General features: G+C 36.3%; 1 protein-coding gene across 3 annotated transcripts; it reads left to right on the forward strand.

Moving 5' to 3' along the window:
• Positions 1–3,856: 3,856 nt before the first annotated feature.
• On the forward strand, positions 3,857–54,706 carry NBN (nibrin). Of its 3 annotated transcripts, XM_004766978.3 has the most exons (16): positions 3,857–4,017; positions 6,990–7,120; positions 8,245–8,393; positions 8,833–8,992; positions 11,532–11,635; positions 21,499–21,616; positions 22,589–22,782; positions 26,808–26,905; positions 29,985–30,108; positions 31,679–31,948; positions 33,717–34,158; positions 40,153–40,224; positions 41,378–41,533; positions 44,569–44,682; positions 53,200–53,249; positions 54,519–54,706. In XM_004766978.3, exons 1-16 carry the CDS (start codon positions 3,981–3,983, stop codon positions 54,547–54,549), a joined length of 2,250 nt encoding a protein of 749 aa, XP_004767035.1. In that variant the 5' UTR covers positions 3,857–3,980; the 3' UTR covers positions 54,550–54,706. The 3 variants fall into 3 exon arrangements, with proteins under 3 accessions (XP_004767035.1, XP_012919220.1, XP_012919221.1); XM_013063766.2 differs by lacking the exon at positions 6,990–7,120 and having other exon boundaries at positions 3,860–4,017; XM_013063767.2 differs by lacking the exons at positions 3,857–4,017; positions 6,990–7,120; positions 8,245–8,393 and adding an exon at positions 9,579–9,661 and having other exon boundaries at positions 8,882–8,992.
• Positions 54,707–70,268: the final 15,562 nt, after the last annotated feature.

The following is a 70,268-nucleotide window of genomic DNA, read 5'->3' on the forward strand; positions in this document are numbered from 1 at the left end:
ATTTAGATCTTTCATCCATTTTGAACTTATTTTTGTGTATGGTATAAGAAAGTGGTTCAGTTTTGGGGCGCCTGGGTGGCTCGGTCAGGTCATGACGTCAGGGTCCTGGGATTGAGCCCCGCATCGGGCTCTCTGCTCAGCGGGGAGCCTGCTTCTCCCTCTCTCTCTGCCTGCCTCTCTGCCTACTTGTGATCTCTGTCAAATAAATAAATAAAATCTTAAAAAAGAAAGTGGTCCAGTTTCATTCTTTTGCATGTTGCTGTTCGGTTCTTCAAACACCATTTTTTGGAGAGACTGTCTGTTGTATGTTCTTTCCTCCTTTGTCAAAGATTAGTTGACTGCATCATTGTGTGTTCATTTCTGGGTTTTCTATCTATTCTGTTCCATTGTTTTATCTGTAACTTGACCTTTCAGTGGTTTTAAGATAAGGTGAAGGAATCAAAGAGAAAAATGGAAACTATGTAAGAGAAGGAGGTAACTGATAAAACAAGGCCTTGGGACAGATGAGGAGAAGGAATGGATTTAAACTGAGCACAAGTGGAGGAGTTGGTCCCAAATTCAAGGGTCAAATTATACCCTGAAACCAGAGAGAAAAAGGTAAGGATGAGGTGTAGGTGTAGATTTTAAAAGAAAAGAAGTTCCTTTTATGATGGGGGAAGGACAGAGTAGGATAGAAATTATGAAGAAGTCCTTACAGGAATTTCCTCAGTAACATACAACACCATATTCTTTGAAGGAGGCCAGGAGATGACCAGATTTGAGTAGATATTAGCAAAGGTATGGGATAGCTCTTCAGGACTTCAGATAATGAGTTTTGTTTTGGTAAGATTTTATCTATTTACTTGACAGAGAGAGAGAGAGAGCGAGCGCTGCACGAGCAAGGGGAGCAGCAGGCAGAGGCAGAGGAAGAGGGAGAAGCAGATTCGACACTGTGCCAGGAACCCAATGCAGGGCTGGATTCCAGGATCCTGGGATCATGACCTGAGCCGAAGGCAGCTGCATAACCAACTGAGCCATCCAGGTGCCCCAGAAAAAAAACAACAACAACAACTTTTTTTTTTTAAAGCAGGAAGTGGGGCTGATGAGTCATGTTCTATAGTTCAACTAATATTAGAGGTTATGAATTTTCATTGATTCCACATTTTCAAAGATAGACAGTTTAATGCAGAAGCTTTAGTACAGAAGGTGGTTGTATAATTAATTGGCTCATAGTTGGGGTTTCTTGGGACTCATAGACGAGTTAGCTCTCAGAGGTGAGAGCTCTGAGACTAAAAGTAGTTCTGAGAGCTGCTCCACATACTGAAAGCAGAGCTGTAATAGTAGTTCAAGCTCCAATCCTGGTATGCAGCCTGAATATCTTGAAGGAGAGGAGACTGATCACCTATGTAAAGTAAAGGGATCAAGTGGTAAGAGACCTGGATGAAGCTAAAAAGCAGGTATTATGGAATAAGTATATAAGAAACGTAGAGGGCTAGGCAGCTCCAGTCAGAAAGTAGGACATTAAAGATGGGGAAGTTTCTGGAGATGGAAAGTTCTAAAGGGTGGCCATCAAAGAGGTTGTGTGTGTGTAGTAGAGGTGAAAATCACAGGATTTGAGAAAATTAAAAAAAAATGTGAGCCTAATGGGTAAAACGAGTTTTCCATTTCTGTCTTACAGTTGCTTGAGAATAATGGCAGGAGTTGGGGTGGAGAAGAAAGCTCTCACACAGGTGGCAATGTTCTCAATGAATATGGACAAGTAACATAGATTTATCTGCAATAGGCAGCAGGAACAGGATTCATAAAGCGTAGCTACTCACACATAATGGTTCTATCTAGGAGAGATTTTGCAAGTCTGGGAAGAGTAAGACACTGAAATGGAAAGTGAAGGTATAGATTTAGGGAGAAAGAGTAATCCTCCTGGCCAAAAAATATGGTGGATATCCTATTGGTCAGTAACTATGGCAGAGGCATTGGGGCAACTATCCTAGAACCAGTAGAGAACAACTGTTCTAGAGTGAGAGCTATGTTTAATTTAAAGCAAAACATAGAGGGAAGTTTTCACGAAGACTTAAACAATCTATCAGGGTTTGTTTACAACAAAACAGCAGGTGAGAGAAGAAGCCAGTAAGTTACAGAAAGCAGGGGGGCATGGAATAGTAAGCAACTTGCAATCGATCTAAAACTCTATCTGCATTGTGCTCTCTCTTTCAAAAATTTTCTAACCTCTGATTATCAGAGGTAATGCTCTGATTAGCTGATTATCAGAGGTATGCTATTAGTAAGCAACAAATAAATATTCCTTTGTTACTCTGACGTTGCCCCATCTCTTCTTCTTGCAACCAAAAAATAAAGGGCTAAGATAGGGTAACCCAGCTGGGGAAGGACTGATGAGGGAAGATGTGACTTTATAGTAAAGGAGCTGCAGGCTCATCAACATGTGTCAGCACGAGCAAGGAGAATACTTTTGGGATTGTATTCTGAGGATGCTGAACAAGAGGACATGGAAAACGAATTTGGGTAAGGGAGAGTTTATTGATTTGGGAGCACTCATCTGGAAGAGAAGAATGAATGCCCTAGTAAGGATCCCAGAAAATATGACTATCATACTTCCATGATGGCTCATAGAAACTTGAAGAAAGTGGTGGCCCACATTGAGAGAAGTAGAAATAGAATTGTCATGGCAGATGGTGGAAGCAGGGGAGCAAAAGGCTCAGGGAAGGAGACATGCTAGAGTGGCTATCCTATGGAAAGCTGGGGATTCCACTAAATGACAATGTTCTGATTCAGATGCTCCATTTATCAAAGTGACTAGGAATTTTCTGGTGAGAGGGGTACCCCATCACTGAGAAGCTCAGGTGTGGCTTTTCTTGGTGGATTATGGCTAATGATAAGAGATACTGTCACCAAACTAGGTTCAAAGATAGCAACAAGGATAATAGAATCCCAAAACAATAGAGGCCAGGGGCAGCACTTAACCATCAGAGGGGTACAACTGTCCTACTGAGAGGCAAGATTGTAGTGGCCATCAACGGTCTTGACCTAGAGAGAGCTGTAGAGTTGTGGAGATGATCAATAGAAAATGGCACACCTAGGGGAAAAGATAAAAGCTAGCCAATAAGAGCATGCTCTATTGAAAAAAAAAAATGAAGGATGGATGAACACAAGGCTGAGAGCAGCACCCTCAGTAAAAAGTTTCAGTCTCTTCCCCAGTTTCCTGACGTGCCAGTTCATTAGTCCATAACCCAGTGGCTAAAGGAGAGGCGGGAATGCCGGGAGGGAGGACCCTGAATATATGGTAATGACTTCTCCTACACCAACCCCACCTCCAAATCTTTTCCAAAGGGATTTATGGCCATCCCCTTGGAAAACCATACACTTTAGAAAAGAGAATGCCTAAACATTTTTAATATTGTTGGACACAGTCATTACTGATACCTAGGAACTCTGAGTATTATTTTGGTCCCCAAGTAGGGTAGAGGTATAAGGGAACCAAATGATGAATGAAGATTGACTTGGGGTAAAATCTTTATCTTCATCCTAACTGTCACCACCAGTGGGGTGCATACAAAGGAGTAACTGCAATTTTTTTAGAAATCACAAATGCATGGAATTACAAACTTGGCTAGTACGTTAATGTCTTTAATTAGAAAATCTCCTTACGTTGCTTTGTAGCTGATTTTAAAAATTATTTCTAGTCACGATCAGAAAACGTAATTCAAAGTATGTATATTCATTGAACACCTTTCAATGGGATCCACACTTCATAACCCAATACAATACATTTCAATACAGATCGCACTGTTCCTCTCCTTAACCACCAGGAGGCGACGAGGAGCCCACGTCTCACTCCAGCTTATCCCTCCTCTTCCTAGGCGGCCCAGCTCCCGGGAGCGCGCACGTTCCGCAGCCCACGCCGCTTGAAGGAGCTGCGGCCGCGCACGTCGGTCAGCCGCAGTTAGGCCTCCGCGAGTTGGCCGAGACTCGGGCGACCCAGGCCCATGTGGAAGCTGCTCCCCGTCGCGGGCCCGGCCCGAGGTAAGGGCGGGGGGGGGGGGGAGAGGCCCCGGCCCCGTGTTCCCGGGAGCAGCTGCGTTGGGCAGAGGGTCCGAGGAGGGATGCTTCCGGTCCGTTCCCGTCCCTCTCTCCGTCTTCCGGCGCCGCCTTCGTCCCCCCGGGGGGCTGCGGGAAGGGGATACGCGCATCGTTCGACTGCGGCGGGGACCCCGGCCGGGCCTTGGCGGCTGCATCCCTCACCCAGCCTCCCGCCGGGTTCTCGGTGGTTGGGACCAGCTCCTCCGGCCGCACTGACCCGGCTTCTCCGGCGAGTCCCGCACTGACCCGGCTTACGGGCCGCGCGGAATTGCGTCTTGGCCGGCCACCTGCTCTCTCCTTCAGCGTTTTAAGCTTTTGGCCAAACACCTAGAATAAGTTATCCCAGGCGAGGCGCACGATGGCAGCAGACGACTTTGTTTTGAGCACACGGTTTAATTTTGTGAAAAGCCACAGAGATGAGTTGGGTAAATGGCAGCAGCCCCAGGAGAGGCATGATTTCAGTTTTGTTTTAGAGCCTTTTTTGGTCATCCGAACAACCGAAAAAGTAGGGTTTTGTTGTTGTTTCTGTTCTGCCCTTTTCAGCAGTGGCAGATGGTTATCTCCCGTTAATTGCTTGCCTGGTCAAAGTCCTTTTTAATTGATAAGCAGATGGTAGCCTACGAGGAGGTCCTGCCCCCTCAGGAAGTTTATTCTGATAGGCAAAAGAGCTAAATTTACAAACGGCGTGCGAAGTTAGGAATAAGTAGTAAAAAGACTAAAGATCAAGGCCTCCCTGTGGACTTGGAGCAGTGCCGAGGTAGAACAGAAGCTGTTGCTGGGAAGCAGGACTTAATTCCTTTCCAGGAACAGTTGTCTGTGGCTGGCTCTGGGTTCCTACACAGAGAGAGGTAGGTAACAGTAGAAAAATGCATCCATCATCAGTGGCCAGCATTCTTTTTTTCTTTTTTTTTTTTTTAATTTATTTGTTTGACAGACAGAGATCACAAGTAGGCAGAGGCAGCAGAGAGAGAGGGGGAAGCAGGCTCCCTGCCGAGCAGAGAGCCCCATGTGGGGCTTGATCCCAAGATTCTGGGATCATGACCTGAGCCTAAGGCAGAGGCTTTAACCCACTGAGCCACCCAGGCACCCCCCAGCATTCTTAACTTCTAGGAGATTGTGACCACTTTTCAGAATCTAACAGATATTATGGGCCCACTCCTCTAGGAAGAAATGTAAGTAAACCAAGGCACAATGTTTTTTCCTCGAAACAACCCACTCTAGGGTAAGAGTTTCTGAATAACAAAATATCCAAACGTGGCTTGCCTTTCTACTTCGTGAGTTTATCTGCCCTAATTACCTTAACACTCTGAAGATGGAGTCCCAGGCTCCCATACTAAACTGCTAGTCTCTGAGAAATAGGCTATTAACTAACAATTTGTGATTGTCAACATTTTTTTTTAGAAACTAAACATGTACTTGAAATGGTTCCTTTGACAACAACAACAACAACAACAACAAAACAAAATTCCCCAAAATGCACACTTAAATCAGGTCTGAACATTTCTTGCATTGACCTATGTTGTTTATCTGGATTCAGTACCATATATTTTAGTTACTGTAGCATTAGGGCATAGTTTACCATCTGGTAGGGAAAGTTCTTGTAAATTTTAAATTTTTCTTTACAGTTTTTTAAAAATTATATTTTTCCTAGTGGATTCTTGAATCAGATTCCAAACAATATTGTGATTTGTTTGGTAATGTATATTTATGTGTGTTGATCTGGGCAAGACTTTTTTTTAAAGTTTTATTTATTTGAAAGAGGGTGACAGTGATGAGGGAGTAGGAGGCTGGCTGAGAACGGAGCAGGGGCTGGCGCCTTGCACCCCCTCTCCACCCACTCCCCTTGGTAATATCTGTGACATTTCACAGGCACCCCTGACTGCCCTAAAGAAGAGCAAATGGTTATCTTGCAGAGATCACAGTCCTGCAAGGCAGGAGTCTCTCTTGGTTTACAAATGTCTTTGAAATTTACAACAAAGAAGTTACCTTATCAATAGCCCAATTTCCAAAGACACATAACTCAGTTCCTCAAGCCCTAATGTCACCCTCCCCTCCATAAAAAACCGAAGGAGGCGGGGGTAGAAAGAAAAGTAAATAAAGTTAAATTTCTTCTAAACCTAAATCTCACTAACAAGGACGTTTGAGAGCAGGAATGTAACATTCCACCAGGAGACTCCCAATTGTCTTTATGTTAGTGCCTCATTAGAGGGAAAGTGGCCTTGGCTTGATAGTAACCAGGCCTTCAATATCCTGACAGTCTTCTTTGCCCCACTAGCCCTTCTGAACACCCCTTTGTCCTCACCTACCCAACTCCTGTGTGTATAACCAGTCACTCCTCACATGCTCATGCCCGGCGCAGCAGCATCTCCGTCTGCCCCCGGGTCCTGTCCCTGTGCTCTAATAAACCACCTTTTTGCACCAAAGCCGTCTAAAGAATTCTTTCTTAGCCGTCGGCTCACCCTATTGAACCTCACCTAGGTTCAAGAACTTCATCAACAGCATGTGTGAGAGCCAGCGGACACATGCGAAGGAGGTGGAGGCAGAGGGGGGGAGAGAATTCTAACGACCCTGCACTGAGCACGGAGCCCAGTATGGGGTTCAGTCTCTTGACCCTGAGATCCTGATCTGAGCTGAAACCAAAGGTCAGACGCTTAACGGATTGAGCCAGTCAGTCTCTGACGACACTTTTCAGTATTGTTTTCTCTTTAGAAAATGCTAGAGCTTTCCATCTAATCTTTTGCATCTTTCAGTGAGGCTTTATAGAAATTACAAGTTTTGATTTATTTGAAGTTGATTATTAAAGTTTAAAAGCAAAATAAAAATATTTTACATAAATATTTGCTGTATCTATGTACGTAGGTACAGCAAATATGTGTCTATACATTTACTTTTTTTTTTTTTTTTTTAATTCTTAGAACCATTCAGACTTTTGACTGGTGTTGAATACGTTGTTGGAAGGAAAAACTGTGGCATTCTTATTGAAGGTGATCAGTCAATCAGTCGAAATCATGCTGTGTTAACTGCTAACTTTTCTGTAACCAACTTGGTATGTCACTAATTTATTTCACTAGTTTAAAGTGAGGGGGTTGAAATTACAAGATTACTTTGGTGTGTATGAGGGAGTTTGTAGAATTTTTAATTCCATAAAGGTGTTAGTTTTTTTATGTTAAAACTAAATACTATTTTGGTGGTTGTATCAGTGGTGTTTGTTTTGATAATTTAAGTTTCTGTTCCAGTGTCTTATTCTTTTGTAGTGATTTAGAAACTCAATACTTACTGAATGAACATTAAGTGCTTACTCTGTATCCATCATTGTGCCAACCCTGGCAATAGAGCAGTGAACAGACCCAAGTCACATTCCTGCTTTAAAGAGTTCTTATAGCCATGTGAACACAGGCATTTCCCATGTAATGTAGGTTTTCACAGTGGGAATTGGTAAGTTTTAGTAGGAAAAACACCTGTTGCTATGTCTCATAGTTCTTTGAATGGCTTTGTTTTGGTTGGTTAGTTGTTTTAATCACAACAGTGGGTGGTAAAAATACTAGTGTATATAAATGGCTGTCCTCTTGATAATACTGGTGATAATAAAACCCATTATTTTGAGCAAAGACTGCGTACCAACAAATGCCGGATCTGTGCAGTAATATTTAGCTTTGGTGTCTGTATTCTTTTAGGTATAAGAGAAGATTATTATTGAAATTCCTAAAGGAAAAATAAAATTATTACTTTAAGTCAGACATTCTAGCCTTTTCTTATTGGACTTTTTTTTTTTTAAACTGTGTTATTTTGGTAATATAAAAAAAAAAAACTTTGGGATGAAGCTATCATGCATAAAACAGACCACACAAAAGCAAAGAAATTCTCAAATGTGTGAAATTAAGGGGTTAGAAAACTCTGCACTGACTTAACAAAAATAAAGAAGATGCATATTCTGAGAAGAGTGATGCTGGAATTCAGGCATTTGCCATTAATTTCAAGTTGAGTGATCCTTCTGTGCCTGCAACTGAAACAGTAACTGTTGCCTTCTATGTTAGGAGGTTGGCCATCTATTCAGTTACCTATTCAAAAAGTTACCTCCTTTTTGTTTTGAAACCTTTTCCCCCTGGGAATTGCATTTACTGAGTGGTAAAAGACTTTAATTGTATTGATTTTTTTATTCATTTGCTTCAGAGTCAAATTGGTGAGACTCCTATATTGACAATAAAAGATAATTCTAAGTATGGTACCTTTGTTAATGAGGAAAAAATGCAGAATGGCCTTTCCCAAGCTTTGAAGACAGGGGATAGAGTTACTTTTGGAGTGTTTGAAAGTAAATTCAGGTAAGATTTTTTTTTAATTGGTATTAAAAATGGATGGCTTTGTTTTGCACTGATCAAATTTTAAAGGACATGATATTTATGGATAATGAATTTAAAACCACTTAATTTAGTTCCTGCTTATTACATTTGTGCACTTTGCATCACATGTGGTTAGTGCATTTTGTCAGTGCCAGGAGTAGTTAAGAGTTGGAATGGTCACAGAGATCCTTGATGGGAGCTACATTTGTTTGATTCCACATAAGTTAAAGTATAATGTTAACTTAGATCATTGTTTTTTCTTAAGTGCAACACAAGACTTCGGAAGTGGTAATTTCATAAATTAGAAAGTGTAAAAATACATAAAAATTAAAATAGCATGTGATGTGAGCTTAAAGTACTATAAATTGCCATCTCTGGAGCTATGATAATATAACTTTATGTAACTTATTCTCATTTGCAGAGTAGAATATGAGCCTTTGGTTGCATGCTCTTCTTGTTTAGATGCTTCTGGGAAAACTGCTTTAAATCACACTATATTGCAACTTGGAGGACATACTGTAAACAATTGGACAGAAGAATGTACTCATCTTGTCATGATATCAGTCAAAGTTACCATTAAAGTAGGTTGAATGCCATGATATTATATTAAAATAAGTTCTGTGAATTTAAGCTTACTCACCAACTATACACAAGATATTTTTAAAGCCATTTATTTTAAAACTATCAGAACTGTTAGTTGTGGGTTTATATAGTGTCAGTCTGTGCCTTCATGTACCATTTAGGCTATAATGTTTAAGATAACCTGTTTATTATTTGAGACAAGCAAAAGCCTATAAAATTATATTTAGCATTTAAAAAATTTAGCATTTTAAAAATGATTTATGTTATATTTTCACCAATAAGTTTATTATAATGTGTAGTTGGTATCTCCAGTCTAAAAGTTAGCTTTTAGAGACTGGAAGTCCACTGCCAGTCTCCAAAGCTAGCATCTCTAGTCCTTTCTGTCAAGTTGTCTTCCTCCAGCTCAACTCATGTCTCATCCTCTCTTTACTAAGTTTTTATTTGGTATAATGCCCTTAAAAGACTTTTAAGTTTATAGTTTATTATTACTGTACTGTATCTTCACCATCTAGAGATCTGTAGATATGTACCATTAGAGGATGCCAACTCTCATTAAAACAGTGATATATTTTGGTATGTTTTCAGATTTTACGTCTTCATCAGATTTGGTTATATCCAAAGCTAATTGAAGAATGACATTGGGAGGTGATTCGTCTCCTTTTAAACAGGTTGACTATAGATATGTGAGATTGTTTTAGGTTAATATCTATAGTAAAAAGGAACAGATATTTAGATTCCCTTATTAGATGGTACAGAAATCTTTTAATACATAATTAGAATATGTATATTACAGTTAAACAAGTATCAGAGAGAAAGACTTACTGCTCAATTGAACCTCAAGTTAAACTTGTATGTTGGTGGGGTTATCGCTGATCAAGGGTCGTTTGCAAGCTTATGAAGGTTATAAATTCAGCAGAGTGATTGGCCTCCTGAGTACTAATTTATGCTAATAAATCAAAATTTCCATTTATTAGTTTATAGTAGGGATGCAGCCTCATAGTGACTGTATATTTATGTATAGACTTCAACACAATCCCCTTAAAGGTACTAAGGTACCTGAGAAGTGAAATTTAGATAATCATACACTTGCTTGGTGATTATGAAATAAGAGCAAAGGCAGTTAAACAGTCTTGAGAGATACTTTACTGAGTCCATGACAGATTTGGAACTAGCATCCATTCACCAAAGTGTACACTATTCCAGCGACTGAGATACTAACAGCACTGGATATTTGAATGTCACTGTATATACACCAGCAACGACGTGCAGAGCAATCCTTTTTCAGTATTTTTGATCAGCCATGTACCAAAAAAAGAAAACCAACTTACTATATTATTTGTTTTGGTAAATTTTCCAAAAGTACAGATTACCTTATATTTTTAAAATCATTAAATGTTTGAACCAAAAGGAAGCTTACGGAACATTCAGTTAAATTTTTATTTTCTGAAGAGGAAACTGAGGCATGGAGGACTTAAATCCTTTGCCCAGGATCACATGTATTGGAGCCTGCCCTCTGCCAGAGGCCAGTTATTTCACTCTACATTCGCGGTTGTTGTATTCAGATTCCAGTTTTGAGAGACGCCCTACATTGCTTGCTCATATTTAAGTAATACCCTATGTTATTGGAAGCATACTTAGAAATTCTTAAGTTGGATTATTTCCTAAAATTATGCTGAATCCTTATTTTCATCTCCAGTGGTGGTGGTTTCTAATCTTTTTCAGATTTTGTGGTATCTTTTTATTTGATGTTTATAGCTTAGTTCACTTGCTAGTTGAAGTTTCTCCACCCTTATCTAACCCCAATCTCCATGTATTTATTTTGAGCTTTTATACCGCCCCAGTTATTCCTTTATTTACTTTCTTGAAAATACTTTATTCCATAGTTAAAATCTGTTCAAAGGGCATTTACGCAGAAAAGATCTTATAGCTCATGTGTATCTCTTGATACTATCTTCTCTAGGGTAGTTGTTACATTTTCTTAATTCTCAGGTCTACTTTTTTTTTTTTTTTAAAGATTTTATTTATTTATTTGACAGACAGAGATCACTAGTAGGCAGAGAGGCAGGCAGAGAGAGAGAGGGAAGCAGGCTCCCTGCCGAGCAGAGAGCCCCATGCGGGGCTCGATCCCAGGACCCTGGGATCATGACCTGAGCTGAAGGCAGTGGCTTTAACCCACTGAGCCACCCAGGCACCCCTCAGGTCTACTTTTTAACGTTGTAAGAACTTTTAAATTGGAATACGTTTTAAAATTGACTTATTTTGTTACATTGTTCTGCCCTCCCCAAAGCAATTTTTAAATTAATATTGTAATATATGGCTCCTTAAAATTAAGTGATATTACAGAGATTTGTATACCAAAATTAAACAGTGGCCAAATACTTTAGTTTTGTAGATTGTGGCTCCTTTATAAATTTAGAGAAATGAAAAGAAAAACCTATTAAACAGAGCGGCCCCTTTGTAGTCTCTAACCTAAAACTTTCCTTTAAAGAAAAGCTAGCATGTGATTATTTGTCTTCACTTATGTTTTCTTCTTTCCAGACAATATGTGCACTCATTTGTGGACGTCCGATTGTAAAGCCAGAATATTTTGCTGAATTTCTTAAAGCGGTTAAGTCCAATAAACAGCCTCCACAAATTGAAAGGTATATCCTGTATTTTTTTTAACCTATACCAGTTTATTAAAGGATACAGTATAGGATGCTAACCAACAGCCTGATGGAGAGATACATAAGGCAGGGTGGGGGGAAGGGGCACGGAGCTTCATGCTCACCCCAGGCACGCTCCTCTCCTGGCACCTCCAGGTGTTCACCAACCCAGAAGTTCTGCATCATGTATTTTAAATAAAATACGACATGCAGAACGCAATAGCACTGATTTTATTTAGGTTGATTTCCTCTTTAATGACTGTTTCAGGATGTAGTATTCAGTTTAACAAAGTTTTTTTGTTGTTGTTAGTATGTAACAGGGTTTGTTGGTGTTCCTTATCTCAGTAAAATGTTACATATGTGCCAATTTTTTTTTTTTAAGATTTTATTTATTTATTAGAGAGCACAAAGGGGGGGGTAGAAGAATAGGGAGAAGCAGATTCCCTACTGAGCAGGAAGTCTGACAAGGGGCTTGATCCCAGGACCACGAGATCATTACCTGAGCTGAAGGTGGATGCTTAACCAACTGAGCCACCCAGTGCCCCCATATGTGCCAATATTTAAACAAAAAAAAAGGATAGCAAATGGCCACAGAGGTATAGTCAAAAGGCCACATGTTCCAGTGCCACGCATCATGCAGGCAGGACCCCTGAAATTGTTGGTCCTGCAATTGGTGCAGCAACACTGTTCTGCAATCATGTAGTCCTGAGTCAGAATACTAACAGCACTGTGGCTTTGGGAATGGAGCTTATTTCTTTTGAGCATCAGTTACATCCTTTGAAAAATCAGACTCCTGTATTTAAGTATTTAATAGTATTAGTTATTTTAAGTAATAGAGTATACAAAGTCTGAGCATTTTGCTTGGCACTGAAGTAGGTGCTTATTAAAAGAAGTGCTGCTGATTGCAGTAAGTATGGAGTAAGATTCACAATAGCTTTATAATGATGGTGAGGATGATTTTAGATGCTCTGCTAAATTGGTGAACCACCAGGGGCACCTGGGTCGCTCAGCGGGTGAAAGCCTCTGCCTTCAGCTCAGGTCATGATCACAGGGTTCTGGGATGGAGCCCCGCATTGGGCTCTCTGCTCAGCGGGGAGCCTGCTTCCTCCTCTCTCTGCCTGCCTCTCTGCCTGCTTGTGATCTCTGTCAAATGAATACATAAAATCTTTAAAAAAATAAAAAAATAAAAAAAATAAATTGGTAAACCACCAGACTAAGGGATCTATCTACTATATAGTATTTGTGATGCTTTGAAGTAATATGAGCTATGGTTGAAGAGGAAGATGTTTGGCTTTTTATTTTTGGATTGTATGGTTAAATTGCTGGTGACTGTAAAATGGTGGGTGTTTTTAGTCAGTTTTGCACAAGAACATGCTTGCCTAAAATATGTTAATAGATTATAGTCTATATGGCCTAATAAGTAGATTGTGTATTTATAAGCTCATCTTAATGTCTGTAGGACAACTTTGAATATTTAAGGCTTTAAAAATCTAGAATGTCATGCAAGTTAAGAATTCTATTAGTAGTTCAAAATATCATTAGCTGTTATAAAGTATCTTGCCCATTGCTGGTTTTTTTTTCTGGGGGGAGAGGGTACTATTTATGCCTAATATGTGTCTGTTTTTCAAAGTAACTGAAAGTCAGATTTTTCTTCTTTTTAGTTTTTTCATTTGGGAGGTTTCTTATATTGATAATGTAATATTTTCGGACTCTGGAAAGAGGTCCTCAGATTTTAAAATGGATGATTGTAAACTATTTTGAGTCCTAGACTCCTGTGAGAACATGAAAACACTAGTCTTTCCTCCAGAAACTTAAATTTCATGCTACCAACTTGCATAGTATTTCAGGAGAATCACATCTTTCCCTGAAGCTTATTCATGATCCTATGGAAGCCAGTAAATACCATAAATAATGATCCTTGCTACAGATAATAAATGATTATTAATCCTATATTGGAAGTGGAGGGTCTGATATGTTTCTACTAATGATGATAATGTGTTTTATGGTCTTGAAAGTTTTGGAATTAGTCATTGATTTCCACTCACTGTTTAAGAGTCCCCAGTATGTTTAATCTGGATCTATTTTTGACTGTAGGCTCAACATAATTTTTTCTAGCTTCAGTTTATGACTGTATTAACTTAGATGACTATATTAAAACATCTTTGCTATAAGAGTAATAACTTCTCATTCAGTCTAAACCATGAAAAGCATTTACATTAGCCTGTGTTTGATAATGGCAACTGATGATCGATCACATTTTATATTACATTGAAAAATTAGTTTTTGCCTTCATCTTACTGGGACCCATTTTAATATCCATGTTCAAGTCTTTTTTGACTATGTACTCAACTATGAAATAGAAGAAGGATTCGATTTAAATATTAAATAGTAGGATAGGTTACAAAAGGTTTATGAAATAAATGTGATGGCTCTATAATAAAATGTAACAGTCTCTTCTTCTAGTTCTGAAAAGCGTTATCACTGTATTTAAAATAAAAGGGATATTTTTAACCTAACAAAAGTCTAGTTCTATTTAGTATAGTTGTGTCATCATCTCTTGCACTATTAGCAAGAGACAGGGTAAGACAGAGTTTAAGCTTTATGTACCTGACATGATTTGTGATACCTCATTTGTCTAAACTGTCATCAAAATACCAATGTAGATGAAGTCATTTTTAGAAGATGTCATTCAAAATACTTATTTTGATAATCAGTACTTTATTAAAGGAAGCTCATTAAAATATTGTATATTTTCTGAATGTAAAGAAATGATTCCTTAAAAAAGAGAAGGAGTTACTTTTGTTTGAGTTTTTACAGTTTCATATTGTGGAGTGCTCTCTCAATTACTATATTTCAAATAACAAGCATTGTTTTTGGGAAAACACTGTTGGGAGAAGGTTAATGTTTGCATTCATGTAATACAACTTGTCAAATGTGCAAAAAGTACAAGGCCCTGATTGCCCTATATACCCAGGCCGTTTCTTACCGTTTGTAGTGAGAAGCCTTAAGGGAAGAGGTAGTGTCCCTTTTGGGACAGAGAACAGGCCTGCTTATAATTGGCTGTGAAACTCATGGATTCTGAAATTCATTGTTCCTCTCTCCTGTAATACAACCTACTGTATGTGCCTTTTATATCATCCCCACAGGACTTAGTCAGGGAGGAGATCTTCCACAGATAAGCTGAGGCTTGCTGCTCATATTGTCTCTGATCCAGGAGTCTTGTGTCTTCTGCCCACATCCACAAAACAAGAACAGGCTAACTAACTGGCTTATAGTCAAATATCAGACCCAAGAGACACATTAGTATTAAACAGTCTTAGTTTATGGAGTTGACTGTATATAATCAATCAAAATTCAAGGCAAAGAAATCTAACATATGGCAGAAATTTTTTCCTGACAATATAACCTTATATTTTTACAAGTTTGAATGTCACTGAAATTTGGGCCTTTCAGAGATCACCAGAAGAAAGCGGTATAGTAAGTTCTTGTACAAATTATGAACATGGGGCTATAGGACTGACTAATGAAATAAGCAGCTGTCCACATGTTGGGCAAATGAATGTTGTGGCTTGAAATACAGTTTCCATGACCAAAATTATACATAAATTGAGAAAAATTCTGTATTTGAAAAATTTGGGGACAGAAATTAAGATGATGTACTTTGAATTAGATGAAATTTATGGGACAGATATTAAGATGATGTTCTTTTAATTAAATGAAATTTACTTAAGATGATTTAAGGAATTTAAAAGCCATAAAAATGTACATAGGAAAAAGTCAGTATTTCTAGATTAATATTTTCTAGAATGTGTGAATTATATGTACTAGCTACTAGATAATAAGACATTATTTGTAGCTCTCAAAGTGTCTATATAAATTACAGAAATTATTTAGGCAATGTGCCTCTAACCTTGATCTCTGCCAAGTTAATTTACTCTTTTCCAAATTTTTTTACTAACTGTCAAATCACTGGAGTCTCAGAAATGCTTTAAAACTTCTAGAACATACTGCTTTAGAAATACTGATTTTTAATGGTGTTTTCCTCACATTTATTATTAGTTTCTTTTCTTGTTCTCATCCTTATACTAGTAAAGAGAAGAAGGCTTGTCTAGGTATATAAAGTTCAGGGCTTAGTGTATTCATTGTATTATCAATAATTTTATATATTATATACATATATGTATATACGTACATACATACATGTACATATACACATGTGTACTTGACTCCCAACATTTGGTTAGATTCTTCACAATACAGTGATGTATTTTTTTTTGCAAGATCAGTCTTATTAGGGCACCTGGGTGGCTCAGTGGGTTAAAGCCTCTTTTTGGCTCAGGTCATGATCCCAGGGTCCTGGGATCGAGTCCCGCATCGGGCTCTCTGCTCAGCGGGGAGCCTGCTTCCTCCTCTCTCTGCCTGCCTCTCTGCCTACTTGTGATCTGTTTCTGTCAAATAAATAAATAAAATCTTTAAAGAAAAAAAAACAACCAGTCTTACTGAGTGGCTCAAATTTACCACTGTTTTTAAAAGAAAATCAAGGGGCACCTGGGTGGCTCAGTGGGCTAAGCCTCTGCTTTTGGCTCAGGTTATGATCTCAGGGTCCTGGGATCGAGCCCCGCATCAGGCTCTCTGCTCAGCAGGGAGCCTGCTTCCCTACCTCTCTCTGCCTTCTTCTCTGCCTACTTGTGATCTCTGTCAAATAAATAAAATCTTTAGAAAAAAAGAAAGAAAACAAAAACATATTTTTTCAGTCCCAGAATTTTAATGCTCAAATCTATATATAGGGGCAGTTAAGGGATGTTTACATTTTTTTGGTCTACTTTTAATTTATATTTTGTACTGTCAGTTTACTACCAAATATTTCCTAATGCCTACCATGAATTAGGTAATATAGAGCTGAGGATATAGTGATGAGTCAAAAAGCATTGCAGTTTCTGCCCTCATGGCACTTGGTAGAAGAGCCAAATACTAAAAATGACACATATTGAAGTTAGAACTCTGATAGTGCCATCAAGAAAAACTAAAGGTTTATGATGCTCCTATCTTTAGGAACGTGATTCAAGGTTTAACAAATGTTCAGTCTTCATTAAACTAAACTACAATGAACTATTTTCTGGGTATAGTAAACTACTAGTTGGGATAAAATTAAGAATGACAGTGTGATTAACAGTGGTGTAGGTAATTTAAAAATCATATTTCATTGTCATTGGAAGGCAGACTCACATCTACTCAGCTATATGTATGTGCTAAATATTTACACACCATTTTTACCTAGGACTGGTTCCATCATCTGGTGTTACAGTACTACATACACTAATTCGTGAAGTAGCCATTTGTGTGTAAGTGAAGTAATAGTTGCCTTTCACACTGAAAGAAGTGTGAAATAAGGGAGAATTCTTACTGAAAGGGAGAGGATAAAAGGCATTCAAAGAGATAGTAAAATTTACCTTATATATTAATTAGAATATTTACTAATTTTCTAGCACTAACTTTTCTTGTAGATATAACATAAATGGTTAAAATAGTTTTCACTATTCTCTGTGTCTTTAAAAGTAAATAAATAGAATTGTAAAATTAGGTGTTTAGAAATCAGAATAATGCAGTGGGTTGCATTTCCCTCTGTTGGCTAGGTCAGTTGTTCCCTGCAGATAACTCATTTATTTGAGATTGCATGTTCTAAGAATCACTGTCTTAGATGTACAGTATCCATTGTAGAGGTTAAAACACATACATTTTGTGGTTTGATGTTATAAGAATTAAAAATTAATGTAGTTGTTTAATCATGACTTAGCTAACTTCGTGAAATACGTATGTTGCCAAGGAGAAATCTGAGGGGAAAAATGTAAGGAAATTAGTTCTAAAATGTGGGAGAGTGATCCTTATGACCTAAATATTTTTACCTCTCTCTGCCTGTATTAGCTGTTGCTCTCTGCAGATAGCTGAGTCTTGATTGTTTAGTGACTAATTGTCCAGGTTGTGTATTTCCTCTATCCTACATTGCTCCCTTATCATCACCATGATATGTTAGTAACTTTTTTAATTTAAGATTTTTTTTTAGAGCCGTTTTAGGTTAATTTCAAAATTGAGAAGAAGGTACAGAGGCTCCCCAAGTACTTCCTGTTTCCATACATGTATTGCCTCCCTCAAACTCCATCAAAGTAGCATGAGCCTGCATTGATGTCATAATCACCCAAATTCCATAGTTTACATTAGGATTTACTCTTGGTATTGTACATTCTGTGGGTTTGGATAAATATATTATGACATATAGCAATCATTATAGTATTATACTGAGTATTTTCACTGCCCTGAAAACCCTCTGTACCCTACCTATTCATCATTGCCACTCTACCAACTCCCAGCCGCTAGTGAACTTCTACTGTTTCTATAGTTTTGCCTTTTCCAGAATGTCATATAGTTGGAATAATATGGTAGGTAGCCTTTTCAGAATGGCTTTTTCACTTAGTAACATGCATTTAAAGTTTCTTCATGTCTTCATGGCTTGGTAGCTCATTTCTTTTTAGTGCTGAGTAATAATTGCAGTGTTTGAATATACTGTGGTTTATCTGTTCACCTACTGAAGGGTATCTTGGTTACTTCCAAGTTATGGCAGTTAAGAATAAAGCTGCTATTCACATCTGTGCAGGTTTTAGTATGGACTTAATTTTTTCAGCTCTTTTGGATAGATACCAGGGAGTGCAGTTGCTTTATCATACAGTAAGAATGTGTTTAGTTTTGTGAGAAAGTACCAAATTGTTTTCCAAAGTGGCTTTACGATTTTGCATTCTCAACCAGCAGTAAATGAAAGTTCCTGGCACACCACATTCTCACAAGCGTTTGGTGCTATTTATATTCTGGATTTTGGCCATTCTGTTTGTAAGAGTGACTCATTCTAATTTCCATTTTCCTGATAACATGATGTGTTGAGCATCTTGTGCTTATTTGTTATCAGTGTATTTCTTTGGTCACATAGCTGTTAAGATTATGGTCCTTTCAAAAGAAAAATTCTTAAATTCATTTTAGTTAATATATAGTGTCTTATTAGTTTTAGGGTTAGAATATAGTGATTGATCAGTTGCATATAACACCCAGTGCTCATTACATCAAGTGCCCTCCTTAATGTCCATCACCCAATTTCCTTATCCCCTTAGGTACCCTCCTTTCTTCCAGCAACCCTTATTTTGTTTCCTATAGCTAAGAGTCTCTTATGGTTTGCCTTCCCCTCTGTTTTTCCTTCCCTTCCCCTGTGTTCATCTATTTTATTTCTTAAATTCCATATATGAGTGAGATCCTATTTGTCTTTTTCTGACTGACTTAGGTCACTTAGCATAATACTCTCTAGTTCCATCCATGTTATTGCAAATGGCAAGATTTCATTCTTTTGGATGACTTGAGTAATACTCCACCGTGTGTTTGTGTGTGTGTGTGTGTGTGTGTGTGTATCTATGTCACATCTTTATCCATTTATCTGTCATTTATCCATTTATCTGACATCTGGGCTCTTTTCATATTTTGGCTATTACGGACATTGCTGATATAAACATTGGGGTGCCTGTGTCCCTTTGAATCATTTTGTTTGTGTCCTTTGGATGAGTACCCACTAGTGCAGTTGTGGGTTGTGGGGTAGTTCTATTTTTAACTTTTTGGGAAACCTCCATACTGTTTTCCAGAGTGACTGCGTCCATTTGTATTTCCACCAAGAGTATGAGATGGTTCCCCTTCTTCTGCATTTTTGCCAATGTCTGATGTTTCCTGAGTTGCTAATTTTAGCCATTCTGACTAGTATGAGATGATATTGTTTTTGTTTTGATTTGTGTTTTCCTGATGAGGAGTGATGTTGAGCATTTTTTCATGTGTCTGTTAGCCATTTGTATGTCTTCTTTGGAGAAATGTTTGTTCATGTCTTCTGCCCATTTCTTGATTGGATTTTTTTGTTTTTTGGGCTGTTGAGTTTGATACATTCTTTATAGATTTTGGATGCTAGCCCTTTAACTGATAAAACATTTGCAAATATCTTCTTCCATTCCCTAAGTTGCCTTTTGATTTTGTTGTTTTCTTTAAACAAAAAAGCAAAAGCTTTTTATCCTGATGAAGTCCCAGTAGTTCATTTTTGCTTTTGTTTCCCTTGCCTCTGGAGACATGTCTAGCAAGAAGTTGCTATAAGATTTGTCCCATTTTTTAATCAGATTGTTTTCTTACTGTTGAATTTTGAGAGTTCTTTGTATATTTTGGGTAACAGACCTTTATCAGATGTGAGTTTTGCAAGTATTTTCTCCCACTTTTTTGTACATCTCATTTTCTTGATGTCTCTCATGGAGCAGAAGTTCAAAAATTTTTTTTTAGAAGTTTTAAATTTTAGTGAGTCTAGCTCATAATTCATTCATAGATCAGGCCTGATGTATCTAAAAAGTCACTGCCATAACAAAGGTCATCTGGATTTTCTTCTATTATTTATGTTATCTTCTAGGAGTTTTATAGTTTAGCATTTTGCTTTAGGTCTGTGATCATTTTGAGTTAATTTTTGTGAACATTGTAAGGTCTGCATCTAGATTCTTTTTTTTTTAATGTGAAACGTCCCAGTATCATCATCATTTGTTGAAAACACTATCTGAGCTCCATTGAACGGCCTTTGTTCCTTTGTTAAAGATCAGTTGACTAATTTATGTCAGTCTATTTCTGGGCTCTCTATTCTCTTTTATTTTTTTCATAATACCAGACTCTCTTGATTACTGTAGCTTTATAGTAAATCTTGAATTTGGGTCATATTAGTTCTCCAACTTTGTTCTTCCTTAATATTATGTTGGCTCTTCTAGGTCTTTTGCCTCTATGTAAACTTCAGAATCCGTTTGTGAGTACCCACAAAATAACTTGCTGGGGGTTTACTGGGGTTACATTTAATCTATAGATCCAAGTTGGGAAGAACTGACATCTTGACAATACTGAATTTTCTTATCCATGAGCATTAGTAACTAGTAATTTTTACCTGAAGGTAGAGAGTTAAGCTGAAGGACTGAACAATTAAAAATTGCTGTAGCAGAAGGTTTGATTATACAGAAAGTTGAAACTGAACTGATGTGAGGCTTAAGAATTACCTGTTGATTTTATGTATTTTTTTCTTTTCCCTTATTGTCATGGATGATTAAGATGTTCTTATCTTATAGCATTATGTTAAAGAGCTAAAAGTGTGTTTTTGGTGGGGGGTGTAGGAGGGAGAGAGAATCCCAAGCAGGCTGCATACCCCGTGCATAGCCTGCTGCTCCCACAACCTCAAGATGATGACCTGAGCTCAAATCAAGAGTCAGACGTTTAATGAACTGAGCCATCCAGGTGCCCCCAAAGATTGTGTTTTCTAATTTCACTTTGGAAATTTTATTTAAGTTGACAAATATTTTAAGTTTTATAATTTCCTGAGCTTCTCTAAAGGGATCTCTAATAAAACACTTAAAATAGTAGTTCATAGAATTGGATGTGAACATTGTTAACACACTTTGGTTCCTGGGAAACACAAGATGCGAATAGAATTTGATCTTTGTAGACAGTGTCTTTTTCAACCTTTTGTAATTCACAAAACTTGTTCAACTCTTGTAAATTAAACTGTACTTTAGGATTGTCTTCCCTTGGATTATACTTTTTTCAAAAATAAGGAACAGTTACGCTGTTCTGTTTGGCATCTGTCACCTGTCACCATTTTGTCCCAGATAAAACCCTTACTTTAAAAAAATAATAGTTTAATGATGAATTATTTATATTATGAAAATCAAACCTTCCTAGTGTCTAGATAACCACTCTGTTCAGTATAACAGTATACATAGAGAATAATATATATTTAAAATATACTGTAATTTTTTTTTTTACAGCTTTTACCCACCTATTGATGAACCAGCTATTGGAAATAAAAACATTGATCTCTCAGGACGACAAGAAAGAAAGCAAATCTTCAAAGGGAAAACGTTTGTATTTTTGAATGCCAAACAGGTAATCTTATGAGCTAAATTTTGCTGAAGAAAACATTATCAACTGGATAAATTATTACTGTTATCAATAGTGTTTTTTTTTTAAATTTTATATGGAAGTGTGAAGTGATACTGTCTAGGCAACAGAACTTGCCTGGAATTCATGTATACGAGATATTTTTTTGACATATGTTAATTGGCCAATTAATTAAGTTTATATAAATATATAAGTGAGGGGGTGGGGATAGAAAGCTAATTTAAGTCCTTACTTGGTCAGTTAGTAAATGGGTGTTGAATGTCTTCAGTGTGCTGAAATGGGGATTCAAAGAGTTTATGTTGTAGGTGGAAAATGTAAGCAAGCCTACAGAGTACTGTGAATTAAGTATGATAAGGAAATGCAAAGAATGTAACAATTCCAAGGCTGCAGAGATATCTGGTGAACTGGGGATTTTCTGAGTGGAAGCTGGGATTGTCTTCTCAAAAAGTAGAACCAATTCTATTTCAGTTCTACTTTTATTTTACTTCTCTAATATAAATGAATGGATAAAGATGTATATATACAATGGAATATTACTCAGCCATAAAAAATAATGAAACTTGCCATTTGCAATGATGGGGATGGAGCTAGAGTATAATGCTAAGCTAAATAAGTCATTCAGAGAAAGACAAATACCATATGATTTCATTCATGTGTGGAATTTAAGAAACAAAACAAACGAGCAAGTAGAAGAAAAAGAGAGGCAAACCAAGGAATAGATTCTTAACTGTAGACAACAAACTGATGGTTATCAGAGGGGAGGGGGTGGGGGGATGGGCGAAATAGGTGATGGGGACTGTGATATGTACTTGTGATGAGCACTGGGTGATATGGAAATGTATACCTGAAACTAATATAACACTGTTAACTGCACTGGAATTAAAATAAATTTAAAAGAATGTATTCAAGGAATTGAATGTGGCTATTTCATTGTATTTTTTCTATTTCTATTTTTAGCATAAAAAGTTAAGTTCAGCAGTTGTTTTTGGAGGAGGAAATGCCAGGTTGATAACAGAAGAAAATGAAGAAAAAGATAGTTTCTTTTCAGCTCCTGGAATTTGTGTCGTTGACGTAGGAATAACAAGTTCACAGATTCTAATTCCTGACTCTCAGATAAAATGGATTCACTCAATTATGGATCAGCTCCAGAGGTACAGAATCATCTTTATTAATAAAAAAAAATAAAGACCCTTTTACCTGTAACTTTTTTTATTGTACTGAATTAACAGTGTAGAAGGATATACAAGAATTAGATTTTATTGTGTAAAAACTGCTACTGAGATCATTTTTGTACATTTCATGGTCATGCGTCTGCAAGATATTCTTTGGAGAATATTCTTAGGGTTAGAACCTCTGGGTCACAGGTTATGTGAATACTCAACCTCTGGAGTTTCAAACTTGTTTTCTGCTTTATACTTCCACCCACAGTATGTAAGAGATCAAGTAGATGCACATTGTTTTCCACACTTGGTATTGTTAGACTTTACAGTGTTTGCTAATTAAATGGATATATAATCATATCCTGTGATTTTTTGTTTCTGTTTTTCTCATTACCAGTGATGCTTAACATTTTTTTCTGATATTTAATGGATGTCCGTTTTTCCTGTTCTCAAATATCTGCTCATGTTTTTGTTTTTGTTTGTTTGTTTTTTAGATTTTTGTTTATTTGACAGAGGTCACAAGTAGGCAGAGAGGCAGTCAGAGAGAGGGGGAAGCAGGCTCCCCACTGAGCAGAGAGCCCAGTATGGTACTTGATCCCAGGACCCTGAGATCATGACCCGAGCCCAAGGCAGAGGCTTAACCTGCTTAGTCACCCAGGCGCCCCTCTTGTCTTTTTTTTTTTTTATTTGACAGGCAGAGATCATAAGTAGGCAGAGAAGTAGGAAGAGAGAGGCCTGAGCTGAAGGCAGAGGCTTTAACCCACCGAGCCACCCAGGTGCCCCCTCTTGTCATGTTTTCACCCAGTTTTCTAATTGTAGTTTTTTTTTTTAACAAATTTTTTTTTTTTAAAGATTTTATTTATTTATTTGCCAGAGACAGAGGGAGAGAGAGAGCGAGCGAGCACAGGCAGACAAAGAGGCAGGCAGAGGCAGAGGGAGAAGCAGGCTCCCTGCCGAGCAAGGAGCTGGATGTGGGACTCGATCCCAGGACCCTGGGATCATGACCTGAGCCGAAGGCAGCTGCTTAACCAACTGAGCCACCCAGGCGTCCCTCTAATTGTAGTTTTTTATACGGATTTCCCTGTGTGTGTGTGTGTGTGTGTGTGTGTGTTTTAGTTCTGTCCAGCTTTATCACTTGTTGGTGCATATATCACTACCTTAGTCAAGATAAAGAATAATTCCATCCCCATAGGATCTGTCCTGTTCTTTTATAACCATACCCACTTCCTTCCCTCCCTCCCCATTTCTCACTCCGTGTCCCCAAATCCTAGAAAACCACTAATTCATTCTCTTTCTAAAAGTTTGTCTTTTTAAAAAATGTTATATAAATGAAATATTATATACACTTTAGGACTGGTTTTTCTCATTCAGCAAAGTTTTTTGGAGATTCATCTAGGTTGTTTCTATCATTCATCCTTTTTAATTGCTGAGTAGTATTGAGAATATATAGATGTGTATATACTAGTTTTTGAGTCATTCTTACATTTTTTTCCAATTTTTGTTACAAATAAAACCTCTGTAAACATACATGTACAAGTTTCTTTGTGAATGTAAGTTTTCATTTCTTTGGAATAAATGCCCTAGAGTGCAGTTTCTGGATCATATGTTAATTATATATTTGTGTATTTTTTTTATTTGTAGAAGTTCTTTCCATTTCTCAATATTAATCTTTTTTTCACTCGTATATGTTGCAGAATTTTTACCACTTCATAATGTTTTACTGTGTGATACATGAAAGTTCTTAATTTAATATACTGAAAATTAACAACCTTTTCTTTCTTAGCGCTTTTTGTATTCTAAAAAAATCTCTTTCTATTCATAGATCAAAAGGATATTCACCTAATTTTTTACTAATTTGTTGCTAGTGTTTTGATACATTCTTTTTGAAATTTGCTTTTAAACTATTTGGAATTGATTCTACTTTATACCAATGTCCCGTACATACATAGGAATGTTGTTGGCTTTTCTCTGTTCCATTGGTCAATACGTCCTTATACCAATACCACATTTACCACATTGTCTTAATTACTGTGACTTCAAGTGAGTCCTCATATCTGGTATGGCAAATGTTGCTGGTCTTCTTTAGAAGCCTCCTGTTCATTCTTGGCTCTTTATTTTTCCATATACATTTTAGAATCATCTTTTCAAAGATCCTGTTGAGATTTTTATTAGGAATTCCATTGAATTCACAAATCAATTTGGTGAGAATTAAACAATTTTTACAATTTCCCTGTAAAGATCTTGAGTATCTTTTATTAGATTTATTCCAAGGTACTACATATTCTGTGGTAGATATTATGTATCCAATAGGTAGAATATAAATAGATAATATTAACCCTTTAATCACATTTTCTAGTTGTTTATTGCTAGTGTATATAAATTCAATAGACATTTAGATATTAATCATATCCTGCCGCCTTGGTAGACTCCCCTTTTTATTTGTAATGTATCTGTAGTCCTTTTTTTTGTAAAAATCATATTATCTGTGTTTCTATCCTTTTTTAAGCCGTATACTTCTGATGCTTCGCCTTTTTCTCTGTTTTGTACCTACCAGCATGTCTAGAGCAGAGGTAGTCTTAGGAGCCACATTTATCTTGCTACTGATTTTATTTTATTATTTTTTTTAAATATTTATTTATTTGACAGAGAAAGAGAGGTCACAAGTAGGCAGAGGCAGACAGAGAGAGAGGGGGAAGCCGGCTCCCTGCCGAGCAGAGAGTCTGATGCGGGGCTTGATCCCAGGACTCTGGGATCATGACCTGAGCCGAAGGCAGAGAGTTTAATCCACTGAGCCACCCAGGCGCCCCTTGCTATTGATTTTAAAAGGTTGTGTTTCCCCATTTAGGATGTTTCCCCATTTAGAATAATGTAATTATCTGTATAACATTATTATTAATTATATATTTAAAATGTTTTTACTTTATGGAGCCAATCTTTCTAATTTACATAATATATTTATTGCTTAAAAAAGTAAGATAATAAAATACCAATTTTGAATTGCCTGAACTGTCAGTATATATATGTGATCACTTGATTATAATACTTTAAAAATATATTTTCATATTATAATTGCACATATAGTTGAGTTCTGTTACATTAACCCAGGACATACAAAAAGCAAACAGTAGGCATTTGAAAAATACCTTTGAAACTACTACAACCACTTAAAGCATCTTTGCAATAAATATTTAAAGTAGTTTGGGGGCACCTGGTTGGCTGAGTCGGTTGAACATCTGCCTTCAGCTCAGGTCATCATCCTGGGGTACTGGGATGGAGCCCAGCATCGGGTACCCTGCTAAGCAGGGAGCCTGTTCCTCCCTCTTCCCCTGTGCCTTCCCCAGCTTGTCCTCTCTGTCACTCACTCCTTCTCTCAAATAAATAAATAAAATCTTAAAAAAAAAAAAGTTTTGTAGTTCTTAAACTCTGAGGTATAGTTTTATATAGCAGTGTTACTAAATTGTCTTTGTCTCGTTCACATAATAGAAAACAGAATGTAGGTTCACTATAAGATTCCTTTAAGAAGATTCCTTAATACATGTAAGTTTGGTAAAATGATTTTATTTACTAAACTTAAAATTACAGAACGTGTAGAGATACAGCTTATGATATTTCTTTGAACTTTTCTGTCTCTGTCCCTTTCTGCCCTCTTCTGTCTTTTAAGTTTTATCTTTGGATCCTAGTAATAGATGTGCTTATAAAAACTTATTTTATTGCTTCATCTGGTATTACTGTTTCCTTTTTCTGAAAGTGAAAGAATTTTAGAATTGGAAGGTTCTATCTCCTTTACTCTAGGCCTTTATTTTACAAGTGAGATGACTGACTTGCTAAAGGTAGTGCCCAGTATAATATTTCCCCAGTTGAGTAGGCCAGTACTCTGTGTATTTGAAATTCTCTCCATTACCATTAAATCGTGTTATCTCTTTTGGGAAGGAATAAAAAGATTTCACTTGACATCATGTTAATAGAGGTTGTTAGTTTTAATATATCATCATGCTTAAACTATTTTATTCTCATAGGCAGGGGCTTAGACCTATTCCTGAAGCAGAAATTGGATTGGCAGTCATTTTCATGACTACAGAGAATTACTGTGATCCTCAAGGCCAGCCCAATACAGGTAATGAAAACAATATTTTATTGATTTTTTTTTTTTAACAGCTGTTAATTGTAACTTGGTGATAAGCTCTGTGCACATTACTGTGTACTTGTTAAGGATAACAATTTTCACCACCTTTTGAAACTCATCTATTTACCATTTTATTTACTTGATAAATATTTGTGGCTGCCATGTACTACTGGGCACTGTTTCTAAAGAAGTGCTGAAGATACAGTGGTGAATAAAACAAGATACCTGTTACTGTGAACTTTATATTCTAAAAGTCAGGCTTCAAGCAATTAAAGGCAGATACAACTGATAGGTTCAGTTAAAACCAGCCACCAAGGAAAAGCTAAAACAAGACCTGAAATTCTCCTTGTACAGCTTCTGCTCAAGAGGTATGCCACTATCCGTTCTCACAGCCACTGCCGCACTTGAACTTCCCATTGTCTTCCTTTCCTGAGGGCTGTTAGAGTTGCCGGCAGTAATGGCCCTGCCTCCATACTCATTTCTACAGTTAATGTTTCACTTTGCCAGTAGAATCCACTTTTTCTTAAAACCTTTTACTAGCTCATTATTTATAAAATAAAACCCTAAGCCCTTCATCTAGAGTTCTGAGTCCTCAACAGTTTAGCCTTTCTCCTCCTGTCTTTATTTTTTATTTATTTTTTAAAAAAGATTTTTATTTATTTATTTGACAGATCACCAAGTAGGCAGAGAGGTAGGCAGAGAGAGAGAGAGGAGGAAGCAGACTCCCCACTGAGCAGAGAGCCCGATGCAGGGCTCTATCCCAGGCCCCTGGGATCATGACCTGAACTGAAGGCAGAGGCTTTAACCCACTGAGCCACCCAGGTGCGCCCTGTCTTTATTTTTTAAAAAATACACCTCCCTACAGTTTATACGTGCCGTATTATTTATAATTTCCACACTCCTCAATCTTGTTCATCCTGGTCCCTGTTCTAGGATGCTAACACTGCTCTTCAAAATTTGACTCATTTAGCAGATGCTCACCTCTTTCATAAAGTTTTTCTAAGTTGTTTTCTCTCCCATAATTCTTCTCCAAGTCAGAATTACTTTCTATACCCCAATGACGTTTTTGCATTCTAGCTAGACTTTCTTCCTACTTTGAAATATAAGCGGTTGGTTCCATGCCTTTTTAGCCACTAAATGAGTTATAAGCTCTAATTAATTTTGGATCCCCTGACAGCACCACCAAGCACAGTACTTTTTTGTACACAGTGTGAATATTTGCTTAATTGAACTAAATTATTGGCACACAGGATTATCTTTGCCAGTGTGGAGCAACAAAGTTTTATCATCCACTGTTGGAAATGTGTTCATGGCCAAAAGGGCCCTAGAGATCATCTAATCTGTCTTTCTATTAAAAGGTAAGCAAGCTCATAAGGCTGAGAGCAGTTAAGATTCCATAAATGATTCATGGCCAACCCAATCCTAAAATGTGAGTTTTCTGAACATTTAGACCAGTACCTTTTCTGTTGTATCATTTCAGATAGAAACAGAGTCATAAGTAGTGAAAATCAACATTTTAATTAGTAGTGTTACTTCCTGCACATACTTATAGATGGATCTGTGTAGGCTCCGAGTCCTAGACATGTGACTTATAAGCAGTTTTAGAATACAACCCATTGGGCGGGAATAGGATAAATGCTTGTGTCTCTCCCTCCCTTTCTCCCCTCCTTATTTTCTTCCGTCTATGTTTGTTTATGAATTCAGCAAGCATTTATTGAACATCTGTTACATACCTGTAATTATTTTAAATACTTGGGATAAAGAGGTAAGCAAATCAAAGCCCTGCCCCTATAGTATTTTTAGCAAGGAAAACATTGTAAATCTTTTGTTGACAAAGATTCCTTATTCTGGGATCCTTAGATCCAACTTACAGTTTCTTTTAGTGACAATATAAGCATTTGTAATTACTATTTTTTACAGACTTCTGTGTAAGCTGAAATGAATTCTAGGAATATTTGTGTTTAAGAAAATAACAATGAGCTTTTAATGAGATCACATAAGGAAAGTGGCAGAATTTGGAATCAGTAATAAACATTTACTAAGCACAACCTATGTCATGAGACCTAACCAGTGATGATTTAACTTAGATACTTAGTAGATGTCAACTTTTTAAATTTTTCATTTAATGATTTAATTCCATTAACTTATTTATATCTCTCATGTCCCAAACTTTGCTCAGGGACTGCAGATTTAGAAATGAAAAAGAACCAGGTCCTATCCTCAAGGAGATTCCAAGTCTAATAATGGAAAGTAACAAGTAAATAAGTGTAGTATAAGGTGATGATGATGATAACAGCTAATAAATGCATTGTACTTACTGTGTTCCAAGCATTTTTCTAAGTGCTGTCAATGTATCAGTTCATTTTGTCCTCAAAACAAGATGGTTCTGATGAGGAAGCTAAGGTATGGAGAGGTTAAATAGCTTAATGCATGCAGTTGATGAAAGTTAAGCATGCAGTGTGTTAAAAGTTAGCAGAGTGATGTAAAGGGTAGTATGGAAGCTGAAATGAAGGATACCTGATTCAGTGTGGAAGGTTCAAGGAGAGTATGCCAGAAGAGTATCACTTGACTTGCTATTCTAGTAAATTAAAAGATGAAGTAATCATTAATGGTTTTCTGGAGTGGCCATGGAATTTATACCTAAAATATTTATATTTTCTTTTCAAATAGTATTCCTTCAGAAAGTGAAACTCACATTAATTTTTATTTGTGTCAAAGTAGAGTTGATACTCTTTCTGTGGGGAAGAAGCACAGTTTTTGTCTTCTAACTCGAATCATAATTTGAATTATAATATAAGTTGATTTTATTTTTAAGTTGGTAATACTTCACAAAGGATTTGATGTAGCTTTAAAATGATTTGATTTAAATGATTCCATTACAGATGCCAACAGGCTGCTTTTATAGGGCCATTTCATTAAATATTTGTTGGTTCCACTGAGTGAAGATAGCTGTGTTCTGTGTTGGCCACTTGTTTCCCTCAGCATGACACAGTCTAGACATTTTAAGTGACAGAATGTCCATTTTGTGTCTAGCAGTTTTGATTCTTCCTTTCACTTGTGTCATTTACAGCACTGAAGAGGACTCCAGGGCCAGGCCTTTCCCAAGGCTTGTCAGTCAATGAAAACCTGGTACCAAGTGCCCCACTGAATACCACAACATACGTAGCAGACACGGAATCACAAGCGGATACATGGTAAAGCTTTATGGTTAACAAACTATTGCTATTCATAATATTAGTAAATTAATAGTATACTCAAGAAGTCAAGTCATTGTCTTTATCAGATCAGCTCTTAGGAGATAAAGCATGGGAGAATGGGGTGCCAGGGAAGATAGTACAGTAGGTCAAGGATTAGTAAACTTTATGTAAAAGTCCAGACAGTAAATCTTTTTGGCTTTGTGAGTGAGTGATCTGTGTTACAGCTACTCAGCTTTGCCTTTGTAGCATTAAAGCTGCCTTAGACAACATGTAAATGAATGTGTGTGGCTGTGTTCCAATAAAACTTAATTTATGAAAACAAGTGGCAAGCCAGATTTGGCATGTAAGCCATAGTTTGCTAACCCCTGTCTGATGATAAAGCTTTTTTGTTTTTGTTCCTTACAGATGTACATAGAAGGCTGTAAAGAATTACAGTACTTTATTTGTGATTGTTGAAGCAAGTTTGAAATAAATTTGTACTATAATATTGCCTTTATTTGAGTATAACTTTGGAGATACTTTCTATGTGTCTACCTGGCTATCTAAATAACTAATATTTGTTCATAAAGATAGTTTTCTAGTGGTTTACTGTTCGAAGAGGTTTTTGTTGTTGTTCTTTGAGGGTTTCATGGAGCAGGGGTAGGTCATTTGTATTCTGTGGTATTTTTCATTTAAGAGAACGTTTTGTGTTTTTAAGTAATACATTAATGAGCTACTCATATTGAAAAATACTTGTGATATCACTTTTAGGTCATATTTAAATTTTTAATACATTGTTTTTTTTATATTGAGGCCAGATGTAAGTTTTTTTTTTTCAGATGTAAGTTTTTAAAGAGAAACTATTAATGTTTTGAGAGTCATGTATATGACCAGTTTACTTCTTTTTCGTGAAATGAAGAATATTAAGGGCAGTTTATGTAACCATACATTGTGGAACTGTGTGTGTGTGTGTCTGTGTGTTTATTTTAAATATTTTTCTGGTAGTAGAGAATTATATTCTATTCTGGGGACTGCCATCTGGCTGAAATGTAACCATATCAGTTCATCTATATTCCTGCCATCTGGCTGGAATATAACCATATCAATTCATCTGAATCTAAAATCATCTCATTTAGATCTAAATGGGATCTAAATATCTCATTATGTATGATGCTGGAATTATAGGAGATTGTTCTTTTTTGATTTTCCTTTTTTATTAATTTTTTGCATGAAAATAATTGTAAAATTTTAAACAAAGCAAAAATTATCTAAGATTATCACTCAGTTTAATTTATTATAGAATACTAGGTTGATACACCATATATGTATGATAGTTTCTTATAGCAGAGTATGCCAGACATTGTATGCTATAGGGAATGAAGAAGAAAAAGTTATCATTTGTCTTTAGGGAGCTTTGATGAAAAAGGAGGGACTTTTTTGGTATAGTGAAATACATTCCCTTTAATTATAGTCTAAAGAGAATTATGTTCTAAAGCTGTATCACATTAGTACTATTTAGAAGACTTTTTTTCTTGATAAAAATTGCTATTAATCTGATTTTTTACATTGCATTCTTCTTTTGTTACAGTATGGATTTTAGTGAAAGACCTAAAGAAATCTCCAGAGTGGAACAGAAATTCAGAATGCCTTCACAAGAAACGCCCACTATGAAGGAATCCCCCAAAATAAGCTCTGATGATAATGATGCAGTATCAGATACCATGGAAAGGCTGAAAATCCCTACCTGTCAGCTTTCACCAACTAAATTCTCAGGTGTAAATAAAAGTAGAGATCAGCCTTTTCAGCGGCTGCAGACCAACTCCATCAAAAACTACTTTCAGCCTTCTACCAAAAAAAGGTATATTTTTAAATAAAACCTCTCTGTGTCTCTGAAAAATATTAATTATTAATATTAAAGTATTAATATTAATTATTAACTAAATATTTAGTCTGTGTTCTGCTTGGATATGCTTTGTGTAGAAAACGGACCCTTTGACTTCATTCCCTCTCAGAAACGTCCGTATCTCCTCCTTCACCAAGGTCATTATGGATAGAATCTCCCTCATCCCTTTTTTTCCTGTGTACCTTAAGCTTCTCTGTTGTTTCACTTTGCTGCACTCCTTTTGAAGAGCTTTCCCACACCTCAGTTCTTTGAACTTCTCTCACTTCCTCTAAAACCATGCTCCCTCAATTTTTCTCTCTTTTTCTAGCACTTTTAATTATTCTAGGTCCTTCTCTATTCAGAAGCTCTCTCTCACTTTTATTTTTTAAAACATTCCCTTGACTTGGTTCTTTCCTCTAGCTACTGCCTCTTGTTCTTCACAATCATTGTTAAATTTCTCAGAAAAGGAGATTATTGTTACTGCTCCCATTTCTGTATGAAGTATTTCTTAACCAGCAGTATTTCATCTTGACATGATGTCCTTGAAAGTAGCCATTGACATAGTTGACAATTCTGGTGGCCTTTTGGTGCTATTCAGTTCTTTCAAACCTTTCTTCTCTGTATGTGTTTTCTCAGTTTTTGTAGTGTGGGCCTCTTCTGGTGGTTTTGCCTCTCTCACTTTCCCCGTTGCCCCCTCTGGGGACTTTCCCTTTTTCTACCACTACTTTTTATATGCCGTATACTGTACCTTCAGAGTTTCATGACTTTATTACAGATGATCAATATATTTGGTCCTAACTTACCTCTTAAGTGTCACTTCTACTTTTCTATAGGAATTTTCTGCTGTTTTCCCAAATAATAGTCCTAAACCTTTTCCCCTCTGTCATTGAATATGTATTATTTTTGTTAGGAGTTCATTTTGTCAAAATCTTGGACTCTTTCTCTTTTACCTCCCCAAAACAGCACTGTGATTCTTATTTTCATTGTTTTATAAATTCTTCCCTTTTCATCTGTTTGTTTTTCCAGACCTCTGACTCATTCTGACCACCTAAATTATTACAGAATCTTCTTAGTCTGTCTAGCACACTGATAGTAGATTAGTATTATTAAAATACCACCTTGACTATTCCAATTTAACATGAATTTGGTTAACTTCTTGGAAGCAGAGATGTTTTCTTTGGACCTTAGTACAATTTAAATGAGTAAAGTACTTATTCAGAACTTAATGAATGAAACAATATTGTACAGAAAATTCTCTGTCATATATTCATATATTACTTGCAATACATAGTCTGTGCTGTATTCTGGATTTAGCCACTCTGACTTACTATCTTGAATCTGGCTCTCATTAATCCATCAGGTTTTATTCCTAAGGTATTTTTTACCTGCCTACAAGTTCCTACATTGTAAAGTAAGCTATTGTTTCCTGGCAACAAGTCCTTTGTATTTTTATATCTTTCTACCTTTTCCTCTGCTTTGATTTACCAGCTACTGCTGCTTTGGCAGAGAAGATAGGCCTCTCCTTATTGTTTTAGCCATTAGTTTGACAGTCCTACAAAAACATTAGTGTCCATACAAATTATGCTTTTTTTTCAGATGTCCCATTTTTTAATTTCCAGTGATACTAATTAATTAAATTAAGAATGTTGTGAATTCAGTGGGGAATGAATATTGTCAAACAAAAAAATTACTTAGCTGTGTTTATTTTCTGTTTTTGCTTTCTTCTCTCCTTTTTAAATCTAAGGGAAAGAGATGAAGAAAATCAAGATATTTCTTCACCCAAATCAGCAAGAATAGAAATGTCTTGTTCTCTTTTAGAACAGACACAACCTTCTGCACCCTCAGTATGGAAAAATAAGGAGCAGCATCTATCTCAGAATAAGCCTATGGAAAAGAAACCAGATAATTTACTTACAGATAGAGATTTAAAATCCACTGTGAAAAATTTTGCCAATCAGTTTCTTTCTTCAGAAAAACTAAGATCAGAAAAAAGAAAAGAAATTGATGATTTAGCCATAGAAGATGAAGTATTAGATCAGTTATTCAAGAACACAAAATCAGAGTTAGAAATTGGAGTGAAAGTTGAAAAACAAGAGGAAGTTGTCAATATTAGAAAAAAGCCAAGATTGGATATAGAGACAAATGGCACTTTTAATGAAGCAGTATCAGAAAATAACAGAATATCTGTAAGTAACATTTTTTAATGAGAAGTACTACAAATAGAAACTTAGAATGTTAAAAAGAAATTTGTGACAATATAAGCATTTATTCTATTTCCTTGAGGAAAATATTAATATCTTCAATATCCAGTATTAAGTATAAGAATTTGTTGGTTGATAAGGTAAATGTTAAAAATACAGTGTTTCTTCTATAGTAATAAGCAACAAAAAATAAATTCATGCTTATTATTATTCATGATTGTTTTAATAGATTTCCAGGCTGTACTGTTATTTTACTACTATATCAGACCTTTGGCCTTGATGGTAAGTATAGGAGATGCCTTAATAGAGGAAAACAAACACAGAAAAATGAAGAAAATTAGGAAAACAAACTACTAAATAAATTTTTAGCATGAAATAGGTATAACATCACAGGAATTTTTATTTTTATTTTGATATGTAATATCCTGTCCTGTTTTCCTGTATGTTGATAATTTGTCTTACCATTTCAGATTTTTTTCTATTTTATGTGTAGGTAAGTTGCCTACTCTCTGTAGAATAGTTAGGTCATCAGGTCTCAGAGAGCACTGACCACATGAAGTTAAAAGGTAATATTCTGATCTTTCATATAGGTCCGTTAGCTTCCCTCTCATTCATGGTTGTAGTCATCCCCTCCTATAAATGGCTACTGCATAAAGATAGGACTAAGTAGAAGGATAAGGATTAAGCAATTGAAAGTACAGTGATTCAGTAAGTATTTGTTGAGAATTAAGTATGGATCAAGCACTATAAATCTGTAACTACTGTTGAAAAAACAAAGTATATGTCCTGTTTAGCCAAAATATTGGCATCTTGTATGAAGGAGAGAATCCTCATTATTTCTTTTGAGTGAATCCTCAGTGCCCTTTTGTGGACCAGCTATGTCAGAATCAGCTGGTGAGCTTATCTAAAAATAGAGATGCCAGACCGAAACCCCAGAAGATCCTAATGTAATACATCCAGTTTTTTTTCCCCCAGAAAACGTTTCCTCATTTTATGGGTTAATAATTCGTTTTGCTGTCTTTAAAAATTCTAAAATCAGTGGCTTAAGGAAGATAGGATTGTTTTGTTTCTATAAAAGAAGTCCAGAAGTAGGTAACCAAAGCTGCTTGGAAGTTCTGTGGTATAAGTTTCTTAGGCATCTGTTTTTCTCTCTACAAGGTTACATCGCTAGCCATCATGTCAGCTTCACAGGGAGGAAAACGGTGGAGAGGGGACAGGGTAAAAACCTTTCCACTGAATTCCTCCTCACTTTGTAAGGAGCTCTGTCAGAAACTCAACTTTATAACTTCGTTCGTCGGCCAGAATTTAGTCCTGGCCCACACCACTCCCCAGCCCTCACCCTCAGTCTACAAGAGTATGGGACATGTTTCAGGCTTGGCACATTGCTGTCCGTAGCAAGCTAAGCATTAGATAAGAAAAATCAGATACTGATTTTTCAATTGAGAAACTTTAGAGAAAGAGGTATTCTTTATTATCAAAGATTAGCTGGCACTTTACAGAAGAGGTAAACTGAGTTAAGTGGATTTATATATCTTACAAGTTACTATCCTATAAGTTTAGTGGTTTCTACTGTAGTGGAAGTTAATGTGAGATTTAGTGAAATCCAAGGGTTGATTTCCTATGTTTAGTAAATTTATTTATTTATTTATTTAATGAATTTACTAAATTTATTTATCTCTTTTTAAAGTTATGTTTACTCTGCTTGTATTACAACTTGACGGTGTTATTTTAGGTCCGGACTATTCCAGAATCTGTGTTGAGACCACTTAATGTTACAAGCATTTAATGTTTAGAAAGTCAGACTCTATTTATATTATTTCGCTTACACCTTTGGAAATGCGTTTCCCTGCCATGTTCTTCTCCCTGTACTTAATTTAAACTTAAAAAACTTAATAGTTTTTTCTGACATGTTCTTCTTTTCTTTCTCTAGTTTTCTTGTCCTACTACCTGCTTTAACTTTTAATAGCCTTTTTTTCTTTTTTTAAGTTCTATCCCACATTGGTCCCCTGCTCACAGTGGCTACAGCTCTGTCTGGAAATGTTTGTGACTTTAATAACAGAACTCTTCGATTCCTCCTGTATGACTGCTGATTAATTTTCCTGAATACTCTACATTGGCTATACATTTTCCCAGGGCTCCTGGTCACCCAAGCAACTGGGCATTAGATCCCAGAGTGGAAGAGCCAGGAAGTGAGCGTTACACACCAGTAATACAGAAACCATTAAACAGTCTTTTGTCATCTAAAAAGACCATTCATTTAATAGCCAAGGTTTACATGCTTTGTAATGATATCAGGGAATACAGCCATTTTATTTTGCTCTCTGGTTCTGAAGCATAAATTTCCTTTGTCCTTATTTTACTATTTTAGAATTAATAACATTCTGAATAAAAATAGTTTTGCAGAAAACTGGAGAGTGAATAGTGATTTGATTGTGATACACAATGCTAAAAGTTAAATCACTGTTCTAGCACTGTACATTTTTTTTTTAAAGATTTTATTTATTTATTTGTCAGAGAGCGCGAGCAAGCACAGGCAGACAGAGTGGAAGGCAGAGTCAGAGGGAGAAGCAGGCTCCCTGTGGAGCAAGGAGCCCGATGTGGGACTCGATCCCAGGACGCTGGGATCATGACCTGAGCCGAAGGCAGCCGCTTAACCAACTGAGCCACCCAGGCATCTCTAGCACTGTACATTTTTAGTAAGAACCTGTTATAAGAGTATTTTTGCTTTCAGTGTAAGATGATTTTTGAAAATTTTGTATTTTGAGATAATTGTTGATTCACAAGCAGTTGTGAGAAATTATATAGAGAGATCCAATTATACCTTTATATATATATCCAATTATACCTTTATATATATATCCTATATATATATATATCCAATTATACCTTTATATATATATATATATCCAATTATATAGAGAGATATAGAGAGATCCAATATACCTTTCATTTTGTTTGCCCTAATTGTAACATCTTATGTAAGCACAGTGTAGTATCACAGCCAGGAAATTGACCTTGTTGCAGTTCATCAATCTTACTCAAACAATGGGAGATTATTATTATTACTATTTTTAAAGATTTTATTTATTTATTTATTTGTCAGAAAGAGAGAGAGAGAGCAAGCACACAAGCAGGCAGAGAGGCAGGCAGAGGTAGAGAGGCATGCTCCCTACCGAGCAAGGAGCCCAATGTGGGACTCGATCCCAGGACCCTGGGATCATGACCTGAGCCAAAGGCAGCAGCTTAACCTACTGAGCCACCCAGGTGTCCCTGGGAGATTATTTTTAATTCATTTTTATCATTTTGTTGGAAAGTCCTAGATGTTAATGGATTAAAGGAATTGCACTTAGTTTTTCTAGCTTTGTAAGTGATCGGGAAAAAATTCTCAGTCCTTTCATTTAAAAAACTTTTTGCAATTTTAAGGCAAAAATGTGATACTTCCCTTTAACATTGGATTCCTTACATATATTTCAGAAAAGTAATTTCTAAAATATGTTGATGGTAGAACTACTCTTTTTCTATTTTGGGATTTAATATAGATTCTAGCACATCTGTAAATTTTTTCTTTTTTTTTTTTTAAGATTTTATTTATTTATTTGACAGAGATCACAAGTAGGCAGAGAGGCAGTTAGAGAGAGAGGAAGGGAAGCAGGCTCCCTGCTGAGCAGAGAGCCCAATGCGGGGCTCTATCCCAGGACCCTGGGATCATGACCTGGTCCGAAGGCAGAGGCTTAACCAACTGAGCCACGCAGGTGCTTCTGTAAATTTTTTCTTAAAGATTTATTTATTTTAGAGAGAGTGGGGGCTAGAGGGCAGAGGAAGAGGGAGAGAATCACAAGCAGACTCCCTGCTCTGAGCATGGAGTTCATCATGAGGCTTGATCTCAGAACCCTGACATCATGACCTGAGCTGAAACCAAGAATCAGACACTTAACCTACTGTGCCACCCAGGCACCCCATAAGCTGAAATTGAAAGGTGTTGGCTAGATATTCCTGCTAGGTATATATTCATATGTGTGTGTGTGTGTGTGTATGACATTAAATATATTAAAAATTATATATATTATATCCGTATTATCCGTATATAATATAATTATGTATATAAATTAAATGTTATAAATTATATAGAGAGAGATTTTTAAAAAATATGACCCCTGTGCCTGAATCTTGGCCTTAAAATTTCCTAGTCTCCATAAAATGTAAACATGATTCATCATCTTTGTTTATATTCCTCTTCTTAAACGCACCCACTGTGCACAGAGCATCTTTTCTTCACCTCATTCTACACCCTCTTATTCTAAAGGTTTCCTCCTCTTTCTTAACTATAGCATCTTCCAAAGCCTAGTAGTAATACCTACCACTTACTGGATACCATCATTCTCTTTACAGCAGCCTTGCAGTGAAGCAGCAGTACTGTATGTATTGAACCGGTTAAGAAACTGACAGTAAAAAAAAAATAAAGAAAAGGGGGAAAAAAAAAAGAAACTGACAGTAGGAGGTCTTCAGTAACTTGGCAATGTCACTTAGCTGGGTTTTGAACTGGGATGAAAACAAAGGACTGCTCTGCTCTTTTGGCTGTTCTTTTGTCCGCTTTCTCAGAGTGTCATATATTCAGTTACTCTACGCAGTGGGCATGCTGACATGAAAGGCAGTCTGAGAGGGTACGTTTGATAGGCCTTTAAAAGGTAGAATCTCCAGGACTTGGTGATTGCTCAGCATGAGAAATAAAGAGAGAGGGAAGAGTAGAGGATAATTCTCAGGCTTAGAGTCTGAGGGCCTGGTAGGTTATGATATGATTCTCTGAGATAGAAAATAACTTGCTCAAGAGGATAAGCAAGTTCGAGGGAGTAGGGCAGGTTGGGGACAAGGTGTGGGGAGTAAACTGTTCTGATTGTAGGATGATGTATATGAAAGTAGTGAAAGAGCACATGATAGGCTTGGACTATAAATTTTTAATCTTACTGTTGAAAAAGGAAAACATTAGTTCTCCTTAGTCCCTAGGCAGACACAAAGTATTTACATTTATTTTTCTGCCCTTTTCTTTCTAATTTTCTTAGTACAGTTTTTCTTATTACAACTTTTATTACTGAATCATTGAAAATTTGATGTAAAACTATAAGCTCACCTACTATATCCCTAGGGATTATAGTATCAGAAAGCTATCTATGTACTATGCTTTCACCTGGAACCTGGTCTGGATATATGAATGTGAGGGATAGTATGACTGTTTACAAAGCAGTTTTCATTTTATTGCAGAAAATATCTTGAGCAATTAATATAACCCTGTTTCCTTTTTCCTGGATTAAGGGTGATTCAAAATTAAATACGAAACATAAGTTTAGGTAGAATCTTTTAACAATTTTTTATTTTAGACTATAGAAGTAATACATAGGGGTGCCTGGGTGGTTCAGTGGATTGAGCCGCTGCCTTTGGCTCAGGTCATGAGCTAAGGGTCCTGGGATCAAGCCCTGCATCAGGCTCTCTGCTCAGCAGGGCTCCTGCTCCCCCATCTCTCTCTGCTTCTCTGCCTACTTGTGATCTCTCTCTCTCTCTGTCAAATAAATAAAATCTTGAAAAATAAAGTAATACATAATTGTGTAGAAATATAGAAGACAAAAACTTAACAATTTGTTGATAATCCTACAGTCTAAGGATAACCATAACTAATACTTTGGTATTTTCTCTTTTAAATCTTATTTTGCAAACTTAGAATCAACTATTAATGCTATTCTGTACTATTTTATATTCACTTATTATCATTTCTCATATTGTAAAACAACTTATGTGAACTTAGATTGTTTCCAAGTCTTTATTTTTGTATCTCATACTACAATGTCTTTTTCTCTGTATATTTCTATTCTCATCTTATAGCTTCTCTAGGAAAGATACTTGAAAATCAAATAACGGGGTCAAGAACATAAATATCTTTAAAGGTACCATTTTGTAATTTCTATGAACAAAGTCTTTTTATTTCTTTAGCAAGAAAATGAAATTGGGAAGAAATGTGAGCTCAAGAAAGATTCACTATGGTCAACTAAAGAAGAACTATCTGTGAGGAAATTTTAATTTTTATAATCAATTTCTGTCAGCTTACATTCTTAGGATTAATTATTTCCCTGTCTGTAATCTTTATCTGTTTCATAATTATGCCTCCTCTGGAAATGGGTAGATCAAACCCATGATATACACAAAAAAACATGATACAACAAATAGAGTATGGAGAAAAGCCTAAGTGTAATTTCCTGCCTTCCACTGCATAGATGTGTGATCCTGAACAAGTCACTGTCACATTTCTGAACCTCAAGTCTTTATGAAATCAAGTTGACACTGTTCCAGCAGAGTGGCTGTTTATATCAAATAGAGTAATGAATGTAAAATATTTGGAACTGATAAAACACAATACAAAAGCTTTAGGTCATTGTTAACTAATTAAGAGTTCCTAATTGCATTCTGTCACTAGTAGATGAACCTTGTCTTTTGACTTTTCACTTTTTTCCTTTGTTTCCATCTTCATTTTAGTCCTGTTGCCACTTGCCATTTAATATATAGTAAAAGAGTTTAAAAAACTAAGATGGTCAGCTTTGAGCAGCTGTAGCAATGTTGATATGTAACTAACCAGTTAGTAGTGAATGACATAAAGAAATTCACCCAGCAACAAGAAGGAATCTTGAGGCTGATTTAATAACTATTAATCTGTGATTAAAAAGTGGCTTTCAGTTAATGAAGTAGTGTATCCAGAATTAATAATTTTTTGGAGATATCAAAAATAATAAAACAAATTACTGAAAATTCAAGAAAGCTTAAATATATTAGACGAGAACTTATAAAACAGATCATTGTAATAATGTTAGTTTATGGTTTTAATGAAAAATAAACAATACTGAGATTTTTTGCTAAGAAAATATATGCAAGAAGATAAATTATATATTGAGATGATATGTATTAGAATAAACTACTAAATTAAAATGCTATATGCTTTTAGTCGTCCAGCACAGAAGTTATAAATGTTTTTAAAGTTAGTATTTGAGTAGTTTTCTTACTTGGCATAGAGATGATTTGATTGCAAATACAAAATTCAAGTGCCAGAAATAAACCCTTTTTATTATTTTTTCATGTATTTGAACTTTTGTTTGTAGCCTCACAAATGACAAGTAATTTTCCTAATTTTTTTTCTGCTTATGTATCCATCTTAACCCTATTTAAGATCAAAGATGAACTTCAGGATGACAGTGATATGCTTCCAAGGAAGGTGTTATTAACTGAATTTAGATCACTGGTGGTTAGTAACTCTCCCTCCAGAAATGCATCCAGTGTAAATAATGATTATAGTCAACTGAAGAATTTCAAGAAATTCAAAAAGGTATGGTATTCCTTTAACCAAAATATCACAAGAGGGCAGTGTTTGAAATGTTTTTAGAAAATACCACTGATGCTAAATATAAATAGTAAAAGCAGTTCATACTGAAAACTGTTATTTCTTCTGCTTAAAACAGTTAAAATTACTCTAGGAAGGGCATGAACTGATAAGTAGTGAATATGTGAGTAAATGTATGATGAATATATAATGAATACTTGGAAACAAACTTCATTAAGACTGAATTCCTGGGACGCCTGTGTGGCTCAGTGGGTTAAGTCTCTGCCTTCAGCTCAGGTCATAATCCCAGGGTCTTGGGATCCAGCCTGGCATCAGGCTCTCTGCTGAGCAGGGGGCTTGCTTCTCCCTTCCTCTCTGCCTACTTTTCTGCCTATTTGTGATTTCTCTCTCTCTGGCAAATAAATAAATAAAATCTTTAAAAAAGAAAAAAAAAAAAGACTGAATTCCTTAAAGGGTGCTGTTTACCTGGCCTTCACCACCTTAAACAGCAGGCTTTGGGTTATACTGATAGGGTCTTCTATTTCTAATAATCATCTATGTCTACCTGAAGGAGTTCTTTAACTCAGGGCTTTATGAAGATAAGAGATTTGTTGAAAATAGCTGAGCACATTAAATAATGAAAAGTAGGCATTTTACTATTACATGTATATATAAAAAAATATAAATATGTACCCTGAGTATTATCATCAGATCTGAGTTGTTTCTTCTCTAGAAACTGGGAAGAGGTTTAATTTATCAGTATGGTTAAAAGAGTATTTCTGATCTACTCTGTATTCTTTTGTTGTCTTTTCTGGAATATTTGCTTCTTATCCCATTTTTATTACTGACTGTTACCTTTTGCTTAAGCATTCAATCATAATACAGTAATTTTGTCCAAGGTGATTTCTGTGGTAGACTGCTTTTCACTAGAGTATAATCTGTATGATTCTTGCTATACTGTGAGGTGTTGTAGTTTTTCTCTCTAATGTGAGCTACTATTAACATTTGTCAGTTAATTTTTTGCATACTATGACAATGTGTAAAAGGTTCTAAACACCATCTCTTGTACTTGGAGTGAAAGATGGAGATATCTCCCAGTTAGATGGCACCCACTTTCTCTTTTCCATCTGAAAGGTGTGGCTCATAAATACCACAGGGTCATTCTTTAACCATATGGTTACTTCATGTTGAGGATTATGTTACTGAGTCTCATTGTTAAATCAAAATTCAAAAGACATAGTATATTTTGTTATTAATGAAGTTACCAAAGATAAAGTGGTAATACTGTTGACCCAGGCATGGTGAAGGAGTATAGAGTTATACAAATTTCTGGAAAGTAATCTGAAAAAATTTTAAATTCTTAAAAATATTAATATCTTTGATTAAGGAATTTTATTTGAGACTGTAAAAGAAATTCAAGCCAAAATTTATGTAGCAGAATGATTTAATTAAATTGGCTCTAATTAAAGAATTTGTGTTTTTCTTTATATGCCCAGATCTAATGACGTGGCTCTATTTGTGCTTTTAAAATAGTATTCAATGATGAAAACTATTTTAAAATTCCCTTTCCAGGGCACCTGGGTGGTTCATTGTGTTAAGTGTCTGCTTTCAGTTAATGTCATGATTTTGAGGTCATGATTATGAGGGTAATTTGACTCACATCCCTGAGAAGGGAGCCTGCTTCTCTTCTCCTCTGCCCCTCCCCCTGCTTCTTTGCGCACGCGTTCTCTCTCTCTCTCTCCTCTCTCTCTCATAAATAAATTTAATTTAAAAGTCTTAAAATTCCCTTTCCACTTTATATATTGACATTTTAAATGTATGTCCCATAGATGTTAAGGGTTTATTATTTCCTAAATACAATATTAACAGTGGCTTGATTTTCTTTTTCACAATTATAAGCCATTAAAATTTTATTATTTATTTATTTTTAAAAAATATTTATTTGTTTATTTATTTGACAGAGGGAAACACAGCGAGAGAGGGAACATAAGCAGGGGGGAGTGGAAGAAGGAGAAGTAGGCTTCCTGCTGAGCAGGGAGGCCGATGCGGGGCTCAATCCCAGGGCCTTGGGACCATGACTTGAGCCAAAGGCAGACGCCCAATGACTGAGCCACCCAGGCGCCCCTATAACCCACTAAAATTTTAATTAAAAACATAAACTATTGCTATCTCCAACATCTTTTGCTAGGGATCTATATATTAGAAAGTTTTGAGACATAAATTTTCATGAGTACTAGACAAGACTTAAACTTTGACATCTTTAGAACAAAATATGATACTTTTCAGTCTCTATATTTACCTTAAGTTGCTTTAACTGCTAACTGACGAGGTAAGGCTATTTTTTAATAAAAACTCCCAATTAAAAATCTCAACTAAATTCTTGGTACAGTGACATCTAAATCTGGGTATAGCAACAGCCAAAAATAAATAGGTCAGAAACATGGGCCTAGCATGGGCCTAGTTACTGATCTCTCTCACTTCCATTTGTAGGAATAAACATTTTTGGCACTTATGTTACACGTGATTTATATTGTGCTTTCTTATTAAGCTTTTTTATTTTTTTATTTTATTTTTTTTTTAAGATTTTATTTATTTATTTGACAGGCAGAGATTACAAGTAGGCTGAGAGGCAGGCAGAGAGAGAGGAGGAAGCAGGCTCCCCGCTGAGCAGAGAGCCTGATGTGGGGCTCAATCCCAGGACCCTGGGATCATGACCCGAGCTGAAGGCAGAGGCCTTAACCCACTGAGCCACCCAGGCGCCCCATTAAGCTTTTTTAAAAAATGATGGTTTTGAGGGTACCTGGGTGGCTCCGTTGGTTAGGCATCTGACTCTTGATTTCAGCTCAGTCCATAATCTCAGGGTCATGAGATTGAACCTCATGTCAGATTCTGCCTTTGTGGCAAGTCTGCTTAAGATTCTCTCTCTTCCTCTCCTCTATGCCCCAACCCCATGTTCACACATTCGCTCTTTTTTAAAAAAAAAAATGAGATGGTCTTAATTTGTTAATGCATTTAACCTTACTATTTTTATTATATAATAGGTCACATTTCTTGGAGCAGGAAAACTTCCACACATCATTGGAGGATCAGATCTAATAGCTCATCATGCTCGGAAGAACGCTGAATTAGAAGAATGGTTAAGGCAGGAGATGGAGGTTAGTAGGAACTGAGGGCTGGTAATTTGCTTGGTTTACATTTTGTCCCTCATGGTTTCCTTAGAGCAAATCCTTAAAATCAAATTTTACGATAATTGACCAAAGGTCATTGATTCAGGAAAAATCCTAAATTACAGAGAATTAAGATTAATTTGTACCTATCCATAATACTTAAGAGGCTTTTAAGCTTATTCAAGTTATTAAAGAGGCTTTTAAGTTTGTTAAAAAAACAAATTAATTAAGTTTGTATCCTAATATAAAGGGGAGAAAAGAGACTTAACCTACAAAAATGTAAAAGAAAGCTAAAGGCTAACAATCAAAAGATGGTTGTATAGTCATATGGGGGTTATTGCAAATAATATCAGTTACATAGTATATGAATGTACTGGGCTTTCCAGATCTGGAAATTATCTTTCAGTGGTCCTGAGAATTTCTCAGTCATTATTTTATTGAGTTATTACCTTTTTCCTGTTCTCTTGTATCTTTTTTTCCCGATGTTTAATTTTTTAAACAACTGTCATACTGTTTTCCAAAGTAACCGCACGGTTTTACATTCCCACTAATAGTGGGCAAGGGTTCCAGTTTCTCCATATGCTCTCCAGCACTTGTTATTCTGTTGTTTGTAATGGGGCATCTAACTGGTGTGAACTTTATTGTGGTTTTGATTTGCACTTTCCTAATGATTAGTAAGGTTATGCATCTTCTCATACACGTGTTGGCCATTTGTGTATCTTTTTTGGAGATAAACCTATTCAAAAATTTCTTCCCATTATTATTCAGATTGTTTATTTTTTGTTGTTGAATTAGAGGTGTTATTTATGTAGTCTGGATAATAGTCCCTTATCAAAGGTATAATTTGCAGATGTTTTCTCGCTTTCTCTGGGTTGCCTATCCCTCCATTGTTTGTGTATTTTACAGATGCACAGAAACTTCACATTTTGGTAGTTCAGTTTATCAGTTTTGTTGTTGATACCTGTGCTTTTGGCATCATACCTAAAATATCATTGCCAGATCCAATGTCAGAAAGTTTTTCCTTTTTTCTTCAAAGAGTTTTATAGTTTTAGCTCTTATATTTAGATCTTAAATTGATTTTGAGTTCATTTCCATAGGTGTTATAAGGTTAGTTTATTTCATTCTCTGTGGTATACTTTTACACTTTGGTTTAATGATTCATAAGCACACCATCTCGAAGGAGGGGGTGGAGTCTTAAGTCAGTTACACTATTGACAACTGCTTGCTGTGGGAAACTTGCCATAATGCCTCCTCCCATGGGCAGTTACTGATCTATCTCATTTTTCCCCAGAGTGTTTTTAAGTTTTAAGAAAGTAAGATAAATTATTAAATAGTGTTACTAAATTATTAAGTAGTAACTATTTTTATTTAATTCAAATTCTTAAGCTTTTCATTATGAAAACTTTCCAAACATACACAACATAGAGTAGTGGAACAAACCCAAAACACATCTTCAACAAATATTAGCATTTGTACATCTTGCTTTCTGTTCTCTTTCCCGACTTTTTTTCTTTCTGGAGTATTTTAAAGCAAATTCCAGTCATTTTATCATTTCATTTATATTTATATGTTCAAACATATACAGATTTCTGATCAAGTATATATTATGTCAGAGTGTGCTTTTCTGTGTACTTTTATAGTAGGATACTTACATAATCAGTTCATGTTGATTTAAATCCTAGACTAAGACCAGCAACATAATTTTGACACTTGAGATTGCTTTAGAGTTTTATAATTTTGCTTACTTGCTTTATGGCATGTCTTTAATCATATCTATAAGTAATATGTTCCCTAAGCCTCAGGAAACCAGATCTCAGTTACAACATTGTTCTGGGAAGATATGAACTGCTTTATAGCTCTCCATGTTAGAATGTGATTTTTAAGAATACATTATTTACATGTATCAGCTAAATATATTCATATACTCTGTAATGAAAATTCCCAGGGAAGATTATACAAATATGCTTCTCTTTTTTTAACTTTCTTCTTGGGTGTTTTGAGTCCTAGTTATTATTATGCAAAACAGCCATCTACCTGATTCATAATTTTTTCTACCCCTTATTTTTAACTGGAGAATTTAATAAAATTCAGTAAAGTGTCAACTTTTTGCTGTAGAGGAAATTACTGCATGAAAGTTAAGATTTCACATGACTGTTGAATTGAGAGATAACCAAGGTCTTGTTCAAGATTAGAAAGTTTTCTTCTTAGCCTTTGTGTTGTGTGATTATCTAGTGCTCCTAGAACCCAGAGGTGGGCTTCAGACAGGTCCTCTCAGCAGGCTATTTGAAGTAGAACTGTTCAGTAATGGGCAGGTAGGGGTCTTACCTCTTTCTTGAACTCTGGTTTGACAGAAGTCAAATTTCACTTTCTTCTCTATCTTATTTTTTATACATTTTATCCCTTTTTTTCTCAGGATTGCATTCTTTGGTAATTTTTCCAGATTATCTTCTAGTTTGGTACTTTTCCTTTCTGTTCTTTCTGGTTGGTATTCCCACCCATCCACTGAGTTTTCATTCAGCCTATTGTATGTTTTCAGTTCTGGTTGTCTGTTTCATTCATCTCTAGGTCTTACTGTTCCCTGATGATATTTTTAAGCTCTTCCTGTATTCTTTGCTTAAAGTGTTGTTAAATTTCTGCTACTCTTCTCTTACGGAGTCTTGTTTCCACGTATATGTTCTGTGATAGTTGAATGTGAACTGCTTATTTCCCTTGGAATTTGATCTGTGGGAATTCATTGAGTCCTACGTTTAAGTTTCTTTCCTCTAGAAAAAATACTTTTGTTTCTGCCTGTCTTGTTCTACCAATACGAGACCACTTTAGCCTCCACTTGTGATTTTTTTTTTTGGATCACCTAGGTAGTTAATATGTGTTTGGACCAGAAGCCTGAGTGAAGGCCAGCTGGTCAGTATAAACTTGAGTTTTTTTATTTTTCCTTCACCCTGTGTTGGGGTTGAGGCAGGCAAGTGTCTTTCTTACCTTCTTTTTGTGTTGTACAGTTTATTCCTCTTTCTTTCTTTAATGCTGGGGTCTTTTCTTAGATTTCCCCATCTTCGATTTTCTTTAATATTTCTCATCCCCCATACAGACATCAAAGCAGAGGCCAGTTTTTTATGCTTTGCAGAAACCCAGAGGGCAAGGCAAAAGCTGGCCATGGTACTTGTTCACTTTTCAGGGCTTTTACTTTGCCTCATTGTGGGTTAATGTAGTCTTCAGCAATTTATGTTTAAAAATGCTTTTTAATCAAAAAATTGTTAGGAGGGTCACCAAAATAAGTAGGGTTGTTAAGGTCACTCATGATACTTAGTGTGAAAAAATGAAAGAATGGAAGTCACATCCATTCCTCTTTTTTATTTTTTTTTGGAAGACTGAATGGCCCTATTTAAAATGTGCATTTCAAAGAATTATGGTACTACATGAAAGAATGATGAAGTTAAAATCCTGAAGTCCAGAAATGACCCATTTAAACATGAAGTGAATTATTCCAGATTTCTCTTTATTGAAGAGGAGTAATAGCCAGGGACAGAGAAAGAAGAGAGGGAGAGAGATTGATAGAAGGAAGTAAAGCTGAAAGCATTGCTGAATTTTTGGACACGTTTCTTCTTTTCACGGTATTTTATTTCCTGAGATCCCTCTAAGACCAAGGGGTGATAAATAAAACCAAAACAAAAACCACTGTCAGGTTAGAATCAGTATTTGTTTCAAACTGCCTACTTTGATTTTAGATAAATTTTTTGGCTCCCTGCTGTAAATAGTGAGAATATTTGAACTTCCTCCCTTCCCTGTTCCCCCTCCTTCCACATGCCACCATCTTCTGGCAGTCCTTTCTTTTCTCCCTTTTTAGAAGGTGACTTGCATGCCTACCCAGTTCCTTCTTAGGCTTGCAAGTCAGTAACGATGAGAGTATGTCTCAGTGTTGATCAGCTTTCCATTCATTTTTCCTGGAATGCAGTATGTTATTTTGATTTGCAGATGCAGGTCTTTTTATTTCAAGGAACTCTTCGGTACATCTTTGAAAACATTTTTATATTTGTTAAGTTCTCTACATTTAAGATGTAACTGTCCTTTTACTAGATCACCTTTGCCTTCCACATCCATTTCTTCTGCATTCACTGTGGTTTTCCTGAGCTCTCACTATGTCAGAAATTCAGGTTTCATTTGTGTCTGTTCTGTTACCTCATCAGCTGTGTGATCTTGGACAAATTACTTTCTTATGCTTGTATTTCTTCCTTGTAGAATGCCTATAGAATGGGAACAATAATAATAATAATAATAATACCTTTGTTTCACAGAAGTATTGTGAGGATTAAATAAGATGCTACTTGTAAACTGCATTTATAACAATGGAAACAGTCACTATTAGGTATTTCTAATTTGATTCTGAAGTGGTGTTATAAGTCTCAGTTTGTTTACTTAGCATTTGCTCCCTTTTCATTGTCATTGTGGTTTTTGTCATCTGACTTTTTGGTTTTTATTTTATTGCTTTCATATTCTCAGTAACTTCATTTTTTTGTCCTTCGGTTATTATTTCTTTCATCTGTCTTGCATGTTCTATTCCAGTTGCTGCCTTTTCTTTCCCCCCTCTGGTATGTGAAATAGTTTGCAGTTTTCTTTCATCTTGAAGCTGTTTAGAGTAAAATACCATGTCCAGGTACTGTTTGCTTGTGAAGCATCGTATGCTATCTTGTGTAGGGATTACAATCTAAAGACGACTTGTACAACTGATGAATTAGTGAACTCTGCATCTGAAACTAATGATGTACTATATTTTGGCTAATTGAATTTAAAATTTTTAAAAAACCAGACGAATGGATAAAGATGTGGTATATATACACAATAAAATATTACTCAGCCATTAAAGAATGAAATCTTGCCATTTGCAATGACATGGATGGACCTAGAGTGTGTTACGCTAAGCGACATAAGTCAGTCAGAAAGACATACCATATGATTTCACTCATATGTAGAATTTAAGAAACAAAACTGATGAAGTAGGGGAAGGGAAGGAAAAATAAAATAAGATGAATCAGAGAGGAGACTCTTAATTATAGACACAAACTAAGACTTGCTAGAGGGGAGGGCGGGGGACTGGGGTAATTGGGTGATGGGCATTAAGGAGGGCACTTGATGTAATGAGCACTGGGTGTTATATGCAACTGATGAATCACTGAATTCTACCTCTGAAACTAGTAATATAATATGTTACCTACGTTGAATTTAAATAAAAAATTAAAAAAAAAATACAGTTTGTGAGGCAAAAGTGACTATAGTCAAAATTACTACTACCCAAGCTCTCAGTATTCTGGTAGAGAACAGAATTGTCTTGATGGCTTCAATCATTAGTATGGCAGTGTGCTCAGCCAGAGGCGATATACACGTCCCATCTAATTTCTGTTGTGCCTAGACCTTGAATGCAGGAAAGGAAGGGCTCTGCTGGAGCTGCGTGCTGCTCCTTCCTGGAACTGGTATGAAATGTGTACCGGGAGTGTATCTTATCCCAGAAGACAACAACCTGCCATTTTAAGTTGTTTACCTCATTTGTCAAGGCTGCACGCAGCCTGTGCCTTTGCTCAGTGTCAGTCCCACTCACTTTCTGTGTATTTGTCCCTTTCCAGCAGTCCACCAGCATGTCTTCTCTTTTCTGCTCAGGATACTTTCCCCCAAATTTGTAGTATTACTGAGCATTCTCACGTTTGGTTTTAGTTTATTTAATGGGCTGTGGCAGTGTTAGGAACGTGTTGCAGCAATCTTTTGGTTCTCTGCAGGCTACTTTTCTCAAGTAGGTGGCTTCTTGATCATGGCTATAAGGTTTTGTTTGTTTTTGCCCAGAGAGGAGTTGAGAGAATGACAGTGTCGCTAATTAATGACTTTTTTCTGTCTTTTGTTTATTTGATTAGAATTAGTTGAGAGCCTGTGTTCTAGATTTATTCCACCAAATCTCTCTTTTTGCTAGAGCAATTTTAGGTGCACTAGGTAGGTTTTACTTGTTAAGATAATAGAGTTGACTTGAGGCATCTGGGTGGCTCTGCCTTTAGCTCAGGTCATGATCTCTGGGTCCTGGGATCGAGCCCCAAGTGAGGCTCTCTGCTCAGCAGGGAGCCTGTTTCCTTCTTTCTCTCTGCCTGCCTCTCTGCCTACTTATGATCTCTGTCTGTCTCAAATAAATACATAAAAATCTTAAAAAAAATAAAAATAGAGTTGACTTTCTCATGCACACAGTGTCTGTATGTAAATTTGCTATTACCTTGATGTCCTGTTTTCCTAGGCTTATGCCAGCTATTCTTAAGGTTTTTTTTGCCTTTCGTTCTTTTTCAGTTTTTCTTTCTTTACGTTTGTTGCAGACCAGTCTTCATTTTGATAATCACTGAATCCATTCCTGAAGTTTTCTTCAATTTAGGGTATTTTTCATTTTGTGCATTAAACATAATAATTCTTTGAAGACAGTATCCAGCCTGATTTGAATTTTGAAAGACTGGATATGTAATTCTCCCCAACCCTTAAAAAATGCCAGTAATATGAGGATTTCTGTTTCTTAAAACTATTTTACTTAACATTTTTTACTAAGACACATAAAATAAAGCTGACTTTTCCTTACTAGTTTTTCTTTACTGTATTATAACTTTAAAATTAGCATCCCCTGCTGGGAAGCATTTCAAAGTAATTACGATAATAATACCAGCTGCTTTTTTGACAGCTGCTTTTTGAAAATCATTGTTTTCCCATTTATGTTCTGCTATACCTATTAGACAGTGTAGAAAGATAAAATGTCATTTTGATACTTCACCATATGAGTAGAAAATCATTCTGTACTAATCCCTGCAAGTCATTCTTCTCAGCCCTTTCCAAAGACTCAAAATCAGTGTAATAGCCTGGTTAAGACCAGGTGTTAAGACCTGGTGGGCGTCTTCTTACTAGGGAGACCAGGTCAAATCCCAGTTCTTCTGTATGACAACCTTTTGATCTTCTGCAAGTTACTTAACATAAGTTTTTGCTTCCTTGGTGGTTAAAACTGGAATAATAGTCTAATAGTGATAATGAAGTTACATGAAGATTAAATGAGATATATCTTGAAGGAGTTTTAAGATAATATCTGGAGGGGCACCTGGGTGGCTCAGTGGGTTAAAGCCTCTGCCTTCAGCTCAGGTCATGATCTCAGAGTCCTGGGATTGAGCCCCACGTCGGGCTCTCTGCTCCGCAGGGAGCCTGCTTCCTCATCTCTCTCTCCCTGCCTGCCTCTCTGCCTACTTGTGATCTCTCTCTCTCTGTCAAATAAATAAAATCTTAAGGAAAAAAAAAAAGATAATATCTGGAAATACACAAATGTAAGCTATTAACAGTAAAAATAAATAGTATGTACCTTCAAGGAACTTACGGTCTTTTAGCAAAGATACAGAATTATAACAGAGGGAAATCGATATGTATCTATGAGTTGTATGCTGAAGTTTTATGGGAGTTCTTCATAGCAGATGCCTGGGTGGCTCAGTTTTTATATTTTTTAATGAGGAGGATTGAAAAACCATTGGTAAAGAGGTGAAGAACATGTTGTTGGACACATAGTAGGCACAAATTATTGTTGAAATGAAGGTGCACTGAAAGATTATCAGAAATGGGAAAAGGAGAAAAAGGAGGTAATTTTCTGGGCAGAGGAAAATGGTATTTGTTAAGAGGTGTGTGTGGTTGGTGGGTTGGTGGGTTGGTGATTCAGTTTTAACTGGCATCCAGTATTCATGGAGAGGGGCCTGAGAAGTGATTGAGAAGGTGGTGGAATGGAGCAGGTTATGAAGAGCCTTTCGCATGTTAGGGGTCAAACTGAAGACTTTGTTTTCTTTGGTAGGTTAAAAAAAAAAATCATTGAAGGGTTTTAAATCGTTGAAGTGTTTTAAATCATTGAAGGGTTTTAAATCGTTGAAGTGTTTTAAATCATTGAAGGGTTTTAAATGGCATGATAGGATCTAGACTTTAGAAGGATGCACCCAGCACAGAGTTTTTCTCATCCTAACACTCAGACATGCATTAAGAGTTTGGTTTGTGTTTTAAATTACTTTGTCAGGGCAGTAGTTAAGCAGCACCTTCAGAGCCCTGATTTGGGACCTTGGAGAAGAGAACCACTTCACCTGTAGAGCTGTTGTAGTTGAAAGTGGGGTAGAATTTGCCCTCTCAGCCCTTTCCCTCAAAACAATGATACTTCATTTAGTAAAAGGGTTCTTCTGGAAAATATATTTAAAAACTCAACAAGCTAGCAGTTTATACATATATTGGTTGCCTTTGATGGAGAGGGGATTGACTGAAGAAAGTTGTTGAATTAGAGGACTTTTGCAGTAATCTTGGCATGAAGTGAAAATGGAGAGGATTTGGTGAATGATGGAAATGTCGTAGAGGCAAGAACTCATAGACCTGGTGAATTCCTGGATGTGAAAATCTCCAAGATGACTGACCACCCAGTATAGCAGTTGATTAACCATACATTCATCATTGAACACATGTTTGAAATTATATAAATTTTGACAGGTGCAAAATCAGCATGCGAAAGAAGAGTCTCTTGCTGATGATCTTTTCAGGTAAAGTTTAATTTCATCCTTCTTTTATTCTTAGAGATTAAATATTCATGTCTTTTTTCTTTAGAAATAGACACAGCAGGATGCCTGGGTGGCTCAGTTGGTTAAGCAGCTGACTCTTGATTTCAGCTCAGGACATGATCTCAGGGTCCTGGGATCAAGTCCTGCATCAGGCTCTGCACTGAGTGTGGAGTCTGCTGCATGTCCTTCTCCCTCTGGTCCTCCCGTGACACAAATGAGCTCTCTCTTTCCCTCAAATAAATAAAATAAAATCTTTAAAAAAATAGACACTTAGTCCCTTCACCTAAAGAATATTTCATTTTTAATGCTGTTGTTTTGTTGTTGTTTTGTTTTTTTACTACTTGAGTACCTCTCAGTGGGGTTTGCTGCATGTATCTTTGAGATTTGGGACTGGTGAATTTAGCTGATACATTTGTGAGATTTCCAGATCTGAGTTAAATTATGAATGAATGGGTTTTGAGTTAAGACAAATAAAATACCGAAGCATTTGCTCAGTTTTAGTTGGCGCAAGAGTAAAAACAAGAGGCTGGATTAGAGTTTCAAATCAGGTTTTTGTGGGATGTTTAGAGGAGTTATAGTGGGTGGTTACAGTTTAATTCTGATTTAACACATATCCAACATTCCTGCAGGCCCCAAACCTTACAATATTTAGCTCTCAAATACAAATCGTATAAAATAAAATTAATTGATCTACTTATAGGTGGGTACTGACTAGGAGAGAATAACATTTTCCCAAGTTTATATAAAGGCAGAACCAAGAAGTACGGTATTTTTTAATCTGTTTTGCTGCCAGTTTGATTCTTTAATTTCATTATTGACAGTATATCATTGGTGAAAATGTTGACAAATGGTGCTCATTTTTCATAAGTATTTAAGAATATCTGGTTTCTAGTTAAATTTGTTAATTATTCTATAAGAAAATTTTATAAAGTATGTCTATTTTAGGATCATCTTATGCAAATGTTATACTGTAGTTGGGAGTGGAAGGAGTTTGAATCCATACTGAAATAGGTGTAAACATGTATTTTTAAACCATTTTTATTAATTATTTTGATGCTTTTACTGGACTTTTTCTATTGTTGATATTTTATTTTTACCAAATATTCACCAAACCAACATCATAAAGGTAAATGAAATTAAAAATGTCAGTGCTTAATACTGGATCGTAAGGATAAAATTGGCATTCTCATTGTGTTTGCCAAGGTGTGACTATGTTTTAAAAGCCCTTTAACTTTATTTCTTTCTTTGCAGATACAATCCTAATGTAAAAAGGAGACGATAATTGAAGATTTCATAAAGGAGCCGCTCTCAGAGAAATATTTCCTATCAAATAGTTACATCAAGTTTCCTCTGGGATACATTCATTAAGTATATAGAGGGGATTTAAATTACAAAGGTTTTATGACCTAAATTTGTTTAATAAAATGCACAAAATTCCATTTCTTTTGTATGTGACAGTATTATTGAGTTTCCAGTCTCTGTCATCTCATCTCTTATGGTAATTTTTTCATTTCTAAATGTGGCTTTTTATTTACTGAATATTTAATACACTCACAGTTCAAAATTCTAAAAGTTTAGAAGGATAAGAAATGAAAAAATCTCCCTTCTACCACTGCTCTAGCTGTGTGGTTCCCCTCCTCTGATAAAATTCATGATAATCATTTCTTATGAGTCTTTATAGAGATTTTTGCTGCCTCTTAAAATTTGTATGCATATTATTTTCCAGTAATCTCCTACAAAAATGATAGTGTAACATCGCAGTAATCTGCACCTTGCTCCTTTTTGCTGAATAGATTGGAAGATCATACACATATCAGAGCATACATTTTTTCCCCATTATACCATAGTCTTCCTTAAGCTGAAGTAACCCAAGTGAAATGGATTTCAGGGGTGTAGATGTCACCCACCTATTCTAGTACTAGAAAAGATAATATGGAATACTTCATCAAGTGGTTAGATTTTACTAGAATGGGAAGACTTATTTGGTGATCTTACTGAGCTGGGTGTGTATCTCTTGAGCTAGTACTGGTTTTCCTATCTGAAAAACAGAAATTAAGATTGTTGTTTTTGTTAAAGGAAGATGGTAAGAAAAAAATGTCTTTTTTCAAATTTGTAATGTAGACAACTTGGCTGTACATGAGAATTATAGTAGACTTTTTATCAACTCTTAAGGACTGATGCATTAAGTTCTGGGAAGTAGAACAAGCTTTTTGTACTCAAATCTATACATGAAATATTCATGGTCTCATGTAGGTTCTGCCACCCTAATGAGCTAAGCATTTTAGGTTGTTAGAGGTAGGCTAGCATGAAGACTTATATTGTAATTTAATATGTATTATTGCTAGATCCCCCCAGAAGATTATTGATGCTGAACACCTTTTCACGTGCTTGTTGGCCATTTGTGTCTTTGGGAAAAAGGTCTCTTGAGCTCCTCTGCCCTTTCTTTAAATTAGATTTTTTTTTTTTTTTTTGCTGTTGAATTATAGGAGTTCTTTATATATTTTGAATATTAACCCCTTATCAGATATATTTAATATGCATATATTTTCTCCCATTCCATAGGTTGTCTTTTTGTTTGGTTGATTGCTGCCTTTGATGTATGGAAGCTTTTTAGTTTGATGTAGTTCCACTTGTTTATTTTTTATTTCATTGATTTTGCTTTTGGTACCAAATTAAAAAAAAAATCATTGTCATGACTGATGTCAAGAAGCTTATCTCCTATGTTTTCTTCTAAGAATTTCATAGTTTTCTTACATTTAAGTCTTTAATCCATTGTTAGTTGTTTTTTTGTATGTGTGTGGGTCTGGTTTTGTTCTTCTGCACGTGGCTGTTCAGTTTTCCTGCAACCATTCACGAAGAATCTATCTTTTTCCTGTTGTGTACTCACGTATCCTTTGTCAAAAATTAATTGACCATAAACGTGACTTTATTTCTGGGCTCTTCATCTGTCAGTTCCTCTATGTTTCTTTTTATGCCGGTACCAAATAGTTTTGATTAATATAGCTGTGTGAAATCAAGAAGTATGATGCCTCCAGCTTTGTTCTTTCTTAACACTGCTTTGGTCATTCAGAGTTTTCTTAATGGGTCCAGCTTTATTTTTTCACATGTGAATATCCAATTATTCCAGCACATTTTAATGAAGAGACTGCTCCATTGAGTGTCTTTGGTAATTACTAGTTGGCGATATACACTTGGTTTTATTTGGGGGCTCTCAATTCTGTATTTGTCTTGGTGTACTTGTTTTTATGCCACTACCAGTTCTGCGGACTATAGCTTTTTTTCTTTTCTTTTTCTTAAAATTTTTCAGTGTTCCAAGTTCATTGTTTATGCACCACACCCAGTGTTCCATGCAATACATGCCCTCCTTGATACCCATCATCAAGCTCACCCAACCCCCCACCCCTTTCCTTCCAAAACCTTCAATTTGTTTCTCAGAATCTACAGTCTCTCATGGTTCCTCTCCCCCTCCCATTTCCCTCAATTCACTTTTCCTTTCCTTCTTCTAATGTCCTCCATGTTACTCCTTATGCTTCACAAGTAAGTGAAACCATATGATAATTGACTTTTTTCAATTATCTGCTTATTTCACTCAGCATAATCTCCTCCAGTCCCATCCATGTTGATGGAAAAGTTGGTTATTCATCCTTCTTTCTGATGGCTCAGTAATACTCCATTGTATATATGGACCATATCTCCTTTATCCATTCGTCTGTTGAAGGGCATTGGCTTTTTCCACAGTTTGGCGATTTGGGCCATTGCTGCTGTGAACATTGGGGTCCATATGGCCCTTCTGTTCACTACATCTGTATCTTTGGGGTAAATACTCAGTAGTACAATTGTAGGTTCATAGGGTAGCTCTATTTTTAATTTCATAAGGAATCTCCACACTGTTTTCCAAAGTGGCTGTACCAACTTGCATTCCCACCAACAGTGTAAGAAGGTTCCCCTTTCTCCACATCCTCTCCAACTCTTGTTGTTTCTTGTTAATTTTGGCCATTCTAACTGGTGTAAGGTAGTAGCTCAATGAGGTTTTGATTTGAATCTCCCTGATGGCTAATGATGATGAACATTTTTTCATGTGTTTGTTAGTCATTTGCATGTCGTCTTTGGAGAATTGTCTGGCATTTTTCACATGATTTTCTGTTTTTTGAGTGTTGACTTTGAGGAGATCTTGGATATCAGCCCTTTGTAGCATGATTTGCCAATATCTTCTCCCATTCCGTGGGTTGCCTCTTTGGTTTTTTTACTATTTGTTTGCTGTTGCAGAAGCTTTTGATCTTGATGAAGTCCCAAAAGTTCATTTTCACTTTTGTTCTTTGCCTTTGGAGACATGTCTTGAAAGAAGTTGCTATGGCTATTGATGAAGAGGTTACTGTCTGTGTTCTCCTCTAGGATTTTTTTATGGGATTCCTGTCTCTTGTTGAGGTCTTTCATCCATTTAGAGTTTATCTTTGTGTATGGTGTAAGAGAATGGTTGAGCTTCATTCTTCTATACATAGCTGTCCAATTTTCCTAGCACCATTTATTGAAGAGACTATCTTTTTTCCACTGGATATTTTTTCCTGATTTGTTGAAGATTATTGAACCATAGAGTTGAGGGTCCCTATCTAGGCTCTCTACTATATTCCACTGATCTATGTGTCTGTTTTGTGCCAGTACCATGCTGTCTTGGTGACCACAGCTTTGTAATAAAGCTTGAAATCAGGCAATGTGATGCCCCAGTTTTTTTCTTTTTCAACATTTCCTTAGCAATTTGGGGTCTTTTCTGGTTTCATACAAATTTTAGCATTGTTGGTTCCAGCACTTTGAAAAATGCCACTGGTGTTTTGATCAGGATGACATTAAAAGTGTAGATTGCTCTGGGCAGTGTAGACACTTTAACAATATTTATTCTTCCAATCCATGAGTATGAATGTTTTTCCATCATTTTGTGTCTTCTTTAATTTCTTTCATGAGTGTTCTGTAGTTTCTAGAGTATGGATCCTTTAACTCTTCGATTAGGTTTATCCCAAGGTATCTTATGGCTTTTGGTGCTATTGTAAATGGAACTGATTCTCTAATTTCTGTTTCTACAATTTCATTGTTAGAGTACAAGATAACTGATTTCTGTGCATGGATTTTTGTATCCTGCCACATTACTGAATTGCTGTATGAGTTCTGGTAATTTGAGGGTGGAATCTTTTGGGTTTTCCACATAAAGTATCATGTCATCTGTGGAGAGAGTGAATTTGACTTCTTATTTGCCAATTTGAATATCTTTTGTTGTTGTTGTTGTTTGTCTGATTGCTGTTGCTAGGACTTCTAGTACTATGTTGAACAACAGTGGCAAGAGTGGTCATCCTTGGAGCGCCTGGGTGGCTCAGTGGGTTAAAGCCTCTGCCTTCAGCTCAGGTCATGATCCTAGAGTCCTGGGATCGAGCCCCACATCGGGCTCTCTGCTCCGCGGGGAGCCTGCTTCCTCCTCTCTCTCTGCCTGCCTCTCTGCCTACTTGTGATCTCTGTCTGTCAAATAAATAAATAAAATCTTAAAAAAAAAAAAAAAAAAGAGTGGTCATCCTTGTGTTCCTGATCTCAATGGGAAGGTTTCAGCTTTTCCCCATTGAGAATGCTATTCACTGTGGTTTTTTTCTTTTTAAAGATTTTATTTAGTTATTTGACAGAGAGAGATCACAAGTAAGCAGAGAGGCAGGCAGAGAGAGAGGAAGGGAAGCAGGCTCCCTGCTGAGCAGAGAGCCTGATGCAGGACTCAGTCCCAGGACCCTGAGATCCTGACCTGAGCTGAAGGCAGCAGCTTAACCCACTGAGCCACCCAGGCGCCTCACTCTGGGTTTTTCATAGATGGATCTTAAACAAAGTTGAAAAATGTTCCCTCTATTCATACACTTCGAAGAATTTTAATCAGGAAAGGATGCCGTATTTTGTCAGATGCTTTTTCTCAATCAATTGAGAGGACCATGCGGTTCTTCTCTCTTACTGATTCGTTCTATCACATTGATTGATTTGTGAATGTGGAACCACCCTTGCATCCCAGGGATAAATCCCACCTGGTCATGGTGGATAACCTTTTTAATGTACTGTTGGATCCTATTAGCTAGGATCTTGTTGAGAATCTTGGCATCCATTTTAATCAGGGATCTTAGTCTGAAATTCTCCTTTTTGATGGGGTCTTTGCCTGGTTGATCAGGGTACTGCTGGCTTCATAGAAAGAGTTTGGAAGTTTTCCTTCTGTTTCTGTTTTTTGAAAAACAGCTTCAGGAGAAATAGGTATTATTTCTTTGAATGTTTGATGGAATTCCCAAGGGAATCCATCAGGTCCTGGGCTCTTGTTTTTTGGGAGGTTTTTGTTTACTTCTTCAATCTCGTTACTAGATATTGGTCTATTCAAGTTGTCAGTTTCTCCTGTTTCAGTCTTGGAAGTTTATAGGTTTCCAGGAATGCATCCATTTCTTCTAAGTTGCTTAACATAATGGCATATAACTGTTGATAATAATTTCTGATGATTATTTCTATTTCCTTGGTGTTAGTAGTGATCTCTCCCCTTTCATTCATAATTTTATTAATTTGGGTCCTCTCTCTTTTCTTCTGGATTAGTTTGGTTCTTACTGATTCTTTCAAAGAACCAGCTTCTAGTTTTGTTGATGTGTTCTACTGTATCTCTAGTTCCTAACTCATTGATCTCTGCTCTAATCTTGATTATTTCCCTTCTTGTGCATGGGGTTGTCTTAATTTGTTGTTGATTTTCCAGTTATTTAAAGTGTAAACAGAGTTGGTATATTCAGGATTTTTCAGTTTTTTTGAGTGAGGTTTGAATGGCTGTGTATTTCCCCCTTAGGACCGCCTTTGTCATATCCCATAGGTTTTGGACTGGTGTGTTTTCATTCTCATTGGTTTCCATGAATTATTTAAGTTCTTCTTTGATTTCCTGGTTGATCCAGATGTTCTTGAGCAGGATGGTCTTTAGCTTCCAACCATTTGAATTCCTTCCAAACTTTTCTCGTGTTTGAGTTCCAGTTTCAAAGCATTGTGGTCTGAGAATATACAGGGAATTATCTCAGTCTTTTGGTATCGGTTGAGCCCTGATTTGTGACTCAGTATGTGTTCTATACTGGAGAAAGTTCCATGTGCACTCAAGAAGAATGAGTATTCTGTTGTTTTAGGGTGAAATGTTCAGTATGTATCTGTGAGGTCCATCTGTTCCAGTGTGTCATTCAAAGCTCTTGTTTCTTTCTTGATTTTCTGCTTGGATGAGCTATTACTGAGAGTGGCATGTTAAGCTCCCTTACTATTAATGTATTCATATCAGCATGACTATTTTGATTAACAGTTGGCTTATGTAGTTGGCTTCTCCCATATTTGGGGCATAAATACTTAAAATTGTTAGATCTTCTTGTTGGATAGACCCTTTAAGAATGATGTAGTATCCTTCTATTTCCCTGACTACAGTCTTTAGCTTAAAATCTAATTTATCTGATATGAGAATCACTACCTCAACTTTCTTCTGAGGCCCATTGGCATGAAAGATGCTTCTCCATCCCTTTACTTTCAGTCTGGATGTATCTTTAGGTTCCAGATGTGTCTCTTGTAGACAGCATATGGATGGGTCCTGACGTTTTATCCAGTCTGCAACCCTTTGCCGTTTTATGGGACCATTTAGGCCATACACGTTGAGAGTGATTATTGAAAGGTAAGTTTTTATTGACATCATGTTGCTTATGAAGTCCTTGTTTCTATAGATTGTCTCTGCATATTTCTTTTCTGTGTCACTCTTGGGTTCTTTCTTCCTTTATAGACCCCCCCCCCTTAATATTTCTTGTAGTGCTGGTTTGGTGGTCACATACCCTTTTAAACCTTGCCAGTCTTGGAAGCTCTCCATCTATTTTGAATGTCAGCCTTGCTGGATAAAGTATTCTTGGCTGCATGTTCTTCTCATTTAGTGCCCTGAATATGTCTTGCCAACCCTTTCTGGCTTGCCAGGTGTCTGTGGACAGGTCTGACATTATTCTGATGGTCCTTCCTCTCTATGTAAGGAATCTCTTCCCCCTAGCTGCCTGTAGGACCTCCTGTCTGAAATTATGATTCGTGAATTTCACAATTAAGTGTTTGGATGTCTTTCTAGATTCGATCTTGGGGGGGTGTCCTTTCTGCCTCTAGGACACGAACACTTGTTCCATTTCCCAGAGTAGGGAAATTTTCACCCAGATTTTGTTCAACTATATCTTCTTTATCCACTCCCTCAGGGATCCCAATAATTCTGACGTTGGAACGTTTCATTTCCTAATTGTTTTCATGGCTTCTAAGCTGTTTGTTCCAGGCCTCTTCCTGATTCCTTCTTTTCTATCAGTTTCTCTTCTAGATCACTAATTCTGTCTTCTGCCTTAGTTACTCTAGCTGTTAGAGTTTTTAGATTAGATTGGATCTCACTGATAGCATATTTAACTTCTGCCAGATCTGCTCTCACTTCTGCCCTTAGAGATTCTATGTTGTCACTAATGGTATTCTCCAGCCTGGCCATTGCCTGGATAATTGTAACCCTGAATTCCCTTTCCAACATACTCTTTATGTCCATATCTAGTAGTTCTGTGGCAGAGGGTACAGTCTCTGAATTTTTCCTCTGGTGTTCTCCTAGTCATTTTGGTAAGAGGTAGTTGAGGGGATGTATAGCTGAAATATCAACCACAATCCAAGCAAGGTGCACCCTCTCCACTGATGTCTTCCACCCTCTTAGAGATCCAGAAGTGTATAACCTTACATCTCAGGCTGATTTCATAGGTGTTCAGAGTGTTCTGGTAGATAATTAGCTCACTTTAGGGGACTGGTTAAAATAGGGTCTCCTACTTCCCCACCATCTTGCCCCTCCTAGATCCAGACTATAGCTTTATTTTTTTTTTTAAGATTTTATTTATTTATTCGACAGACAGAGATCACAAGTAGGCAGAGAGGCAAGCAGAGAGAGAGGGAGGGAAACAGGCTCCCCGCTAAGCAGAGAGCCTAATGTGGGGCTCAATCCCAGGACCCTGAGATCATGACCTGAGCAGAAGGCAAAGGCTTAACCCACTGAGCCACCAGGCACCCCCCCAGACTATAGCTTTATAGTAAAGCTTGAAATGAGGAAATGGGGTTCCTACTGCTTTGTTCCTTCTCAGGATTTTGGGGGCTATTTTAGGTCTTTTGTGGTTCCATACAAATTTTAGAAATTCTTTTTCTGTTTCTCTAAAAGATGCCATTGGAATCTTGATAGGGATTACATTGAATCTGTAGATGCCTTTTAATAGTATTGACATTTTAACAATATTAATTCTTCTAGTCCATAAACAAAGGATACTTTTCTATTTGTATCTTCTATTTCTGTCATTGATGTTTTATAGTTTTCAGAGTAGAGATCTTTTACCTCCTTAAATTTGTTCCCAGGTATTTTGATTTTGGTGCCATTTCAAATGGGATCTACTTCTTTATTTTTCAGAAAATTTGGTGCTACTGTATAGAAATGCTGCTGATTTTTGTAAGTTAATTTTGTTTTGTATCCTGTAGTTTTACCAAATTCATTGATCAGTTGTAACCATTTTTTGGTTGAGTCTTTAGTGTTTTTTTATAAAATTATGTTGTCTACATATAGAGACGATTTTACTTCTTCCTTTCCAATTCTGGTGTTTTTTTTTTTTTTTTTAAGATTTTATTTATTTGAGAGAGAGACTATGAACAAGGGAAGGGGCAGAGGGAGCAGCAGACTTGCCACTGATTAGGGGGCCTAGTGTACAGCTCCATCCCTGAACCCTGGGATCATGACCTGAGCCACTCATGTACCTGCTGATACCTTTTATTCCTTTTTCTTGCCTGGCTGCTTTAGCTAGGACTTTTAATATGTTGTATAGGAGTGGTAAGAATGGACACCCTTATCTTGTTCCTGATCTTAGATGGAAAGCTTTCAGCCTGTTAACCACTGAGTGGGATATTAGCTGTGGGCTTGTCATGAGTGGCCTTCATTATATGGAAGTACGTTCCCCATGTCCCTACTTTGTTGAGAGTTTTTATCATGAATGGATATCAGATTTTGTCAGATGGCTTTTCTGCATCTATTCAGATGACGGTATAATTTTTAACCTTCATTTTCTTAGAGTTGGGTGTCACATTGATTTATTTGCAAATGTTGAATCATCCTTGGGTCCCTGGTTATGGTATATGATCTTTTTAATGTATTGTTGAGTTTGGTTTGCTAATATTTTGTTGAAGATTTTTTTGTGTCTGTGTTTTTCAAGAATTTGGACCTCTAATTTTATTTTTGTAGTGCTGTTTTTTGCTTTTGCATAAGAATAATGCAGGCCTCATAAAATGAGTGTTTCTTCCACTTCTGTTTTTTGGAAGAGTTTGAGAAGGATTGGTTTTAATTCCTTATTAAATGTTTTGTAGAATTCACCAGCGAAGCCGCCTAGTCCTGGGCTTTTCTTTGTTGGGAGATGTTTGATTACTGATTCAATCTGCTTAGTAACACTTGGTCTATTCAGATATTCTGTTTCTTTTACATTTACCCACATTTACCCACTCTTGCAAAGTTCTACAGTTTTTTTGACCTGTAATTGTTTATTATAGTCTGTTAAGATCCTTTCTATTTTGTGGTATCAGTTGTAATGTCTCTTTGATTTCTAATGTTACTTTTTAGAGTCCCTTCTCCCTCTCTCTCTCTCATGTGTAGCCAAAGTTTGTTAATCTTTTGAGGAAAAAAAAGGCTTACTTTCATTGATCTTTTCTGTTGTCTTTTTAGTCTCATTTATTTCTGCTCTGATATTTATTATTTGCTCCCTTCTACTAACTTTAGGCTTAGTTCTTTTTTTAGCTCCTTGAGGTGTAAATTTAGGTGTTTTTTTTTTGTTTTGTTTTTGTTTTTGATATCTTTCGTGTTTCTTGATATATAGGCAGCTTATTGATATGAACTTCTTTTTCAGAACTGCTTTTGCTGCAACCCATAAATTTTGGTGTACTTTCTTTACATTTTAATTTGTCTCAAGGTACTTTTATTTCTCTTTTAATCTCTTCTTTGTTCCATTTATTGTTCAGTAGTGTGCTGTTTAATCTCTACATATTGTGAGCTTTCCAGTTTTCTTCTGTAATTGAATTTTGATTTCACATTGTGATTGGAAAAGATGCTTAGAAGGGTTTCAGTCTTAAATATTTTGTGCCTTGTTTTGTGGTCTAACATATGATCTGTCTTATAGAATATTTGTGTATGCTTGAGAAGAATGTGTATTCTGCTACTGTTGGATGGAAGGTTCTATAAATATCTGTTAAGTTCATCTGGTGTAATGCATCACTTCAGCCCCATAGTTCCTGATTTTCTCTGATCTATCCATTGCATAAAATGGGGATTTAAATCTCCTATTACTATATTGCTGTTCATTTCTTCCTTCAAACCTATTGATATTTATATATATTTAGGTAATTCTGTGTTGGGTAGATAAATATTTACATTTGTTATATCCTACTGTTGGATTACCCTTAATATTATATAATGACCTTCTTTGTTTCTCATAATACTCTTTGGATAGAAGTCTTTTTTGTTTAAGTATAGCTACTCTGCTTTCTTTTTGTTTGCATCTGCATGGAATATTTTTTTCCCATCCCTTCACATTCAGTCTATGTATGTCCCTAAAGCTGACATGAGACTCTCATAAGTAGCATATAGTTAGGTCTTCTTTATTTGTTTTGTTTTGTTTTTGTTTTAATCTGTTGAGCCACTCTGTGTCTTTTCATTGGAGGATTTAGACCATTTACATTTAAAGTAATTATGTATAGGTGTGAACTTATTATTCTCATTTGGCTAATAGTTATCTGGCTAATTAATTTCTGTAAATTGTTTTGTAATTCCTTTAGTCCTTCCTTCTTGCTCTCTTCCTTTGTGATTTGGCAGTTTTCTGTAGTGGTATATTCCTTTCCTTTTATCTTTTGTATATTTGATGTAGATACTTGCTTTGTATTTACCATGAGGCTTAAATAAAACACCTTACAGTTACACAATCTGTTTTAAACTGATAAGAACTTAATTTTGAATGCATACTCCACTTTGAATGCAAGGTCCACATTTTTACTCTTCCACTGTGCCTTATGTTTTTGATGTCACAATTTACATCTTTTTACTTTGTGTAACTATTAACAAATTATTGTACTTACTTTTCTGCTTTTGTCTTTTAACCTTCATTCTAGATTTATAAGTGATTTTACCTGTCACCTTTACTACATTAGAGTGTTTTCAACTTACATATTTACCTTTACCAGTGAGATTTATAATTTCATGTATTTTCCTGTTACTAGTTACCATTCTTTTCAGCTTGAACGTGTCCCTTTAACATTTCTTGTAAACCTGGTTGAGTGATGATAAACTTGTTTTTCTATCTGGAAAATCCAATCTCCATCAATTCTGAAATACAGCTTTGCTGGGTAGGCTATTCTTGAATGGCAGTTTTTTTTTTCTATTAGCAATTAAAATATATCATTCCACTATCTTCTGGCCTGCCATATTCCTGCTGAAAAAAATCTCATAATCTAGTAGCAGTTCCCTTGTAAGTAACAAATTGCTTTTGTTATTCTCTCTTTATCTTTAACTTTTTTTTTTTTATAAAGATTTTTTATTTATTTATCAGAGAGAGGGTGGGGAGAGAGCGAGCACAGGCAGACAGAATGGCAGGCAGAGGCAGAGGGAGAAGCAGACTCCCTGCTCAGCAAGGAGCCCGATGTGGGACTCGATCCCAGGACGCTGGGATCATGACCTGAGCCGAAGGCAGCTGCTTAACCAACTGAGCCACCCAGGCGTCCCTATCTTTAACTTTTGACAATTCATTTAATGTATTGGTGTGGGCATTTTGGGATTAACTGAAACTTTTTGGTTTTCTTGGATCTGGATGTCAGTTTCATTCCCCAGATTAGGGATATTTTCAGACATTTTTTCTTTGAATATGCTTTCTGCCCCCTTCTTTCTTCATTTAAGATCCCTATAATGCAAATATTGGCCCCATGAGTCTCCATAAACTATTTCCATTCTTTTCATTATTTTTTTCTTTTTTCTTCTCTGATTAGATTAATTCCATGCTCTACCTTTAAGTTCACTTTCTTCCTTCCTGTTTTATCTATCAAGTGTGTTCTGAACCCTCTGTTGAATTTTTTAGTCAGTTTTATATTCTCCGGCCTTCTGGTATGTTTGGTTCTTGTTTTCTCTTTGTCAAAATATTCATTTTGTGTATGTTTTATTCTGACCTTGGTTAGAATATTATGACCATAATTTTTAACTTTTTGATAAATCACTAATCTTCAAGGTCTACTTCTAGATTTTTATATTGTTATACTATGTGGAAAAGGTTTCTATATTTCTTCATTTTCCTTGACTCCCTGTGTTGATGTCTGTGTATTAGATAACATAGTCATAAATAACATAGTTGAAGATGTGCTAGGTTCTTTAAATGTATTAAAGGAAAGGATCTTAGCATCTAGATTCAGGCTGACTGGAAGCTGGACCCTCAGGCAGAAAGAATCTTTCAAAGTATGTAAGTAGCCATCTTGCATGGAGCCGTGAGCTGGGTGTTTCTGCTTCTTCTGTACTGAACCCTGGGGGAGTAGCTAGTTAAGAATTATTTCTGTTTAGCTACAGTCCTGTATGACCCATGAACACAGGCTCTTTCTAGTGATGTAATTAGGATTGGGCTGCAGGGAGAATGCAGCCATGGTGTCAGCTGGCTTCCCTGGTCTCTGAGGAGGATGGCAGTCTCTCCCTAGATGTGAGATAAATTAGAAGCCTGACCTTTACACTACAACTTCAAAGATGTGCAAATAGCTCTCTGTAATGGAAAGACTGGGATAAAGGCATTTTTGCTTACTGATTCTTTATTGAACCCTGGGCAGATAGCTTGTTAAAAGCTGTTTCTTTGCTAGCCATAGTCTTGTTCAACCCACAAACAAAAGCCCTGCTGGCCACCAGTGGTAGGCTATCAAGGAATGTGTCCTCTGGGTGACAGCTACAGGAGCTACTGCACTAGATGTGTGTCCAGCCCTTAAGGAAGACATGAGTGACTTAGAGCAGAGCAAAAGACAATGCAGAGATGACACCTGCTGGGTTTGGAGAAGATAGCAGTCTTTTCTAAAATTAGCAACCAGACTTTCAGGCTGTGGCTTAGAAGATATGCAAATAAGCCTCTTTTTAGGCAAAGACTGGAAGGAAATTGGGCATTTTTCTCTGCTCCCTCTGGTGGGTTATCCTCAGTAAGTCCAAGCCAGTTAAGAATCATTCTTTGTTTGCTGTAGTCTTGTGGTCTTGTGAGCACCAGGCTTGTTGGCTTTCAAACCTAGGTATTTCAGGGCTGATCCCTCAGAAGGAAGTCTTAAAAATTGGGATATTAGATGTTGCATCCATACCCTTCCATCCTTTGGCAGTATATTTAAGTTCCTTCCTGATTGTGTGCTGCTGTGCCAGAAGTGGAGTTTATGGCAAGAGTGTATCTGAGCCTCACCAAACCCTTTGGATGTGTGTGTGTGTGGGGGGGGGGGGGTTGACCATGTCGGAATTTCTGAGCTAGTTCTCAATTTCTTTCAGAAGGAATTGTCCCATGTGTAGCTGTAGATTAGGTGTATCCATGGGAGGAGATAAATTCATGAGCCTCCTGTGTCATGGTCTTCACCAGAGCTTCATTCATCTTAAAACTCAGTAATTAGGTGCATATACATTTAAGGTTGGTCATCTTCTGGACTTATTATATCTTTTGTTATGAAATAATCCATCTCTAATACTTATCTTGAAGTCGTCTCTCTTTAATGTTTGCATCCTATGTCTTTGTCTTTCTTAATCCTTCTTTAGCCTATGGGTGTCTTTATATTTTCTTAAGTCTCTGTAAACCAATATTCTTGAAGCTTCCTTTTTATCCAGTATGATGATACTTGCATTTAAATGGCTAATCTACTTAAATAATTTGTGGTTAGGGTCTGTTACCATGTTTTTCTTCTTTGTCCCATTTGTTTCTTTTTTTCTCCGTTGAATTAAGTATTTTTTAATATTCCATCTTATTGCTTCTATTGTCTTTATAACTACACCATTTACATTTTAATACTTGCTGGAAGGATATAATTCTTTACTTAATACAGCCTGCCTTAAATAACATACTTATACCTATATAATATGTATGTCATAAATGTATACTCCACTTATCCCTTTATTTATGGTGTAATATTTTACTTCTAAATGTCCTAAATCTTAGTTTTTAAAATTTTGATTTAAATTGTTTCAAATACAGTACTATTTTTCTTTCAAAAGTTAATTGGAAATAGAGCTACCCTGTAACCCAGCAATGGCACTACCAGGTATTTATCCCAAAGATACAAATGTAGTGATCCAAAGGGGCATCTGCACCCAAATATTTATAGCAGCAATGTCCACAGTAGCCAAACTATGGAAAGAGCCCAGATGTCCACCAACAGATGAATGGATAAAGATATGATGTGTGTGAGAATAGTATGTATATAATGGAATATTACGCAGCCATCAAAAACATCCTGCAGCCATCATTGCCATTTTCAACGACTTGGATGGAACTAGAGGGCACTGTGCTAAATGAAATAACTCAGAGAAAGACAATTATCTTACAATCTCACTGATACATGGAATTCCAAGAAACGGGCAGAGAATCATATGGGAAGAGAGGAAAAAATGAAACCAGAGAGGGAGAAAACCCATACGAGACTCTTAATCATAGGAAACAAACAGGAATACTGGAGGGGAGGAGAGTGGAGGGATGGAATAACTAGGTGAGGGCCATTGGGGAGGATATGTATTATAATGAACACTAGGTATCATAAGATTGATGGGGTGCCTGCGTGGCTCAGTGGGTTAAGCCTCTACCTTCAGCTCAGGTCATGATCTGAGGGTCCTGGGATAGAGCCCTGCATCAGGCTCTCTGCTCAGCAGGGAGCCTGCTTCCCCTTCTCTCTCTGCCTGCCTCTCTGCCTACTTGTGATCTGTCAAATAAAATCTTTAAAAAAAAAAACTAATCACAGACCTTTACCCCTGAAACAAATAATGTTAATTGAATGTAAAGTTAATTGGATTTTAAATGAAACAATGTGGGATCCGGAGGGAAATAAACCGTAAGACACTCTTAATCTCACAAAAACAGAGGGTTGGAGGGGGAGGGAGGTCGGGAGAGGGTAGTGGGTTAGGGACATTGGGGAAGCTATGTGCTATGGTGAGTGCTGTGAAGTGTAAACCTGGCGATTCACAGACCTGTACCCCTGGGGCTAATAACACATTATATGTTAATTTTTTAAAAAAGTTAATTAGATTTTAAGTTAGGCACTAGAAAACTAGTTTTTATCATTTCTGGCACTTTGTTCCTTCATGAAGATACAGGTTCCATCAGTAATGTACCTTCAATGTGAAGAATTTCCTTTGTAGTTAAGGTCTTCTGAAATCCAGTTTTCTCAGCTTTCATTAAAGGATATAAAATTTTATGTAAGTATCAGCATTTTAGAGTTTTAGTTTGACAGTATTAAGCACTCTGAAAACATTTGTCCATTTCTTCTGGTCATTTGTTTGTCCTTACCATTTATCCTTGTGTCTTTTTTCCTTTTAGAATTTCTTTTTGTTTTCCAGCAGTTTGATAATAATATGCATAGGTGTTATTTCCTTTGTATTTATTTATCATTTGCAATTTGAGTTTCTTGGATCTGTGCATTGCTTATTTTTTAAATCAAATTAGGAAAATTTTCAATTTTTATTTCTCCACATAGTTTTCTGCCCTAATCTTCCTCTCCTCTCCCTGTCCTTCTGAATTCCAGCTGTACATACTAGATCACTTGATTTTTATCCCATATGTTACATGTTTGTTTTTTAATCCTTTTAACCTCTCTAGACTGCCTAAAATACTAAGAGCTGTGCCTCAATCTTTTTTCAAACCCCAAAGAGATTCTGCTAACATATTTTTGAGAGCTAGACTTATTATGAGGGATACCTCCTTGATATGAATAACTCAATTA

Source organism: Mustela putorius, unplaced genomic scaffold, assembly GCF_011764305.1.
Source record: "Mustela putorius furo isolate JIRA1106 unplaced genomic scaffold, ASM1176430v1.1 tig00003846_pilon_pilon_pilon, whole genome shotgun sequence".
In the NCBI taxonomy this organism is placed as follows: Eukaryota; Metazoa; Chordata; class Mammalia; order Carnivora; family Mustelidae; genus Mustela; species Mustela putorius.

Bases quoted from the DNA above. Each gene is read 5' to 3' on its own strand.
- NBN (XM_004766978.3), top strand. From the start codon at position 3,981: ATGTGGAAGCTGCTCCCCGTCGCGGGCCCGGCCCGAG. The intron at 4,018-6,989 runs GTAAGGGCGGGG...TTTAATTCTTAG, and splicing joins CGTCGCGGGCCCGGCCCGAG to AACCATTCAGACTTTTGACT. The intron at 34,159-40,152 runs GTAAGTAACATT...TTATTTCTTTAG, and splicing joins CAGAAAATAACAGAATATCT to CAAGAAAATGAAATTGGGAA.